Source organism: Eucyclogobius newberryi, unplaced genomic scaffold (genome assembly GCF_026437365.1).
Source record: "Eucyclogobius newberryi isolate DKJ021-1_F unplaced genomic scaffold, fEucNew1.0.hap1 SCAF_363, whole genome shotgun sequence".
NCBI classification, from domain to species: Eukaryota; Metazoa; Chordata; class Actinopteri; order Gobiiformes; family Gobiidae; genus Eucyclogobius; species Eucyclogobius newberryi.
In genome coordinates, this window is record NW_027316016.1 from 281 (window position 1) to 71,939 (window position 71,659).

At 51.8% G+C, this 71,659-nt stretch overlaps 3 protein-coding genes across 3 annotated transcripts in view; 2 read left to right on the plus strand and 1 right to left on the minus strand.

Annotated features, from left to right (window-relative positions):
- Positions 1 to 14,321: 14,321 nt before the first annotated feature.
- On the plus strand, positions 14,322 to 45,761 carry LOC140376516 (potassium voltage-gated channel subfamily V member 1-like; the record flags this gene model as incomplete). Its single annotated transcript, XM_072462010.1, has 6 exons — positions 14,322 to 14,590; positions 26,558 to 26,823; positions 27,902 to 28,307; positions 31,221 to 31,518; positions 37,472 to 37,797; positions 45,285 to 45,761. Coding segments are annotated over 6 exons (1,775 nt in total), but the record flags the coding sequence as incomplete, so codon positions are not given.
- A 4,444-nt stretch (positions 45,762 to 50,205) lies between these two features.
- Positions 50,206 to 52,569, minus strand: LOC140376517 (GSK-3-binding protein-like). The gene has a single exon (XM_072462011.1). The coding sequence runs from the start codon at positions 52,469 to 52,471 to the stop codon at positions 51,974 to 51,976; it is 498 nt and encodes a 165-aa protein (XP_072318112.1). The 5' UTR covers positions 52,472 to 52,569; the 3' UTR covers positions 50,206 to 51,973.
- A 17,886-nt stretch (positions 52,570 to 70,455) lies between these two features.
- The window catches only part of LOC140376518 (uncharacterized), a 4,522-nt gene continuing 3,318 nt past the window's right edge, over positions 70,456 to 71,659 (plus strand). The window contains exons 1-2 of the mRNA XM_072462012.1: positions 70,456 to 70,520; positions 71,053 to 71,084. Coding sequence (XP_072318113.1) covers positions 70,456 to 70,520; positions 71,053 to 71,084 — 97 coding nt within the window. The remainder of the gene's footprint in view (positions 70,521 to 71,052; positions 71,085 to 71,659) is intronic.

The window sequence follows — 71,659 nt, forward strand, 5'->3', positions numbered from 1 at the left end:
TGAGGAGGAGTTTTGTCCACAGGAGACATCATGAGGAGGAGTTTTGTCCACAGGAGACATCATGAGAGGAGTTTGTCCACAGGAGACATCATGAGGAGGAGTTTGTCCACAGGAGACATCATGAGGAGGAGTTTGTCCACAGGAGACATCATGAGGAGGAGTTTGTCCACAGGAGACATCATGAGGAGGAGTTTGTCCACAGGAGACATCATGAGGAGGAGTTTGTCCACAGGAGACATCATGAGGAGGAGTTTGTCCACAGGAGACATCATGAGGAGGAGTTTGTCCACAGGAGACATCATGAGGAGGAGTTTGTCCACAGGAGACATCATGAGGAGGAGTTTGTCCACAGGAGACATCATGAGGAGGAGTTTGTCCACAGGAGACATCATGAGGAGGAGTTTGTCCACAGGAGACATCATGAGGAGGAGTTTGTCCACAGGAGACATCATGAGGAGGAGTTTGTCCACAGGAGACATCATGAGGAGGAGTTTGTCCACAGGAGACATCATGAGGAGGAGTTTGTCCACAGGAGACATCATGAGGAGGAGTTTGTCCACAGGAGACATCATGAGGAGGAGTTTGTCCACAGGAGACATCATGAGGAGGAGTTTGTCCACAGGAGACATCATGAGGAGGAGTTTGTCCACAGGAGACATCATGAGGAGGAGTTTGTCCACAGGAGACATCATGAGGAGGAGTTTGTCCACAGGAGACATCATGAGGAGGAGTTTGTCCACAGGAGACATCATGAGGAGGAGTTGTTGTCCACAGGAGACATCATGAGGAGGAGTTTGTCCACAGGAGACATCATGAGGAGGAGTTTGTCCACAGGAGACATCATGAGGAGGAGTTTGTCCACAGGAGACATCATGAGGAGGAGTTTGTCCACAGGAGACATCATGAGGAGGAGTTTGTCCACAGGAGACATCATGAGGAGGAGTTTGTCCACAGGAGACATCATGAGGAGGAGTTTGTCCACAGGAGACATCATGAGGAGGAGTTTGTCCACAGGAGACATCATGAGGAGGAGTTTGTCCACAGGAGACATCATGAGGAGGAGTTTGTCCACAGGAGACATCATGAGGAGGAGTTTGTCCACAGGAGACATCATGAGGAGGAGTTTGTCCACAGGAGACATCATGAGGAGGAGTTTGTCCACAGGAGACATCATGAGGAGGAGTTTGTCCACAGGAGACATCATGAGGAGGAGTTTGTCCACAGGAGACATCATGAGGAGGAGTTTGTCCACAGGAGACATCATGAGGAGGAGTTTGTCCACAGGAGACATCATGAGGAGGAGTTTGTCCACAGGAGACATCATGAGGAGGAGTTTGTCCACAGGAGACATCATGAGGAGGAGTTTGTCCACAGGAGACATCATGAGGAGGAGTTTGTCCACAGGAGACATCATGAGGAGGAGTTTGTCCACAGGAGACATCATGAGGAGGAGTTTGTCCACAGGAGACATCATGAGGAGGAGTTTGTCCACAGGAGACATCATGAGGAGGAGTTTGTCCACAGGAGACATCATGAGGAGGAGTTTGTCCACAGGAGACATCATGAGGAGGAGTTTGTCCACAGGAGACATCATGAGGAGGAGTTTGTCCACAGGAGACATCATGAGGAGGAGTTTGTCCACAGGAGACATCATGAGGAGGAGTTTGTCCACAGGAGACATCATGAGGAGGAGTTTGTCCACAGGAGACATCATGAGGAGGAGTTTGTCCACAGGAGACATCATGAGGAGGAGTTTGTCCACAGGAGACATCATGAGGAGGAGTTTGTCCACAGGAGACATCATGAGGAGGAGTTTGTCCACAGGAGACATCATGAGGAGGAGTTTGTCCACAGGAGACATCATGAGGAGGAGTTTGTTGTCCACAGGAGACATCATGAGGAGGAGTTTGTCCACAGGAGACATCATGAGGAGGAGTTTGTCCACAGGAGACATCATGAGGAGGAGTTTGTCCACAGGAGACATCATGAGGAGGAGTTTGTCCACAGGAGACATCATGAGGAGGAGTTTGTCCACAGGAGACATCATGAGGAGGAGTTTGTCCACAGGAGACATCATGAGGAGGAGTTTGTCCACAGGAGACATCATAAGGAGGAGTTTGTCCACAGGAGACATCATGAGGAGGAGTTTGTCCACAGGAGACATCATGTGGAGGAGTTTGTCCACAGGAGACATCATGAGGAGGAGTTTGTCCACAGGAGACATCATGAGGAGGAGTTTGTCCACAGGAGACATCATGAGGAGGAGTTTGTCCACAGGAGACATCATGAGGAGGAGTTTGTCCACAGGAGACATCATGAGGAGGAGTTTGTCCACAGGAGACATCATGAGGAGGAGTTTGTCCACAGGAGACATCATGAGGAGGAGTTTGTCCACAGGAGACATCATGAGGAGGAGTTTGTCCACAGGAGACATCATGAGGAGGAGTTTGTCCACAGGAGACATCATGAGGAGGAGTTTGTCCACAGGAGACATCATGAGGAGGAGTTTGTCCACAGGAGACATCATGAGGAGGAGTTTGTCCACAGGAGACATCATGAGGAGGAGTTTGTCCACAGGAGACATCATGAGGAGGAGTTTGTCCACAGGAGACATCATGAGGAGGAGTTTGTCCACAGGAGACATCATGAGGAGGAGTTTGTCCACAGGAGACATCATGAGGAGGAGTTTGTCCACAGGAGACATCATGAGGAGGAGTTTGTCCACAGGAGACATCATGAGGAGGAGTTTGTCCACAGGAGACATCATGAGGAGGAGTTTGTCCACAGGAGACATCATGAGGAGGAGTTTGTCCACAGGAGACATCATGAGGAGGAGTTTGTCCACAGGAGACATCATGAGGAGGAGTTTGTCCACAGGAGACATCATGAGGAGGAGTTGTTGTCCACAGGAGACATCATGAGGAGGAGTTTGTCCACAGGAGACATCATGAGGAGGAGTTTGTCCACAGGAGACATCATGAGGAGGAGTTTGTCCACAGGAGACATCATGAGGAGGAGTTTGTCCACAGGAGACATCATGAGGAGGAGTTTGTCCACAGGAGACATCATGAGGAGGAGTTTGTCCACAGGAGACATCATAGGAGGAGTTTGTCCACAGGAGACATCATGAGGAGGAGTTTGTCCACAGGAGACATCATGAGGAGGAGTTTGTCCACAGGAGACATCATGAGGAGGAGTTTGTCCACAGGAGACATCATGAGGAGGAGTTTGTCCACAGGAGACATCATGAGGAGGAGTTTGTCCACAGGAGACATCATGAGGAGGAGTTTGTCCACAGGAGACATCATGAGGAGGAGTTTGTCCACAGGAGACATCATGAGGAGGAGTTTGTCCACAGGAGACATCATGAGGAGGAGTTTGTCCACAGGAGACATCATGAGGAGGAGTTTGTCCACAGGAGACATCATGAGGAGGAGTTTGTCCACAGGAGACATCATGAGGAGGAGTTTGTCCACAGGAGACATCATGAGGAGGAGTTTGTCCACAGGAGACATCATGAGGAGGAGTTTGTCCACAGGAGACATCATGAGGAGGAGTTTGTCCACAGGAGACATCATGAGGAGGAGTTTGTCCACAGGAGACATCATGAGGAGGAGTTTGTCCACAGGAGACATCATGAGGAGGAGTTTGTCCACAGGAGACATCATGAGGAGGAGTTTGTCCACAGGAGACATCATGAGGAGGAGTTTGTTGTCCACAGGAGACATCATGAGGAGGAGTTTGTCCACAGGAGACATCATGAGGAGGAGTTTGTCCACAGGAGACATCATGAGGAGGAGTTTGTCCACAGGAGACATCATGAGGAGGAGTTTGTCCACAGGAGACATCATGAGGAGGAGTTTGTCCACAGGAGACATCATGAGGAGGAGTTTGTCCACAGGAGACATCATAAGGAGGAGTTTGTCCACAGGAGACATCATGAGGAGGAGTTTGTCCACAGGAGACATCATGTGGAGGAGTTTGTCCACAGGAGACATCATGAGGAGGAGTTTGTCCACAGGAGACATCATGAGGAGGAGTTTGTCCACAGGAGACATCATGAGGAGGAGTTTGTCCACAGGAGACATCATGAGGAGGAGTTTGTCCACAGGAGACATCATGAGGAGGAGTTTGTCCACAGGAGACATCATGAGGAGGAGTTTGTCCACAGGAGACATCATGAGGAGGAGTTTGTCCACAGGAGACATCATGAGGAGGAGTTTGTCCACAGGAGACATCATGAGGAGGAGTTTGTCCACAGGAGACATCATGAGGAGGAGTTTGTCCACAGGAGACATCATGTGGAGGAGTTTGTCCACAGGAGACATCATGAGGAGGAGTTTGTCCACAGGAGACATCATGAGGAGGAGTTTGTCCACAGGAGACATCATGAGGAGGAGTTTGTCCACAGGAGACATCATGTGGAGGAGTTTGTCCACAGGAGACATCATGAGGAGGAGTTTGTCCACAGGAGACATCATGAGGAGGAGTTTGTCCACAGGAGACATCATGAGGAGGAGTTTGTCCACAGGAGACATCATGAGGAGGAGTTTGTCCACAGGAGACATCATAAGGAGGAGTTTGTCCACAGGAGACATCATGAGGAGGAGTTTGTCCACAGGAGACATCATGAGGAGGAGTTTGTCCACAGGAGACATCATGAGGAGGAGTTTGTCCACAGGAGACATCATGAGGAGGAGTTTGTCCACAGGAGACATCATGAGGAGGAGTTTGTCCACAGGAGACATCATGAGGAGGAGTTTGTCCACAGGAGACATCATGAGGAGGAGTTTGTCCACAGGAGACATCATGAGGAGGAGTTTGTCCACAGGAGACATCATGAGGAGGAGTTTGTCCACAGGAGACATCATGAGGAGGAGTTTGTCCACAGGAGACATCATGAGGAGGAGTTTGTCCACAGGAGACATCATGAGGAGGAGTTTGTCCACAGGAGACATCATGAGGAGGAGTTTGTCCACAGGAGACATCATGAGGAGGAGTTTGTCCACAGGAGACATCATGAGGAGGAGTTTGTCCACAGGAGACATCATGAGGAGGAGTTTGTCCACAGGAGACATCATGAGGAGGAGTTTGTCCACAGGAGACATCATGAGGAGGAGTTTGTCCACAGGAGACATCATGAGGAGGAGTTTGTCCACAGGAGACATCATAAGGAGGAGTTTGTTGTCCACAGGAGACATCATGAGGAGGAGTTTGTCCACAGGAGACATCATGAGGAGGAGTTTGTCCACAGGAGACATCATGAGGAGGAGTTTGTCCACAGGAGACATCATGAGGAGGAGTTTGTCCACAGGAGACATCATGTGGAGGAGTTTGTCCACAGGAGACATCATGAGGAGGAGTTTGTCCACAGGAGACATCATAAGGAGGAGTTTGTCCACAGGAGACATCATGAGGAGGAGTTTGTCCACAGGAGACATCATGTGGAGGAGTTTGTCCACAGGAGACATCATGAGGAGGAGTTTGTCCACAGGAGACATCATGAGGAGGAGTTTGTCCACAGGAGACATCATGAGGAGGAGTTTGTCCACAGGAGACATCATGAGGAGGAGTTTGTCCACAGGAGACATCATGAGGAGGAGTTTGTCCACAGGAGACATCATGAGGAGGAGTTTGTCCACAGGAGACATCATGAGGAGGAGTTTGTCCACAGGAGACATCATGAGGAGGAGTTTGTCCACAGGAGACATCATGAGGAGGAGTTTGTCCACAGGAGACATCATGAGGAGGAGTTTGTCCACAGGAGACATCATGAGGAGGAGTTTGTCCACAGGAGACATCATGAGGAGGAGTTTGTCCACAGGAGACATCATGAGGAGGAGTTTGTCCACAGGAGACATCATGAGGAGGAGTTTGTCCACAGGAGACATCATGAGGAGGAGTTTGTCCACAGGAGACATCATGAGGAGGAGTTTGTCCACAGGAGACATCATGAGGAGGAGTTTGTCCACAGGAGACATCATAAGGAGGAGTTTGTTGTCCACAGGAGACATCATGAGGAGGAGTTTGTCCACAGGAGACATCATGAGGAGGAGTTTGTCCACAGGAGACATCATGAGGAGGAGTTTGTCCACAGGAGACATCATGAGGAGGAGTTTGTCCACAGGAGACATCATGTGGAGGAGTTTGTCCACAGGAGACATCATGAGGAGGAGTTTGTCCACAGGAGACATCATAAGGAGGAGTTTGTCCACAGGAGACATCATGAGGAGGAGTTTGTCCACAGGAGACATCATGTGGAGGAGTTTGTCACAGGAGACATCATGTGGAGGAGTTTGTCCACAGGAGACATCATGAGGAGGAGTTTGTCCACAGGAGACATCATGAGGAGGAGTTTGTCCACAGGAGACATCATGAGGAGGAGTTTGTCCACAGGAGACATCATGAGGAGGAGTTTGTCCACAGGAGACATCATGAGGAGGAGTTTGTCCACAGGAGACATCATGAGGAGGAGTTTGTCCACAGGAGACATCATGAGGAGGAGTTTGTCCACAGGAGACATCATGAGAGGAGTTTGTCCACAGGAGACATCATGAGGAGGAGTTTGTCCACAGGAGACATCATGAGGAGGAGTTTGTCCACAGGAGACATCATGAGGAGGAGTTTGTCCACAGGAGACATCATGAGGAGGAGTTTGTCCACAGGAGACATCATGAGGAGGAGTTTGTCCACAGGAGACATCATGAGGAGGAGTTTGTCCACAGGAGACATCATGAGGAGGAGTTTGTCCACAGGAGACATCATGAGGAGGAGTTGTGTGAATAAAACCATTGTTTTATCTTTCAAACATTTCTCCTTGTTATTCCATATTTCATATTGTGTTTATGAACTAATGACAGAAACAGTCAATAATAGTGAAGGTTTAATTAGAAGCCTTTGGATGCTATAATGACATCTTCAAACTCATGCGCTGAAATAAAGTTACACAAAGAAGTTCAGTTCAATAAATATCTTTTTATCTGTTTTATTTTGAAAGAAGAGTGCGCAGTCTGCTGTCGCCAAAGCGTCATGGCGATGTCGTCACAACGGGGGGAGGAGCTAGCCCTATTCAGGAAGTAATGCGGAAGTAAGAGTTACTGCGATGGGAGGATTTAAGGACCCGCCACACTCCAGACCGGACGGTGGCGGTAACGCCCCTTCAGCTGCGCCAACCGCGAGTAGAAGAAGAAGAAGAAGAAGAAGAAGAAGAAGAAGAAGAAGAAGAAGAAGAAGAAGAAGAAGAAGAAGAAGAAGAAGAAGAAGAAGAAGAAGAAGAAGAAGAAGAAGAAGAAGAAGAAGAAGAAGAAGAAGAAGAAGAAGAAGAAGAAGAAGAAGAAGAAGAAGAAGAAGAAGAAGAAGAAGAAGAAGAAGAAGAAGAAGAAGAAGAAGAAGAAGAAGAAGAAGAAGAAGAAGAAGAAGAAGAAGAAGAAGAAGAAGAAGAAGAAGAAGAAGAAGAAGAAGAAGAAGAAGAAGAAGAAGAAGAAGAAGAAGAAGAAGAAGAAGAAGAAGAAGAAGAAGAAGAAGAAGAAGAAGAAGAAGAAGAAGAAGAAGAAGAGAAGAAGAAGAAGAAGAAGAAGAAGAAGAAGAAGAAGAAGAAGAAGAAGAAGAAGAAGAAGAAGAAGAAGAAGAAGAAGAAGAAGAAGAAGAAGAAGAAATACTTTTGGAGACGCGCTTCTTCCCCGGGACTTAACGGCAGCTCCCGCGTCAAGACCCGTCCGGCGGATGAAGACCCCGTCTGGACCTTTGTCCCGCGGCATAAGAGACCCGTCCCGCGGCTGAAGAGACCCGTCCCGCGGCTGAAGAGACCCATCCCGCGGCTGAAGAGACCCGTCCCGCGGCTGAAGAGACCCGTCCCGCGGCTGAAGAGACCCGTCCCGCGGCTGAAGAGACCCGTCCCGCGGCTCGGAGCGTGTGTTTGAGGAGGAGATCTTTGCGCTGTTTGAACAATAGTTAGGAGTTTGAGGAGGACAATCAGAGGAACCAGCGCCACCTGGAGTCTGTCCTGAGTCTCCACAGAGCAGGAGGTGAGCAGGAGGAGAGCAGGAGGAGAGCAGGAGGAGAGCAGGAGGTGAGCAGGAGGAGAGCAGGAGGAGAGCAGGAGGAGAGCAGGAGGAGAGCAGGAGGTGAGCAGGAGGTGAGCAGGAGGTGAGCAGGAGGAGAGCAGGAGGAGAGCAGGAGGAGAGCAGGAGGTGAGCAGGAGGAGAGCAGGAGGAGAGCAGGAGGTGAGCAGGAGGTGAGCAGGAGGTGAGCAGGAGGAGAGCAGGAGGTGAGCAGGAGGTGAGCAGGAGGAGAGCAGGAGGTGAGCAGGAGGAGAGCAGGAGGTGAGCAGGGGCGGAGCCAGGAGGAGAGCAGGAGGTGAGCAGGAGGAGAGCAGGAGGTGAGCAGGAGGTGAGCAGGAGGTGAGCAGGAGGTGAGCAGGGGCGGAGCCAGGAGGTGAGCAGGAGGTGAGCAGGAGGTGAGCAGGAGGTGAGCAGGAGGAGAGCAGGAGGTGAGCAGGAGGAGAGCAGGAGGTGAGCAGGAGGTGAGCAGGAGGTGAGCAGGAGGAGAGCAGGAGGTGAGCAGGAGGAGAGCAGGAGGTGAGCAGGAGGAGAGCAGGAGGTGAGCAGGAGGTGAGCAGGAGGTGAGCAGGAGGAGAGCAGGAGGTGAGCAGGAGGAGAGCAGGAGGTGAGCAGGAGGAGAGCAGGAGGTGAGCAGGAGGTGAGCAGGAGGAGAGCAGGAGGTGAGCAGGAGGAGAGCAGGAGGAGAGCAGGAGGTGAGCAGGAGGTGAGCAGGAGGTGAGCAGGAGGAGAGCAGGAGGAGAGCAGGAGGTGAGCAGGAGGAGAGCAGGAGGAGAGCAGGAGGTGAGCAGGAGGAGAGCAGGAGGAGAGCAGGAGGTGAGCAGGAGGTGAGCAGGAGGAGAGCAGGAGGTGAGCAGGAGGAGAGCAGGAGGTGAGCAGGAGGTGAGCAGGAGGAGAGCAGGAGGTGAGCAGGAGGAGAGCAGGAGGTGAGCAGGGGCGGAGCCAGGAGGAGAGCAGGAGGTGAGCAGGAGGAGAGCAGGAGGTGAGCAGGAGGTGAGCAGGAGGTGAGCAGGAGGTGAGCAGGGGCGGAGCCAGGAGGTGAGCAGGAGGTGAGCAGGAGGTGAGCAGGAGGAGAGCAGGAGGTGAGCAGGAGGAGAGCAGGAGGTGAGCAGGAGGTGAGCAGGAGGTGAGCAGGAGGAGAGCAGGAGGTGAGCAGGAGGAGAGCAGGAGGTGAGCAGGAGGAGAGCAGGAGGTGAGCAGGAGGTGAGCAGGAGGTGAGCAGGAGGTGAGCAGGAGGAGAGCAGGAGGTGAGCAGGAGGAGAGCAGGAGGTGAGCAGGAGGTGAGCAGGAGGAGAGCAGGAGGTGAGCAGGAGGAGAGCAGGAGGTGAGCAGGAGGAGAGCAGGAGGTGAGCAGGAGGTGAGCAGGAGGAGAGCAGGAGGAGAGCAGGAGGTGAGCAGGAGGAGAGCAGGAGGTGAGCAGGAGGAGAGCAGGAGGTGAGCAGGAGGAGAGCAGGAGGTGAGCAGGAGGAGAGCAGGAGGTGAGCAGGAGGTGAGCAGGAGGAGAGCAGGAGGTGAGCAGGAGGTGAGCAGGAGGTGAGCAGGAGGTGAGCAGGAGGAGAGCAGGAGGTGAGCAGGAGGTGAGCAGGAGGAGAGCAGGAGGTGAGCAGGAGGTGAGCAGGAGGTGAGCAGGAGGTGAGCAGGAGGAGAGCAGGAGGTGAGCAGGAGGTGAGCAGGAGGAGAGCAGGAGGTGAGCAGGAGGAGAGCAGGAGGAGAGCAGGAGGTGAGCAGGAGGAGAGCAGGAGGTGAGCAGGAGGAGAGCAGGAGGTGAGCAGGAGGTGAGCAGGAGGTGAGCAGGAGGAGAGCAGGAGGTGAGCAGGAGGAGAGCAGGAGGTGAGCAGGAGGAGAGCAGGAGGTGAGCAGGAGGTGAGCAGGAGGAGAGCAGGAGGAGAGCAGGAGGAGAGCAGGAGGTGAGCAGGAGGTGAGCAGGAGGTGAGCAGGAGGAGAGCAGGAGGAGAGCAGGAGGTGAGCAGGAGGAGAGCAGGAGGAGAGCAGGAGGTGAGCAGGAGGAGAGCAGGAGGAGAGCAGGAGGTGAGCAGGAGGTGAGCAGGAGGTGAGCAGGAGGAGAGCAGGAGGTGAGCAGGAGGTGAGCAGGAGGAGAGCAGGAGGTGAGCAGGAGGAGAGCAGGAGGTGAGCAGGGGCGGAGCCAGGAGGAGAGCAGGAGGTGAGCAGGAGGAGAGCAGGAGGTGAGCAGGAGGTGAGCAGGAGGTGAGCAGGAGGTGAGCAGGGGCGGAGCCAGGAGGTGAGCAGGAGGTGAGCAGGAGGTGAGCAGGAGGAGAGCAGGAGGTGAGCAGGAGGAGAGCAGGAGGTGAGCAGGAGGTGAGCAGGAGGTGAGCAGGAGGAGAGCAGGAGGTGAGCAGGAGGAGAGCAGGAGGTGAGCAGGAGGAGAGCAGGAGGTGAGCAGGAGGTGAGCAGGAGGTGAGCAGGAGGAGAGCAGGAGGTGAGCAGGAGGAGAGCAGGAGGTGAGCAGGAGGAGAGCAGGAGGTGAGCAGGAGGTGAGCAGGAGGAGAGCAGGAGGTGAGCAGGAGGAGAGCAGGAGGTGAGCAGGAGGAGAGCAGGAGGTGAGCAGGAGGTGAGCAGGAGGAGAGCAGGAGGAGAGCAGGAGGTGAGCAGGAGGAGAGCAGGAGGTGAGCAGGAGGAGAGCAGGAGGTGAGCAGGAGGAGAGCAGGAGGTGAGCAGGAGGAGAGCAGGAGGTGAGCAGGAGGTGAGCAGGAGGAGAGCAGGAGGTGAGCAGGAGGTGAGCAGGAGGTGAGCAGGAGGTGAGCAGGAGGAGAGCAGGAGGTGAGCAGGAGGTGAGCAGGAGGAGAGCAGGAGGTGAGCAGGAGGTGAGCAGGAGGTGAGCAGGAGGAGAGCAGGAGGTGAGCAGGAGGTGAGCAGGAGGAGAGCAGGAGGTGAGCAGGGGCGGAGCCAGGATTTTCTGATGGGGCGGAACAGACTAGAAGGTCGGCACTAGATCATAATATGTTGATATAGGGAATCGCTCCGGAAGTTACATAGAATATGACAATAGAATATGACAATAGAAGATGACAATAGAAGATGACAATAGAAGATGACAATAGAAGATGACAATAGAAGATGACAATAGAAGATGACAATAGAAGATGAAGGGCGTTTTATTGAAATGATCTGCATAAATGGAGACATTAAGTTCACTTCAATAGATCATTAATGACTTTTTGAATGAAATAATTGATTGATTGTGTCACATAATTTTCAACTGTTATTTCTTTGTTTCTGGTCCAGAGCAAGTGTCAACATTTAAAGTATATTTCTATTTCTTCAATAAAACAATATGATTAGGGCCTAATGTTCACTCTTCAATTGACTTTAATACTTCAGTCACGTGTCAGTCAAACAGCACGAGGCAAAAAGAAACCAAGCAATTTAAAAGGCCAAAAAAAGACTCGTGAGAAAAACATTAGGATCATTTCATATAAATAAATCTGTGGCACTCGCTCTCTCCATGTTTAGTCCTGACTCTGGGCACCAGCAGGAGGCCGGTCCATGTTTAGTCCTGACTCTGGCACCAGCAGGAGGCCGGTCCATGTTTAGTCCTGACTCTGGGCACCAGCAGGAGGCCGGTCCATGTTTAGTCCTGACTCTGGGCACCAGCAGGAGGCCGGTCCATGTTTAGTCCTGACTCTGGCACCAGCAGGAGGCCGGTCCATGTTTAGTCCTGACTCTGGCACCAGCAGGAGGCCGGTCCATGTTTAGTCCTGACTCTGGCACCAGCAGGAGGCCGGTCCCTGAGGTCCTCAGAGTCAGAGATGGTTCATATGGCACTAACATATCCAAGATGTACTTTGGTGCTAGGCCATGGAGAGACTTGTACACAAGCAGAGCTGCTTTAAAGTCTATTCTCTGAGCCACAGGGGGCAGTGCAGAGACCTGAGAACAGGACTAATGTGATGGTACTTCCTGGTTCTAGTCAGGACTAATGTGATGGTACTTCCTGGTTCTAGTCAGGACTAATGTGATGGTACTTCCTGGTTCTGGTCAGGACTAATGTGATCGTACTTCCTGGTTCTAGTCAGGACTAATGTGATGGTACTTCCTGGTTCTAGTCAGGACTAATGTGATGGTACTTCCTGGTTCTAGTCAGGACTAATGTGATGGTACTTCCTGGTTCTGGTCAGGACTAATGTGATCGTACTTCCTGGTTCTAGTCAGGACTAATGTGATGGTACTTCCTGGTTCTAGTCAGGACTAATGTGATGGTACTTCCTGGTTCTAGTCAGGACTAATGTGATGGTACTTCCTGGTTCTGGTCAGGACTAATGTGATCGTACTTCCTGGTTCTAGTCAGGACTAATGTGATGGTACTTCCTGGTTCTAGTCAGGACTAATGTGATGGTACTTCCTGGTTCTGGTCAGGACTAATGTGATGGTACTTCCTGGTTCTGGTCAGGACTAATGTGTTGGTACTTCCTGGTTCTAGTCAGGACTAATGTGATGGTACTTCCTGGTTCTAGTCAGGACTAATGTGATGGTACTTCCTGGTTCTGGTCAGGACTAATGTGATCGTACTTCCTGGTTCTAGTCAGGACTAATGTGATCGTACTTCCTGGTTCTAGTCAGGACTAATGTGATGGTACTTCCTGGTTCTGGTCAGGACTAATGTGATGGTACTTCCTGGTTCTAGTCAGGACTAATGTGATGGTACTTCCTGGTTCTGGTCAGGACTAATGTGATGGTACTTCCTGGTTCTAGTCAGGACTAATGTGATGGTACTTCCTGGTTCTAGTCAGGACTAATGTGATGGTACTTCCTGGTTCTGGTCAGGACTAATGTGATGGTACTTCCTGGTTCTAGTCAGGACCCGAGCAGCAGCGTTCTGGATGTACTGCAGCTGTTTTACAGCTCGTTTGGAGAGACCAGTGAGCGGCCGTTACAGTCTAATCTACTGGAGACAAACGCATGGATACGTCTCTCTAAATCTGGTTTAGACACTTTTGATTTTGGACATGTTTTTAGATGGTAAAAAGCTGCTGATTTTATTGATTTGATGTGTTAAAGTTCAAGTCTATTATTACCTCCAGATTTATGGCACCAGCAGGAGGCCCTCTGGCACCAGCAGGAGGCCCTCTGACACCAGCAGGAGGCCCTCTGACACCAGCAGGAGGCCCTCTGACACCAGCGGGAGGCCCTCTGGCACCAGCAGGAGGCTCTCTGGCACCAGCAGGAGGCCCTCTGGCACCAGCAGGAGGCCCTCTGGCACCAGCAGGAGGCTCTCTGGCACCAGCAGGAGGCCCTCTGACACCAGCAGGAGGCCCTCTGGCACCAGCAGGAGGCCCTCTGGCACCAGCAGGAGGCCCTCTGACACCAGCAGGAGGCCCTCTGACACCAGCAGGAGGCCCTCTGGCACCAGCAGGAGGCTCTCTAGCACCAGCAGGAGGCCCTCTGGCACCAGCAGGGTGCCCTCTGGCACCAGCAGGAGGCCCTCTGGCACCAGCAGGAGGCCCTCTGGCACCAGCAGGAGGCCGGTCCACACACTGATCTGTTGGATGCAGTGACAGAGTGAATTGACAGGTCCATGTTCACCTGCCGACAGTGAGACATATATCTGCTGTCCCAATGGCAGCATGTACAGATTGAACAGAAGGGGTTCAAGGATTGACCCTTGGGGCACCCCACAGGTCAATGCCAGGCTCTCAGAGACACAGTCACCAATCTCAACAAAGTATTTCCTGTTTTCAAGGTAGGATTTCAATCAATTTAAGGCCATACCAGTGATGCCCACCCAGTCCTCTGACCTCTGTGGAAGTATCCCGTGATCGAACGCCCACAAGGAAGTGGACAGCGTAGAGCATGTGGGGCAATAAAAACCTCTAAAAATGATAGAAATGACAAGAAATGTAGTTAAAAGTGTTAAAAATGCCCCATGTAGCACAAAATGTTTTATATTCGGAGCGGAGCAGGTTTGGACGCGTTATAAAATGCTGAGCACGGCTCGTATGCTCGCGCTCCATCTGTGTCATTGCGCTTTGCTGCGTCTAAATTCACTTCCTCGTTTGTCTCGTTTCTCTGTGAATATGTGACTTATTGTAATAAAACATGAAGCATTATGCAGCTTACGACACTCCTCTCTCCACAATCTCTCAACTGAGCCGTCTGGGATGATAATGTCCATAGCAACGGCGTGGAAACGGTTGTTGGGGATCAGGGGGTGTGGTCTAGCTGCAGTGCTTCTGTTGAAGTATGACGCCCCTGTAAAAGAGCTCTCCATCTCAGTGGGTTTCTTACCTGGTTTTTTCTCTCCTGCAGGTGTTCAGGAGGAGCCTGGTCCTGCAGGTGTTAAGATGGAACCCGGTCCTGCAGGTGTACAGGAGGAGTCCAGTCCTGTAGTTAAGGTGGAGCCTGGTCTTGCAGCTGTTCAGGAGGAGCCTGGTCCAGCAGTTGTAAAGGTGGAGCCCGGTCTTGCAGCTGATCAGGAGGAGCCTGGTCGTGCAGTTGTTATGATGGAGCCCCATCTTGCAGGTGCTCAGGTGGAGCCTGGTCCTGCAGCTGTTCAGGAGGAGCCCAGAGTGAAGCAGGTAAACCCAGAGACTCCTCAGATTGAAGAGGAAGCAGAAGTACTCCAGACATTATTATTAGTGATGTATTTTCACTGTGTGATGCTAAAACTGACCATTCAGCGGACAAACCTTTCAGCTGTACAGTCCATGATTAAAGCTCTAATATAAAAGAAAAAAAACAGCACAAAAGAGAAAAGCATTTCCACTCAGACGAACAACGAGAGCACAGAGAGACACAGGGAGAGCAGTGTGGAGGAGGAGCAGGAGCAGGGGGAGGAGCAGGAGGAGGAGCAGATATCAGCTTAGACCCACAGTTACACTCAGACACTGAGGAAGACACTGAGAACTCTTCTGACACTGACAGTGATGAAGACTGGGAACCTCCAGCCAGAAGTTCAACTGCACAGATGGAGACAGAGGCTGATGGAGACCACGGAGGAGGAGCAGGAGGAGGAGGAGCAGGAGGAGGAGGGAAGAAACACAAGTGTTCTGTTTGTCAGAAGAGGTTTAAGACTAAACTAAAGCTAAAAACACACACCAGAATCCACACTGGAGAGAGACCTTACAGCTGCTCAAACTGTGAAAAAACATTTGTCCAAAAAAGTACTCTCAACGACCACATGGCCACTCACTCTGGAGAGAGACCTTACAGTTGTTCAGTCTGTAAGAAAACATTTGGCCGTAGAGGAAATCTCAACAGACACATGACCGCTCACAGAGACGGACCGGAATGTTCTGACACTGAAGAGGAACCTTCAGCTGAGTTCTCCAGAGGAACCAGAACCAGGCCCACCAGAACACCTGACCAGAAGAACCAGAACCAAGTCCTCCACAACACCTGACCAGAGGAACCAGAACCAAGTCCTCCACAACACCTGACCAGAGGAACCAGAACCAGGTCCTCCACAACACCTGACCAGAGGAACCAGAACCAGGTCCTCCACAACACCTGACCAGAAGAACCTTGAACACCAAGAAAACAATCAAGAACTTTAGCCATCCATCCATTCTCTTCTGCTTTATCCGGGGCCGGGTCGCGGGGGCGGCAGTCTAAGCAGGACTCCCAGACTTTCTTCTCCCTCTGGGGGGATCCCGAGGCGTTCCCAGGCCAGCCAAGAGACATAGTCCCTCCTGGGTCTTCCCCGGGGCCCCTTCCGGTGGGACATGCCTGAAACACCTCCCCAGGGAGGCGCCCAGGAGGCTCCGGAACAGATGCCCGAGCAGCAGCTATACTCCGAACTCCCCCCGTGTGGCCGAGCTCCTCACCCTATCTCTAAGGGAGCGCCCAGCCACCCGGGGGAGGGAACTCATTTCGACCACTTGTATCCGCGATCTTGTCCTTTGGGTCATTAAAGCTCATGACCATAGGTGAGGTCAGAACGTAGAGTGACCGATAAATCCAGAGCTTTGTCTTTGGACTCAGCTCCTTCTTCACCACAACAGTCGATGCAGCAACTGCATCGATCCAACTGTCGATCTCACGCTCCATCCTTCACTCACTCGTGAACAAGACCCCGAGATACTTGCACTCCTCCACTTGGGGCAAGGACCCCCCACCCACCTGGAGAGGACAAGGACCCACCACCCACCTGGACCCCTGACCACACCCTCTGACCCCTGACCACACCCTCCGACCCCTGACCACACCCTCTGACCCCTGACCACACCCTCTGACCCCTGACCACACCCTCTGACCCCTGACCACACCCTCCGACCCCTGACCACACCTTCTGACCCCTGACCACACCCTCTGACCCCTGACCACACCCTCTGACCCCTGACTGTACCTAGAAATTCTGTCCATCAAAACTATGAATAGAACCGGTGACAAAGTGCAGCCCTGAGGAGTCCCTCACGCACTGGGAACAGGTCTGACTTACAGCGCCCCCTCTGGTCAGACAGGGACTGGACAGCCCTGAGCAAAGGACCCCGGACCCCGTACTCCCGGAGCACCCCCCAAAGGACACCCCGAGGGAAACGGTCCAAAGCCATCTCCAGATCCACAGAGCACATGTGACTGTGCAAACTCCCATGAGCCCTGGCGCCCCCTGGTGGAGAGTCTAGAGCTGGTCCAGTGTTGCACCACCAGGACCTAAACCTCCTGAACCTGAGGTTCTATGGGTCAGATTCTCCTCCAGGACCTGGAACAGACCCTATGGGAGGCTGAGGAGTGTGATCCTCTGTAGGTGGAACACACCCTCCCCCTCCTTGACCAGAGGGGCCCCGCCCCGGTCTGCCAGTCCTTAATTAATACTGTTGAAAGTTCATGAGTTCTTTTGTTCGTTCTTTTGTTTCTCTTGGGTTTTTGAGTGTTTCTTTGATGCTGAGTTTGTGGGACAAATGAAGCTTCTCTTCTCACCACAGACTCTCTCGTTATGGTTTACCTCATGTCACCTGTCGTCAGGGAAACATAGATCTGACTCGTCTGCACATTTTCACTGCGTGTCATGTGACCTAACAGCAGCATGTAGAGCAGGGGTTCTAAACCTTTTGGGAGGTTCTGAACCCGTCAGTCTCATGAGCACATTCACCTTCTGAAGTGGAAAGATCAAATATGATTTTTTCAAATTCAAAACAAAGAATCAACAAAGAAATCAAAGAACAACATTTTCACACAAAAACATAACCATGAATATTTACTGCAAATCAGACTTTCACAGACAGAAATGCACCTTCACCTCATTTCAACAAAGTCTGTTCCTTTTCTTCATTTTTATGTCCAGCTTCCTCCAAAAGGATCGCTCACAAATATCCATCCATCCATCCATCTTCTGCCGCTTTATCCGGGGCCGGGTCGCGGGGGCAGCAGTCTGAGCAGGGACTCCCAGACTTCCTCCTCCCCAGACACTTCCTCTAACTCCTCCGGGGGGATCCCGAGGCGTTCCCAGGCCAGCCGAGAGACATAGTCTCTCCAGCGTGTCCTGGGTCTTCCCCGGGGCCTCTTCCCGGTGGGACATGCCTGAAACACCTCCCGAGGGAGGCGCCCAGGAGGCATCCGGAACAGATGCCCGAGCCACCTCAGCTGGCTCCTCTCGACGTGGAGGAGCAGCGGCTCTACTCCGAGCTCCCCCTGTGTGGCCGAGCTCCTCACCTTATCTCTAAGGGAGCGCCCAGCCACACGGCGGAGGAAACTCATTTCGACCGCTTGTATCCGCGATCTTGTTCTTTCGGTCACTACCCAAAGCTCATGACCATAGGTGAGGTCAGAACTTAGACCGACCGGTAAATAGAGAGCTTTGCCTTTCGACTCAGCTCCTTCTTTACCACAACGGTCGATGCAGCGACTGCATCACTGCAGCCGCTGCACCGATCCGCCTGTCGATCTCACGCTCCATCCTTCCCTCACTCGTGAACAAGACCCCGAGATACTTGAACTCCTCCACTTGGGGCAAGGACACCCCACCCACCTGAAGAGGGCAAGCCACCTTTTTCCGGTCGAGAACCATGGCCTCGGATTCTCATCCCAGCCGCTTCACACTCGGCTGCAAACCGTCCCAGTGCATGTTGCAGGTCCGGGTTTGATGTAGCCATCAGGACAACATCGTCTGCAAACAGCAGAGATGGAATCCTGTGGTCCCCAAACCGGACACCCTCCGACCCCTGACCACACCCTCTGACCCCTGACCACACCCTCCGACCCCTGACTGCGCCTAGAAATTCTGTCCATAAAAATTATGAACAGAACCGGTGACAAAGGGCAGCCCTGGCGGAGTCCAACATGCACTGGGAACAGTTCTGACTTACTGCGGCAATGTGAACACAGCTCCTGCTCCGGTCATACAGGGACCGGACAGCCCTGAGCAAAGGGCCCCGGACCCCGTACTCCCGGAGCACCCCCCAAAGGACACCCCGAGGGACACGGTCGAAAGCCTTCTCCAGATCCACAAAGCACATGTGGACTGGTTGGGCAAACTCCCATGAACCCTCGAGCACCCGATGGAGGGTATAGAGCTGGTCCATTGTTCCACGACCGGGACGAAAACCACTCTGCTCCTCCTGAACACGAGATTCGACTGTCGGTCGGATTCTCCTCTCCAGTACCTTGGAATAGACCTTACCCGGGAGGCTGAGGAGTGTGATCCCTCTGTAGTTGGAACACACCCTCCGGTCCCCCTTCTTAAACGGAGGGACCACAACCCCGGTCTGCCAGTCCAGAGGCACGGTCCCCGACCGCCACGCGATGTTGCAGAGACGTGTCAACCAAGACAGTCCTACAACATCCAGATACTTTAGGTACTCAGGGCGGATCTCATCCACCCCCGGAGCCCTGCCACCGAGGAGTTTGCGAACAACCTCAGTGACTTCAGCTTGGGTGATGGATGAGCCAGCCTCCGAGTCCCCGGTCTCTACTTCCTCTTCGGAAGACGTGACTGAGGGATTAAGGAGATCCTCAAAGTATTCCTTCCACCGTCCGACGACATCCCCAGTCGAGGTCAGCAGGCCTCCACCCGCACCGTAAACGGTGTTGATGAGGCACTGCTTCCCCCTCCTGAGGCGCCGGACGGTTTGCCAGAATTTCTTTGAGGCCGACCGATAGTCCTCCTCCATGGCCTCCCCAAACTCCTCCCAGGCCCGGGTTTTTGCCTCTGCGACAGCACGAGCCGCGGCTCGCTTGGCCTGCCAATACCCGTCGATAACCTCCGGAGACCCACAAGCCAGAGTGGCCTGATAGGCCTCCTTCTTCAGTCTGACGGCATCCCTTACTTCCGGTGTCCATCACCGGGTTCGGGGGCCGCCACGACAGGCACCGGAGACCTTGCGACCACAGCTCCGAGCAGCCGCATCAACAATGGAGGCTGAGAACATGGTCCACTCAGACTCAATGTCCCCAACCTCCCCCGGGACATGGGAGAAGCTCTCCCGGAGGTGCGAGTTGAATACCCTACTGACAGAGGGCTCCACTAGACGTTCCCAACAGACCCTCACAATGCGCTTGGGTCTGCCAAGTCTGTCCGGCTTCCTCCTCCGCCATCGGATCAAACTCACCACCAGGTGGTGATCGGTTGACAACTCTGCCCCTCTCTTCACCCGAGTGTCCAAGACACGCGGCCGGAGGTCAGATGACACGACAACAAAGTCGATCATTGACCTCCGGCTTAGGGTGTCCTGGTGCCATGTGCACTGATGAACACCCTTGTGCTTGAACATGGTGTTCGTTATGGACAAACCGTGGCTAGCACAGAAGTCCAATAACTGAACACCGCTCGGGTTCAGATCGGGGAAGCCGTTCTTCCCGATTACCCCTCCCCAGGTGTCACTGTCATTCCCCACGTGGGCGTTGAAGTCCCCCAGTAGAACAACGGAGTCCCCGGTCGGTGCACTGTCCAGTACTCCTCCCAAGGACTCCAAGAAGGCCGGGTACTCTGCACTGCTGTTCGGCCCGTACGCCGCCACAACAGTGAGAGACCGGTCCCCCACCCGAAGGCGGAGGGACGGGACCCTCTCGTTCACTGGGGTAAACTCCAACACGTGGCGGCTGAGCTGAGGGGCTATAAGCAAGCCCACACCAGCCCGCCGCCTCTCCCCGCGGGCAACACCAGAGAATTGGAGCGTCCAGCCCCTCTCGAGGAGGTGGTTCCAGAGCCCAAACTGTGCGTGGAGGTGAGGCCGACTATATCTAGTCGGTATCGCTCAACCTCCTGCACAAGCTCAGGCTCCTCCCCCCAGCCAGGTGACATTCCATGTCCCCAGAGTTAGTCTCTGTGTCTGGAGATCTGGTCGCAGAGGCCCCTGCCGTCGACTGCCGCCCAGATCTCTCTGCACCGGCCCCTTATGGATCCTCCTTCGGGTGGTGGGCCCACGGGAGGGCGGCCCCACGTTGCTCCTTCGGGCTGTGCCCGGCCGGGCCCCGTGGGGTAAGACCCGGCCACCAGGCGCTCGCCATCGAGCACCCATCCCAGGCCTGGCTCCAGGATGGGGTCCCGGTGACGCCGATCCGGGCGACGTAAACGGCCTTGTTCTTTTACTCATCATAGGGGGCTTCTGAACCGATCTTTGTCTGACCCGTCACCTAGGACCTGTTTGCCTTGGGAGACCCTACCAGGGGCATGAAGCCCCCGACAACACAGCTCCCGGGATCATTCGGGCGCTCAAACCCCTCCACCACGTTAAGGTGTCGGTTCAAGGAGGAGTGCTCACAAATATATTATATTATATTATATTATATTATATTATATTATAGTAGAAAAGGACAAGGAAATGGCCCCAGAGGCTGACCTTTTGGCCCTTGGGGGGCCAGACTGGTACCGTGTCTTAGCCCAGATATAAGGGTTTTCATACAGGCTCGACTCAAGGGCCTTTTCTCTGGTCCCTTTGGCCCTTTTAGGTGCAGCTGGTACAAGACTGAAGAGCCAGTTTAGTTCATGAATAAGTTCATATGGAAATCTACAGTGTTGATATTTTATTATAAATGTGTAATTTTATGTTTCACAGATAAATAATTTGGTTGTTTGAATGAGCTAAATTCATTTGATTACATTTGTTTTATTTGTAGAATGTATTTGTCTTTTGCCTTCTGACGTAAATGTGTTACTGTCACTTTAAGAGAGTCAGCGCTCAGGGGGCGTGGCCAGGAGTCACAGAGACAAATGGTTTTATTCTATTTCAGAGAATATGTGTTTGATTTCTCCTGTAAAAAGTGTCACAAAACTGTGGATTCAACTTTGTTCACTATGTTTCACATCGGAGTCATTTCTCATCAATTAAAGTACACGAGTACACAAAGTACACGAGTACACAAAGTACACGAGTAAAACCTACTGCAAAAACAAAACCTCAGACACAAATACTTTGCCCGGAAAGTCTTTGATTCAGTCTAAAATATTAGATGTACATCACGACGTCACAAGTCGACTACTGAGCGCCACATTCCCTTCAGCACAGAGGGGCGTGTCCAAGAGGGGCGTGTCCAAGAGGGGAGTGTCACCAATCATATGAGTCGGATGTGTGTGTTGACCTCCACCGAACCCCTGGGCCCCTGGGGTTCCATCCAACCCAGGTTAAGAACCACTGATGTAGAGGCTGAACAGAAGGGGTCCCAGGACTGACCCTTGGGGTGACCCACAGGTCAGGGGCATGTGGTCTGAGATGAGCTCTAAAACCTGAAAAGCATGAAACGAGTCGTTTATTAAGAGGAAATCTGTGCGTTATCGACACTTAAAGTGCTTCACAATCAAGAAACACAAAACAAACTAAATAAGAAAACAAACTGTGCAAAATAAAGTGTCATTAGAGTGTTAAAAGTCTGAAGAAATATGTTTTTGCCTCGATTTAAAAAGGTTAAAATCTGTGATGGTGCATGTCAGGGGCCTCATGTCAGGGGCCTCATGTCAGGGGCCTCATGTCAGGGGCCTCATGTCGGGGGCCTCATGTCGGGGGCCTCATGTCTGGGGCCTCATGTCGGGGGCCTCATGTCGGGGGCCTCATGTCAGGGGCCTCATGTCAGGGGCCTCATGTCAGGGGCCTCATGTCAGGGGCCTCATGTCAGGGGCCTCATGTCGGGGGCCTCATGTCGGGGGCCTCATGTCTGGGGCCTCATGTCGGGGGCCTCATGTCGGGGGCCTCATGTCAGGGGCCTCATGTCTGGGGCCTCATGTCGGGGGCCTCATGTCGGGGGCCTCATGTCAGGGGCCTCATGTCAGGGGCCTCATGTCAGGGGCCTCATGTCGGGGGCCTCATGTCGGGGGCCTCATGTCTGGGGCCTCATGTCGGGGGCCTCATGTCGGGGGCCTCATGTCAGGGGCCTCATGTCTGGGGCCTCATGTCGGGGGCCTCATGTCGGGGGCCTCATGTCGGGGGCCTCATGCCGGGGGGCCTCATGCCGAGGGCCTCATGTCGGGGGCCTCATGTCGGGGGCCTCATGTCGGGGGGCTCATGTCGGGGGCCTCATGTCGGGGGCCTCATGTCGGGGGGCCTCATGCCGGGGGGCCTCATGCCGGGGGGCTCATGTCGGGGGCCTCATGTCGAGGGCCTCATGTCGGGGGCCTCATGTCGGGGGGCCTCATGCCGGGGGGCCTCATGCCGGGGGGCTCATGTCGGGGGCCTCATGTCGAGGGCCTCATGTCGGGGCCTCATGTCGGAGCCTCATGTCGGAGCCTCATGTCGGGGGCCTCATGTCGGGGGCCTCATGTCGGGGGCCTCATATCGGGGGGCTCATGTCGGGGGCCTCATGTCGGGGGCCTCATGTCGGGGGCCTCATGTCGAGGGCCTCATGTCGGGGGCCTCATGCCGGGGGCCTCATGTCGGGGGCCTCATGTCGAGGGCCTCATGTCGGGGGCCTCATGTCGGGGGGCTCATGTCGGGGGCCTCATGTCGGGGGCCTCATGTCGGGGGCCTCATGTCGAGGGCCTCATGTCGGGGGCCTCATGCCGGGAGGCTCATGTCGGGGGCCTCATGTCGGGGGCCTCATGTCGGGGGCCTCATGTCGGGGGCCTCATGTCGAGGGCCTCATGTCGGGGGCCTCATGTCGGGGGCCTCATGTCGGGGGCCTCATGTCGGGGGCCTCATGTCGAGGGCCTCATGTCGGGGGCCTCATGTCGGGGGCCTCATGTCGGGGGGCTCATGTCGGGGGCCTCATGTCGGGGGCCTCATGTCGGAGCCTCATGTCGGAGCCTCATGTCGAGGGCCGCATGTCGGGGGCCTCATGTCGCGGGCCTCATGTCGAGGGCCTCATGTCGGGGGCCTCATGCCGGGGGGCTCATGTCGGGGGCCTCATGTCGGGGGCCTCATGTCGGGGGCCTCATGTCGAGGGCCTCATGTCGGGGGCCTCATGCCGGGGGGCTCATGTCGGGGGCCTCATGTCGGGGGCCTAATGTCGGGGGCCTAATGTCGGGGGCCTCATGTCGGGGGCTTCATGTCGGGGGCCTCATGTCGGGGGCCTCATGTCGGGGGGCTCATGTCGGGGGCCTCATGTCGGGGGCCTCATGTCGGAGCCTCATGTCGGAGCCTCATGTCGAGGGCCTCATGTCGGGGGCCTCTTGTCGGGGGGCCTCATGCCGGGGGGCCTCATGCCGGGGGGCTCATGTCGGGGGCCTCATGTCGAGGGCCTCATGTCGGGGGCCTCATGTCGGGGGGCCTCATGTCGGGGGCCTCATGTCGGGGGCCTCATGTCGGAGCCTCATGTCAGAGCCTCATGTCGAGGGCCTCATGTCGAGGGCCTCATGTCGAGGGCCTCATGTCGGGGGCCTCATGTCGGGGGCCTCATGTCGGGGGCCTCATGTCGGGGGCCTCATGTCGGGGGCCTCATGTCGGGGGCCTCATGTCGGGGGCCTCATGTCGGAGCCTCATGTCAGAGCCTCATGTCGAGGGCCTCATGTCGGGGGCCTCATGTCGGGGGCCTCATGCCCTCCCTCTCTCTCTCTCTCCTCCCTCTCTCTCCTCTCTCTCTCTCCTCCCTCTCTCCCTCTCTCTCTCTCTCCTCCCTCTCTCCCTCTCTCCTCCCTCTCTTTCTCCTCCCTCTCTCTCCTCTCTCTCTCTCCTCCCTCTCTCTCTCTCTCCTCCCTCTCTCTCTCTCCTCCCTCTCTCTCTCCTCCCTCTCTCTCCTCTCTCCCTCTCTCTCTCCTCCCTCTCTCTCTCCTCCCTCTCTCTCCCTCTCTCCCTCTCTCTCTCTCTCCTCCCTCTCTCTCTCCTCCCTCTCTCTCCCTCTCTCCCTCTCTCTCTCTCTCCTCCCTCTCTCTCTCCTCCCTCTCTCTCCTCCCTCTCTCTCTCCTCCCTCTCTCTCCCTCTCTCTCTCTCCCTCTCTCTCTCTCACCTCCCTCTCTTTTGCTCACAGCTTCACTTCTTCACTCCGACACAGAGCGCTCCTCTCTTTGCTCCTCTCTTTGCTCCTCTCTTTGCTCCTCTCTTTGCTCCTCTCTTTGCTCCTCTCTTTGCTCCTCTCTTTGCTCCCTTCTGTTCCCGTTGCGGTCACATGACCTCTTGACCCTGTGTCATGTGACCTTTGACTTTGGGACAAACCGAAGGAACAGAAATGTTCAGATTTTATTTTATTCATCGGAAGAAAAATGGATTTGAACCAGAACTGGGCTCCTGAAGTCAAGGTAAGAACTGGACTAACCAGGTGTAAACCAGGACTAAACCAGGTGTAAACCAGGACTAAACCAGGACTAAACCAGGACTAAACCAGGTCCAAACCAGGTCTAAACCAGATCTAAACCAGGACTAAACCAGGTGTAAACCAAGTCTAAACCAGGTCTAAACCAGGTATAAATTAGGTCAAAATCAGGTCAAAATTAGGTCAAAAGCATGAATAAACCAGGACTAAACCAGGTCAAAACCAGGACTAAACCAGGACTAAACCAGGACTAAACCACGTCAGGGTTTGTCACATAAATGTTTGAAAAGCACTTTCCGTGATTAAATAATCCATAATCTTCAAACGCGTCACAAACTTCTTCATTAATGAAAGTGACAAAAACAGATTCATGAACCGCCGTTTCTTTTGTCGACTAAATGTTCTGATATTTATGTTGAATAATAAAAACTAAATCATTTAAACCTCATTAATATCGACGTATCGTCTGAAGTATCGAATTGTCGTTTCTCAAACGATTGCATTTTTTGTTTTTATGAAGTTTAATTAAATGTTGGCGTCAAGTTGTTTTTCAGTTTAGACTTTTCCTGGATCAGTTTAAAGTTGATGATACAAGAAGCTGACCGCTCTGACCGCTCTGACCGCTCTGTGACTGCTCTGACCGCTCCCTGACTGCTCTGGCCGCTCCCTGACTGCTCTGACCGCTCTCTGACTGCTCTGGCCGCTCCCTGACTGCTCTGACCGCTCTCTGACTGCTCTGACCGCTCTCTGACTGCTCTGACCGCTCTCTGACCGCTCTGTGACTGCTCTGACCGCTCCCTGACTGCTCTGGCCGCTCCCTGACTGCTCTGACCGCTCCCTGACTGCTCTGGCCGCTCCCTGACTGCTCTGACCGCTCTCTGACTGCTCTGGCCGCTCCCTGACTGCTCTGACCGCTCCCTGACTGCTCTGGCCGCTCCCTGACTGCTCTGACCGCTCCCTGACTGCTCTGGCCGCTCCCTGACTGCTCTGACCGCTCTCTGACTGCTCTGGCCGCTCCCTGACTGCTCTGACCGCTCTCTGACTGCTCTGACCGCTCTCTGACTGCTCTGACCGCTCTCTGACCGCTCTCTGACCGCTCTCTGACTGCTCTCTGACCGCTCTCTGACTGCTCTGACCGCTCTCTGACCACTCTGACCGTTCTGACCGCTCTCTGACCGCTCTCTGACCTCTCTGGCCGCTCTCTGACCGCTATCGGGCCACTCTCTGACCGCTCTGACCACTATCTGGCCACTCTGACTGCTCTCTGACCAGCCTCTCTGACCGCACTCTGACCACTCTCTGACCAGCCTCTCTGACCACTCTGACTGCTCTAACCGCTCTCTGACTGCTTTCTGACCGCTCTGACCACTATCTGGCCACTCTGGCCACTCTCTGACCGCTCTGACCACTATCTGGCCACTCTGACCGCTCTCTGACCAGCCTCTCTGACCGCTCTGCAAAGCACATTAGTAACAGCTGTTTCTTGTTTATGGCACTCGCTTTGTCAAGAGCCACGCCCCTCACACACACTAGCTTTAGCCACGCCCCTCACACACACTAGCTTAGCCACGCCCCTCACACACACTAGCTTTAGCCACGCCCCTCACACACACTAGCTTAGCCACGCCCCTCACACGCACTAGCTTTAGCCACGCCCCTCACACGCACTAACTGTAGCCACGCCCCTCACACACACTAGCTTAGCCACGCCCCTCACACACACTAGCTTTAGCCACGCCCCTCACATGCTCTAGCTTTAGCCACGCCCCTCACATGCTCTAGCTTTAGCCACGCCCCTCACATGCTCTAGCTTTAGCCACGCCCCTCACACACTAGCTTTAGCCACGCCCCTCACGCACTAGCTTTAGCCACGCCCCTCACATGCAGTGAAGTCAAAGAAATGAGACAAAACTGTCCTGTGTCTCCCCCTGCAGGAGACCGTCGGAATGGCGCAGCGTCCGATGGACAGTCCGTCCCTGGACTCCAAGGCGCTCTCCGGCGACGCTGCCTCGGCTCCGCCCCTCAACGTGTTCCAGGTGAACGTGGGCGGGGCTCGCTTCGCTCTGTCGCCGCGGATGTTGGCGTCGTTCCCGGACACTCGCCTCGGCCGACTCGCCTTCTGCCCCGGCGCCGCCCTGGACCTCTGCGACGACTTCAGGGACCACGAGTTCTTCTTCGACAGGAACGCAAAGACCTTTCAGTGAGGACCAGGACCAGGACCAGGGCCAGGACCAAGACAGGACCAGGACCAGGGCCAGGACCAGGGCCAGGACCAGGACCAGGACCAGGACCAGGACCAGGACCAGGACCAGGACCAGGGCCAGAGACAGGACCAAAGCCAAGGCCAGGGACCGGGACCTGGTCCAGACCTGGTTCTCCATCCAGAAGTCCTTTTCAATCTAAAGGCACTGCTCTGAGCAGAAAAAGTGCAATAGAGATGTAATCTACCATCCGTTCACAACCGCCTCGTTAAACCGTGGCAAAGATCACATGATAATCGGACGTGTTTTCCCGTCATAAACGCACTTAATTATGTCATTAATATAGCGTAAGTTTCTTCTTCATGTCTCCAGCCGCTGTGAGGTGCACTGGACCATCAAAGTGACGCTAAAGAAGGCTTTTGTCTCCTCGCGGCTCCTCCTCGCGGCTCCTCCCACGTGGCTCCTTCCCATGGCTCCTCCTCGCGGCACCTCCTCGTGGCTCCTCCTCGCGGCACCTCCTCGTGGCTCCTCCTCGCGGCTCCTCCTCGTGACTCCTTCTTACGGCTCCTTCTCTCGGCTCCTCCCACGTAGCTCCTTCCCGTGGCTCCTCCTCGCGGCTCCTCCTTGCGGCTCCTTCTTGCGGCTCCTTCTCCTCCTCGCGGCTCCTCCTCGCGGCTCCTCCTCGTGGCTCCTCCTCGCGGCTCCTTTTCACGGCTCCTTCTCGCGGCTCCTCCCACGTGGCTCCTCCTCGCGGCTCCTCCTTGCGGCTCCTCCTTGCGGCTCCTTCTTGCGGCTCCTTCTCCTCCTCGCGGCTACTTTTCGCGGCTCCTCCTCGCGGCTCCTTTTCCCGTGGCTCCTCTTTGTGGCTCCTCCTCGCGGCTCCTTTTCCCGTGGCTCCTTCTCCTGGCTCCTCCTCGCGGCTCCTTCTCGCGGCTCCCTCTCGTGGCTCCTCCTCGCGGCTCCTTCTCGCGGCTCCCTCTCGTGGCTCCTCCTCGCGGCTCCTTCTCGCGGCTCCCTCTCGTGGCTTCTCCTCGTGGCTCCTCCTCTGTGACATGTCCCTGTCCTCCTTGTCCTCAGGTACGTGCTGCACTTCTACCACACGGGGCACCTCCACGTGCAGGAGGAGCTGTGTGAGTGGTGCTTCCTGCAGGAGCTGGAGTACTGGGGCCTGGAGGAGCGCTGGATCCAGAGCTGCTGCAGAGAGCGTTATGACAGGCGCAAAGACCAGAAGGACCTGGACCAGGACCAGGACCAGGACCAGGACCAGGACCAGGACCAGGACCAGGACCAGGACCTGCAGAGTCTGGACCAGCACCAGGAGGACTTTGAGGGCGTGGTTTTCGCTGAGCTGAGGCGCAGACTGTGGGACGTCCTGGAGAAACCGGACTCATCCAGGATCGCCAGGACCTTCGGGACGCTCTCCATGTCCTTTGTGGTTCTGTCGGTGGTGAACATGGTGCTGATGTCACTGGACCTGGGACAGGTGAGACGGGTCAAATGTAGATAGACCTGGGACAGGTGAGACGGGTCAAATGTAGATGCACCTGGGACAGGTGGGACGGGTCAAATGTAGATGGACCTGGGACAGGTGGGACGGGTCAAATGTAGATGGACTTGGGACAGGTGAGACGGGTCAAATGTAGATGGACCTGGGACAGGTGAGACGAGTCAAATGTAGATGGACCTGGGACAGGTGGGACGGGTCAAATGTAGATTGACCTGGGACAGGTGAGACGGGTCAAATGTAGATGGACCTGGGACAGGTGGGACGGGTCAAATGTAGATGGCCCTGGGACAGGTGAGACAGGTCAAATGTAGATGGACCTGGGACAGGTGGGACGGGTCAAATGTAGATAGACCTGGGACAGGTGGGACGGGTCAAATGTAGATGGACCTGGGACAGGTGAGACGGGTCAAATGTAGATGCACCTGGGACAGGTGGGACGGGTCAAATGTAGATGGACCTGGGACAGGTGGGACGGGTCAAATGTAGATGGACTTGGGACAGGTGAGACGGGTCAAATGTAGATGGACCTGGGACAGGTGAGACGAGTCAAATGTAGATGGACCTGGGACAGGTGGGACGGGTCAAATGTAGATTGACCTGGGACAGGTGAGACGGGTCAAATGTAGATGGACCTGGGACAGGTGGGACGGGTCAAATGTAGATGGCCCTGGGACAGGTGAGACAGGTCAAATGTAGATGGACCTGGGACAGGTGGGACGGGTCAAATGTAGATAGACCTGGGACAGGTGGGACGGGTCAAATGTAGATGGACCTGGGACAGGTGAGACGGGTCAAATGTAGATGCACCTGGGACAGGTGGGACGGGTCAAATGTAGATGGACCTGGGACAGGTGGGACGGGTCAAATGTAGATGGACTTGGGACAGGTGAGACGGGTCAAATGTAGATGGACCTGGGACAGGTGAGACGAGTCAAATGTAGATGGACCTGGGACAGGTGGGACGGGTCAAATGTAGATTGACCTGGGACAGGTGAGACGGGTCAAATGTAGATGGACCTGGGACAGGTGGGACGGGTCAAATGTAGATGGCCCTGGGACAGGTGAGACAGGTCAAATGTAGATGGACCTGGGACAGGTGGGACGGGTCAAATGTAGATAGACCTGGGACAGGTGGGACGGGTCAAATGTAGATGGACCTGGGACAGGTGAGACGGGTCAAATGTAGATGCACCTGGGACAGGTGGGACGGGTCAAATGTAGATGGACCTGGGACAGGTGGGACGGGTCAAATGTAGATGGACTTGGGACAGGTGAGACGGGTCAAATGTAGATGGACCTGGGACAGGTGAGACGAGTCAAATGTAGATGGACCTGGGACAGGTGGGACGGGTCAAATGTAGATTGACCTGGGACAGGTGAGACGGGTCAAATGTAGATGGACCTGGGACAGGTGGGACGGGTCAAATGTAGATGGCCCTGGGACAGGTGAGACAGGTCAAATGTAGATGGACCTGGGACAGGTGGGACGGGTCAAATGTAGATAGACCTGGGACAGGTGGGACGGGTCAAATGTAGATGGACCTGGGACAGGTGAGACGGGTCAAATGTAGATGCACCTGGGACAGGTGGGACGGGTCAAATGTAGATGGACCTGGGACAGGTGGGACGGGTCAAATGTAGATGGACTTGGGACAGGTGAGACGGGTCAAATGTAGATGGACCTGGGACAGGTGAGACGGGTCAAATGTAGATGGACCTGGGACAGGTGGGACGGGTCAAATGTAGATTGACCTGGGACAGGTGAGACGGGTCAAATGTAGATGGACCTGGGACAGGTGGGACGGGTCAAATGTAGATGGACCTGGGACAGGTGAGACAGGTCAAATGTAGATGGACCTGGGACAGGTGGGACGGGTCAAATGTAGATAGACCTGGGACAGGTGGGACGGGTCAAATGTAGATGGACCTGGGACAGGTGGGACGGGTCAAATGTAGATGGACCTGGGACAGGTGAGACGGGTCAAATGTAGATGGACCTGGGACAGGTGGGACGGGTCAAATGTAGATGGACCTGGGACAGGTGAGACGGGTCAAATGTAGATGGACCTGGGACAGGTGAGACAGGTCAAATGTAGATGGACCTGGGACAGGTGGGACGGGTCAAATGTAGATAGACCTGGGACAGGTGGGACGGGTCAAATGTAGATGGACCTGGGACAGGTGAGACGGGTCAAATGTAGATGGACCTGGGACAGGTGAGACGGGTCAAATGTAGATGGACCTGGGACAGGTGGGACGGGTCAAATGTAGATGGACCTGGGACAGGTGAGACGGGTCAAATGTAGATAGACCTGGGACAGGTGGGACGGGTCAAATGTAGATGGACCTGGGACAGGTGAGACAGGTCAAATGTAGATTGACCTGGGACAGGTGAGACGGGTCAAATGTAGATGGACCTGGGACAGGTGGGACGGGTCAAATGTAGATGGACCTGGGACAGGTGAGACAGGTCAAATGTAGATGGACCTGGGACAGGTGGGACGGGTCAAATGTAGATGGACCTGGGACAGGTGAGACGGGTCAAATGTAGATGGACCTGGGACAGGTGAGACGGGTCAAATGTAGATGGACCTGGGACAGGTGGGACGGGTCAAATGTAGATGGACCTGGGACAGGTGAGACGGGTCAAATGTAGATGGACCTGGGACAGGTGAGACGGGTCAAATGTAGATGGACCTGGGACAGGTGGGACGGGTCAAATGTAGATGGACCTGGGACAGGTGAGACGGGTCAAATGTAGATGGACCTGGGACAGGTGGGACGGGTCAAATGTAGATGGACCTGGGACAGGTGAGACGGGTCAAATGTAGATGGACCTGGGACAGGTGGGACGGGTCAAATGTAGATCAGAGCGTTTCTGTCTTGCAGACGGAGCTCGGAGCTGAGCTGGGCGTGTCTTCTCTGCTGGACGTCCTGGAGTACATCTGCGTGTCCTGGTTCACGCTGGAGCTCGTGGCGCGGTTCCTTTGCGTCCGGGACAAGTGTCGCTTCAGCCGCAGCGTCCAGAACGTGATCGACCTGGTGGCGGTGCTTCCGTTCTACGTCACGTCGGCCGTGGAGCAGCTGCATGGAGCCACGTCAGAGCTGGAGAACATGGGGCGCGTGGTGCAGGTTCTGAGGCTGCTGCGCTCGCTCAGGATGCTCAAGCTCGGGCGACACCTCACAGGTCAGAGAGTCCACATGGTCAGACCCTAAAAGAACTGACCTTTGACCTCTAAAACTAGAAATCATTTTCATCAAACGACATGAAAACGGAGGAGATGGAGGAGATGGAGGAGATGAGGAGAGGGAGGAGAGGGAGGAGATGGAGGAGAGGGAGGAGAGGGAGGAGAGGGAGGAGATGGAGGAGATGGAGAAGACGGAGGAGACGGAGGAGACGGAGGAGACGGAGGAGAGGGAGGAGAGGGAGGAGATGGAGGAGAGGGAGGAGATGGAGGAGATGGAGAAGATGGAGGAGAGGGAGGAGAGGGAGGAGACGGAGGAGACGGAGGAGAGGGAGGAGAGGGAGGAGATGGAGGAGATGGAGAAGATGGAGGAGATGAGGAGAGGGAGGAGTGGGAGAAGATGGAGGAGAGGGAGGAGATGGAGGAGATGGAGGAGACGGAGGAGAGGGAGGAGATGGAGGAGATGGAGGAGATGAGGAGAGGGAGGAGATGGAGGAGACGGAGGAGACGGAGGAGACGGAGGAGACGGAGGAGAGGGAGGAGAGGGAGGAGATGGAGGAGAGGGAGGAGATGGAGGAGATGGAGAAGATGGAGGAGAGGGAGGAGAGGGAGGAAATGGAGGAGATGGAGGAGATGAGGAGAGGGAGGAGAGGGAGAAGATGGAGGAGAGGGAGGAGAGGGAGGAGATGGAGGAGATGGAGGAGATGAGGAGAGGGAGGAGAGGGAGGAGAGGGAGGAGATGGAGGAGAGGGAGGAGAGGGAGGAGATGGAGGAGACGGAGGAGACGGAGGAGACGGAGGAGACGGAGGAGAGGGAGGAGATGGAGGAGAGGGAGGAGAGGGAGGAGATGGAGGAGATGGAGGAGACGGAGGAGACGGAGGAGAGGGAGGAGATGGAGGAGAGGGAGGAGATGGAGGAGATGGAGAAGATGGAGGAGATGAGGAGAGGGAGGAGTGGGAGAAGATGGAGGAGAGGGAGGAGATGGAGGAGATGGAGGAGACGGAGGAGAGGGAGGAGATGGAGGAGATGGAGGAGATGAGGAGAGGGAGGAGATGGAGGAGACGGAGGAGACGGAGGAGACGGAGGAGACGGAGGAGAGGGAGGAGAGGGAGGAGAGGGAGGAGATGGAGAAGATGGAGGAGAGGGAGGAGAGGGAGGAGATGGAGGAGATGGAGGAGATGAGGAGAGGGAGGAGTGGGAGAAGATGGAGGAGAGGGAGGAGATGGAGGAGATGGAGGAGACGGAGGAGAGGGAGGAGAGGGAGGAGATGGAGGAGAGGGAGGAGATGGAGGAGATGGAGAAGATGGAGGAGACGGAGGAGAGGGAGGAGATGGAGGAGATGGAGGAGATGAGGAGAGGGAGGAGATGGAGGAGACGGAGGAGACGGAGGAGACGGAGGAGACGGAGGAGAGGGAGGAGAGGGAGGAGATGGAGGAGAGGGAGGAGATGGAGGAGATGGAGAAGATGGAGGAGAGGGAGGAGAGGGAGGAGATGGAGGAGATGGAGGAGATGAGGAGAGGGAGGAGTGGGAGAAGATGGAGGAGAGGGAGGAGATGGAGGAGATGGAGGAGACGGAGGAGAGGGAGGAGAGGGAGGAGATGGAGGAGAGGGAGGAGATGGAGGAGATGGAGAAGATGGAGGAGAGGGAGGAGAGGGAGGAAATGGAGGAGATGGAGGAGATGAGGAGAGGGAGGAGAGGGAGAAGATGGAGGAGAGGGAGGAGAGGGAGGAGATGGAGGAGATGGAGGAGATGAGGAGAGGGAGGAGAGGGAGGAGAGGGAGGAGATGGAGGAGAGGGAGGAGAGGGAGGAGATGGAGGAGACGGAGGAGACGGAGGAGACGGAGGAGACGGAGGAGAGGGAGGAGATGGAGGAGAGGGAGGAGAGGGAGGAGATGGAGGAGATGGAGGAGATGGAGGAGACGGAGGAGACGGAGGAGAGGGAGGAGATGGAGGAGATGGAGGAGATGGAGGAGATGGAGGAGATGGAGAAGATGGCGGAGACGGAGGAGAGGGAGGAGATGGAGGAGATGGAGAAGATGGAGGAGAGGGAGGAGAGGGAGGAGATGGAGGAGATGGAGGAGATGGAGGAGAGGGAGGAGAGGGAGGAGATGGAGGAGAGGGAGGAGAGGGAGGAGATGGAGGAGATGGAGGAGATGGAGGAGAGGGAGGAGACGGAGGAGACGGAGGAGAGGGAGGAGATGGAGGAGAGGGAGGAGAGGGAGGAGATGGAGGAGATGGAGGAGATGGAGGAGACGGAGGAGACGGAGGAGACGGAGGAGAGGGAGGAGATGGAGGAGATGGAGGAGATGGAGGAGACGGAGGAGAGGGAGGAGACGGAGGAGACGGAGGAGAGGGAGGAGATGGAGAAGATGGAGGAGAGGGAGGAGAGGGAGGAGATGGAGGAGATGGAGGAGATGGAGGAGAGGGAGGAGAGGGAGGAGAGGGAGGAGATGGAGGAGACGGAGGAGAGGGAGGAGAGGGAGGAGAGGGAGGAGAGAGAGGAGACGGAGGAGACGGAGGAGACGGAGGAGAGGGAGGAGATGGAGGAGAGGGAGGAGAGGGAGGAGATGGAGGAGATGGAGGAGATGGAGGAGATGGAGGAGACGGAGGAGACGGAGGAGAGGGAGGAGATGGAGAAGATGGAGGAGATGGAGGAGATGGAGGTGATGGAGAAGATGGCGGAGACGGAGGAGAGGGAGGAGAGGGAGGAGATGGAGGAGATGGAGGAGAGGGAGGAGACGGAGGAGAGGGAGGAGATGGAGGAGAGGGAGGAGAGGGAGGAGATGGAGGAGATGGAGGAGATGGAGGAGACGGAGGAGACGGAGGAGAGGGAGGAGACGGAGGAGAGGGAGGAGACGGAGGAGACGGAGGAGAGGGAGGAGATGGAGAAGATGGAGGAGAGGGAGGAGAGGGAGGAGATGGAGGAGATGGAGGAGATGGAGGAGAGGGAGGAGAGGGAGGAGAGGGAGGAGATGGAGGAGAGGGAGGAGATGGAGGAGATGGAGGAGATGGAGGAGATGGAGGAGATGGAGGAGATGGAGGAGACGGAGGAGACGGAGGAGAGGGAGGAGATGGAGGAGAGGGAGGAGAGGGAGGAGAGAGAGGAGACGGAGGAGACGGAGGAGAGGGAGGAGAGGGAGGAGATGGAGAAGATGGAGGAGAGGGAGGAGATGGAGGAGACGGAGGAGACGGAGGAGACGGAGGAGACGGAGGAGATGGAGGAGACGGAGGAGATGGAGGAGATGGAGGAGATGGAGGAGATGGAGGAGATGGAGGAGAGGTTGAGTCACTGTAACGTCTGGAGGACGATGGAGAAACAGAACTAATTGGCTTCAGTGTCGTTGGGATTAAACCCAGGTGGGTGGGGGGTCCTTGTTCTCTCCCGGTGGGTGGGGGGTCCTTGTTCTCTCCAGGTGGGTGGAGGGTCCTTGTTCTCTCCAGGTGGGTGGGGAGTCCTTGTTCTCTCCAGGTGGGTGGGGGGTCCTTGTTCTCTCCAGGTGGGTGAGGGGTCCTTGTTCTCTCCAGGTGGGTGGAGGGTCCTTGTTCTCTCCAGGTGGGTGGGGGGTCCTTGTTCTCTCCAGGTGGGTGGGGGGTCCTTGTTCTCTCCAGGTGGGTGGGGAGTCCTTGTTCTCTCCAGGTGGGTGGGGGGTCCTTGTTCTCTCCAGGTGGGTGGGGAGTCCTTGTTCTCTCCAGGTGGGTGGGGGGTCCTTGTTCTCTCCAGGTGGGTGGGGAGTCCTTGTTCTCTCCAGGTGGGTGGGGGGTCCTTGTTCTCTCCAGGTGGGTGAGGGGTCCTTGTTCTCTCCAGGTGGGTGGAGGGTCCTTGTTCTCTCCAGGTGGGTGGGGGGTCCTTGTTCTCTCCAGGTGGGTGGGGGGTCCTTGTTCTCTCCAGGTGGGTGGGGAGTCCTTGTTCTCTCCAGGTGGGTGGAGGGTCCTTGTTCTCTCCAGGTGGGTGGGGAGTCCTTGTTCTCTCCAGGTGGGTGGGGGGTCCTTGTTCTCTCCAGGTGGGTGAGGGGTCCTTGTTCTCTCCAGGTGGGTGGAGGGTCCTTGTTCTCTCCAGGTGGGTGGGGGGTCCTTGTTCTCTCCAGGTGGGTGGGGGGTCCTTGTTCTCTCCAGGTGGGTGGGGAGTCCTTGTTCTCTCCAGGTGGGTGGGGGGTCCTTGTTCTCTCCCGGTGGGTGGGGGGTCCTTGTTCTCTCCAGGTGGGTGGAGGGTCCTTGTTCTCTCCAGGTGGGTGGGGGGTCCTTGTCCTCTCCAGGTGGGTGGGGGGTCCTTGTCCTCTCCAGGTGGGTGGGGAGTCCTTGTTCTCTCCAGGTGGGTGGGGGGTCCTTGTTCTCTCCAGGTGGGTGGGGGGTCCTTGTTCTCTCCCGGTGGGTGGGGTCATGATACAATCGGTCGAAATGAGTTTCCTCCGCCGGGTGGCTGGGCGCTCCCTTAGAGATAGAGGGAGGAGCTCAGTCACACGGGGGAGCTCAGAGTAGAGCGGCTGCTCCTCCCAGAGAAGAGGAAGAAGATTCTGTCTGTGAGCTGCAGCTGAAGGTGGAGGAACATCCTGAACACTGATGGAGCTGCTTTTGTGAAGAACAACGGGTCAAACATGGACCGTCCTCTGTCTGAGTCTGAAGTGGTCCGGCTCACGGGCCGAGTCGTCATGGTGATAGTCGCTCCAGTTCTGGGCCGGGCCTGGTTCCTCCGAGACCTTCAGACCTGACAGAACTGGAGCAAATCAACACTTCAGATATTTATAACTCCAGTTCCTCTCTCCGGACGGAGAGAGGGAGGGAGAGAGGGAGGGAGAGAGGGAGGGAGAGAGGGAGGGAGGGAGGGAGGGAGGGAGAGAGGGAGGGAGAGAGGGAGGGAGGGAGACAGGGAGAGAGGGAGGGAGGGAGGGAGGGAGAGAGGGAGGGAGACAGGGAGAGAGAGAGGGAGGGAGGGAGGGAGGGAGGGAGGGAGGGAGAGAGGGAGGGAGGGAGGGAGAGATGGAGAGAGAGTGAGAGGGAGAGAAAGAACTGAAAGAACTGGGTCGTCCTGGAGATGAATTATGAAACTAAAGAGAGAGAGAAGAGACCAGGACCAGGACCAGGACCAGGACCAGGACCAGGACCAGGACCAGGACCAGGACCAGGACCAGTTGTGGTCCTGGTCCTGGTCCAACCACAAAGTTGTGAAACATAATCATAAAACGAGGACCTGTTCTGTGGTTCAGGCTTTACAGACAATTCAAATCATGTCTTTAACTTCTGTCCCAGTCCTAAAAGTCCAGTGTCTGAATGTCTCATGTCTCATGTCTCAGGTCTCATGTCTCATGTCTCAGGTCTCAGGTCTCATGTCTCATGTCTCATGTCTCATGTCTAATGTCTCATGTATCATGTATCATGTCTCATGTCTCATGTCTCAGGTCTCATGTCTCAGGTCTCATGTCTCATGTCTCATGTCTCATGTCTCAGGTCTCAGGTCTCATGTCTCATGTCTCATGTCTCATGTCTCAGGTATCATGTCTCATGTCTCAGGTCTCAGGTCTCAGGTCTCAGGTCTCATGTCTCAGGTCTCAGGTCTGAATGTCTCATGTCTCATGTCTCATGTCTCATGTCTCAGGTCTCATGTCTCATGTCTCATGTCTCATGTCTCAGGTCTCATGTCTCATGTCTCATGTCTCATGTCTCAGGTCTCAGGTCTCATGTCTCAGGTCTCATGTCTCATGTCTCATGTCTCATGTCTCAGGTCTCAGGTCTCATGTCTCATGTCTCATGTCTCAGGTCTCATGTCTCATGTCTCATGTCTCATGTCTCATGTCTCAGGTCTCAGGTCTCATGTCTCATGTCTCATGTCTCATGTCTCATGTCTCAGGTCTCATGTCTCATGTCTCATGTCTCATGTCTCAGGTCTCATGTCTCATGTCTCATGTCTCATGTCTCATGTCTCAGGTCTCATGTCTCATGTCTCATGTCTCATGTCTCAGGTCTGAGGTCGCTGGGCCTGACCATCGCTCAGTGCTACGAGGAGGTGGGACTTCTGCTGCTCTTCCTGGGCGTGGGCATCTCCATCTTCTCCACTGTGGTCTTCTCGCTGGAGCACGACGTCCCGGGCTCCACCTTCGTCAGCGTCCCGGCCGCCTGGTGGTGGGCCACGACCTCCATGACCACGGTGGGCTACGGCGACGTGAGGCCGGACACGGCGCTCGGGAAGATCCTGGCCTTCCTCTGCATCCTGTCCGGAATCCTGGTCCTGGCACTGCCCATCGCCATCATCAACGAGCGCTTCTCCGTCTGCTACCTGTCCTTAAAGGTGAGAAGGCCCCGGGGGGAGACGGGGGGCCCCGGGGGGAGACGGGGGGCCCCGGGGGGAGACGGGGGGCCCCGGGGGGAGACGGGGGGCCCCAGGGGGGAGACGGGGGGCCCCAGGGGGGAGACGGGGGCCCCCGGGGGGAGACGGGGGGCCCCGGGGGGAGACGGGGGGCCCCAGGGGGGAGACGGGGGGCCCCAGGGGGGAGACGGGGGGCCCCGGGGGGAGACGGGGGGGCTAACACAGCTCGATTGTTTCGAGCTGAAACTACAGTATTGATCATAATAATAATAGAACGATTTCCTGTAAAGTCGAACTGACGATGGAGCCAAGTCGCGTCTGTGTTTGTGTCTCAATGCTAATGCTAACGCTAACGCTAATGCTAATGCTAATGCTAATGCTAACGCTAATGCTAATGCTAATGCTAATGCTAACCTAACTCGCCTACAACTTAAGAGGCTGTACCGGATTTTTACGGTTTTAAACGTGAAAAACAGAACTAGTTCATTTAAAACAGTGAAATCTGTTCAGGTGGAAATGAGACCACGACACTTCCTCTACATCCTTTTATTCTCCGAGAAGCAGGAAGTGCACCGTTAGCATGCTAATGTTTGTTAGCTTTACCCCTGAAAAGTGATTTAAAATTCATCAGAGTCAATATTTAGGACGCTCAGAATGAATTAGGAAATGGAGCGACACGAGGAGCTGTAAAGAGTGTAACAGAGTGTAACACGAGCGTAACACGAGCGTAACACAAGTGTGACACGAGCGTAACACGAGCGTAACACAAGTGTGACACGAGCGTAACACGAGCGTAACACAAGTGTAAAGCGAGTGTAACAGAGTGTAACGTGTGTGTAACACGAGTGTAACTCGAGCGTAACAAAAGTGTGATACGAGCGTAACATGAGCGTAACGCGAGTGTAAAGCGAGTGTAACAGAGTGTAACGTGTGTGTAACACGAGTGTAACTCGAGCGTAACAAGAACGTAACACGACCATTACTCGAGCTTAACTCGAGCGTAACGCGAGTGTAACACGAGCGTAACACGAGTGTAACAGAGTGTAACACGAGCGTAACACAAGTGTGACACGAGCGTAACAGAGTGTAACACGAGCGTAACACAAGTGTGACACGAGCGTAACATGAGCGTAACACAAGTGTAAAGCGAGTGTAACAGAGTGTAACGTGTGTGTAACACGAGTGTAACTCGAGCGTAACAAGAGCGTAACACGACCATTACTCGAGCTTAACTCGAGCGTAACACAAGTGTGACACGAGCGTAACATGAGCGTAACGCGAGTGTAAAGCGAGTGAAACAGAGTGTAACGTGTGTGTAACACGAGTGTAACTCGAGCCTAACAAGAGCGTAACAAGAGCGTAACACAACCATCACTCGAGCTTAACGCGAGCGTAATGCGAGTGTAACACGAGCGTAACACAAGCGTAACAGAGTGTAACACGAGTGTAACACAAGTGTGACACAAGTATGACACGAGCGTAACACGAGCATAATGCGAGTGTAACTGAGTGTAACGCGAGCGTAACTAGAGCGTAACTCGAGCGTAACGCGAGTGTAACGCGGGTGTTACACGGGTGTAACACGAGTGTAACAGAGTGTAACGCGAGTGTAACGAAAGTGTAACGCGAGTGTAACAAAAGTGTAACACGAGTGTAACAGTCTAACAGAGTATAACGCGAGTGTAACAGAGTAACACGAGTGTAACACGAGTGTAACAAAAGTGTAAAGCGAGTGTAAGGCGAGTGTAACGCGAGTGTAACAGAGTGTAACAAAAGTGTAACAAAAGTGTAACGCGAGTGTAACAGAGTAACACGGGTGTAACGCGAGTGTAACAGAGTGTAACGCGAATGTTACAAAAGTGTAACGCGAGTGTAACAGAGTCTAACAGAGTGTAGCAGAGTGTAACAGAGTGTAATGCGAGTGTAACAGAGTGTAACAAAAGTGTAACACGAGTATAACAGAGTAACACGAGTGTAACAAAAGTGTAAAGCGCGTGTAACAGAGTGTAACGCGAGTGCAACAGAGTGTAACACGAGTGTAACGCGAGTGTAACAGAGTGTAACGCGAGTGTAACGCGAGTGTAACAGAGTGTAACGCGAGTGTAACAGAGTGAAACACGAGTGTAGCACGAGTGTAACAGAGTGTAACGCGAGTGTAACAGAGTGTAACGCGAGTGTAACAGAGTGTAACGCGAGTGTAACAGAGTGTAACGCGAGTGTAACACGAGTGTAACAGAGTGTGACACAAGTCTGACACGAGCTTAACACGAGCATAATGCGAGTGTAACTGAGTGTAACGCGAGCGTAACTAGAGTGTAACTCGAGCGTAACGCGAGTGTAACGCGGGTGTTACACGGGTGTAACACGAGTGTAACAGAGTGTAACGCGAGTGTAACGAAAGTGTAACGCGAGTGTAACAAAAGTGTAACACGAGTGTAACAGTCTAACAGAGTATAACGCGAGTGTAACAGAGTCCCACGAGTGTAACAAAAGTGTAAAGCGAGTGTAAGGCGAGTGTAACGCGAGTGTAACACGAGTGTAACGCGAGTGTAACAGAGTGTAACAAAAGTGTAACAAAAGTGTAACGCGGGTGTAACGCGAGTGTAACAGAGTGTAACGCGAATGTTACAAAAGTGTAACGCGAGTGTAACAGAGTCTAACAGAGTGTAGCAGAGTGTAACAGAGTGTAATGCGAGTGTAACAGAGTGTAACAGAGTGTAACAAAAGTGTAACACGAGTATAACAGAGTAACACGAGTGTAACAAAAGTGTAAAGCGCGTGTAACAGAGTGTAACGCGAGTGCAACAGAGTGAAACACGAGTGTAGCACGAGTGTAACAGAGTGTAACGCGAGTGTAACAGAGTGAAACACGAGTGTAGCACGAGTGTAACAGAGTGTAACGCGAGTGTAACAGAGTGTAACAGAGTGTAACGCGAGTGTAACAGAGTGTAACACGAGTGTAACACAAGTGTGACACAAGTATGACACGAGCGTAACACGAGCATAATGCGAGTGTAACTGAGTGTAACGCGAGCGTAACTAGAGCGTAACTCGAGCGTAACGCGAGTGTAACGCGGGTGTTACACGGGTGTAACACGAGTGTAACAGAGTGTAACGCGAGTGTAACGAAAGTGTAACGCGAGTGTATCAAAAGTGTAACACGAGTGTAACAGTCTAACAGAGTATAACGCGAGTGTAACAGAGTAACACGAGTGTAACACGAGTGTAACAAAAGTGTAAAGCGAGTGTAAGGCGAGTGTAACGCGAGTGTAACAGAGTGTAACAAAAGTGTAACAAAAGTGTAACGCGAGTGTAACAGAGTAACACGGGTGTAACGCGAGTGTAACAGAGTGTAACGCGAATGTTACAAAAGTGTAACGCGAGTGTAACAGAGTCTAACAGAGTGTAGCAGAGTGTAACAGAGTGTAATGCGAGTGTAACAGAGTGTAACAAAAGTGTAACACGAGTATAACAGAGTAACACGAGTGTAACAAAAGTGTAAAGCGCGTGTAACAGAGTGTAACGCGAGTGCAACAGAGTGTAACACGAGTGTAACGCGAGTGTAACAGAGTGTAACGCGAGTGTAACAGAGTGTAACGCGAGTGTAACAGAGTGTAACGCGAGTGTAACAGAGTGAAACACGAGTGTAGCACGAGTGTAACAGAGTGTAACGCGAGTGTAACAGAGTGTAACGCGAGTGTAACAGAGTGTAACGCGAGTGTAACACGAGTGTAACAGAGTGTGACACAAGTCTGACACGAGCTTAACACGAGCATAATGCGAGTGTAACTGAGTGTAACGCGAGCGTAACTAGAGTGTAACTCGAGCGTAACGCGAGTGTAACGCGGGTGTTACACGGGTGTAACACGAGTGTAACAGAGTGTAACGCGAGTGTAACGAAAGTGTAACGCGAGTGTAACAAAAGTGTAACACGAGTGTAACAGTCTAACAGAGTATAACGCGAGTGTAACAGAGTCCCACGAGTGTAACAAAAGTGTAAAGCGAGTGTAAGGCGAGTGTAACGCGAGTGTAACACGAGTGTAACGCGAGTGTAACAGAGTGTAACAAAAGTGTAACAAAAGTGTAACGCGGGTGTAACGCGAGTGTAACAGAGTGTAACGCGAATGTTACAAAAGTGTAACGCGAGTGTAACAGAGTCTAACAGAGTGTAGCAGAGTGTAACAGAGTGTAATGCGAGTGTAACAGAGTGTAACGCGAGTGCAACAGAGTGAAACACGAGTGTAGCACGAGTGTAACAGAGTGTAACGCGAGTGTAACAGAGTGAAACACGAGTGTAGCACGAGTGTAACAGAGTGTAACGCGAGTGTAACAGAGTGTAACAGAGTGTAACGCGAGTGTAACAGAGTGTAACGCGAGTGTAACACGAGTGTAACAGAGTGTAATGCAAGTGTAACGCGAGTGTAACAGAGTCTAACCGAGTCTAACAGAGTGTAATGCGAGTGTAAGAGTGTAACGCGAGTGTAACGCGAGCGTAACGCGAGTGTAATCAAATCAAATCAAATTTATTTATAAAGCACAATTCATACAACTGCAATTCAAAGTGCTTTACAGTGTTTAAAACACAATTTAAAACAATGAGGTAAAAACACAATACAGTTTATAAAAATGTAAAACAATGTACATTAGAGTAAAGTAAAGAATAAAAATAATGTATTATTTTTAAAATATTAAATACCAGGTAAAATCAGTCATAGGCGCGGCTAAACAAAACAGTTTTTAAATTGGATTCAAACACAGCCGGGGCGGGGCCTGTCTCACGACTTCGGGGAGGCTGTTCCAGACCTTTGCCCCATAGACCTGGAACGCAGATTCTCCGTGTCTGGTCTTAGCTCTGGCACCAGCAAGAGGCCGGTCCCTGAGGTCCTCAGAGTCCGAGGTGGTTCATATGGCACACACAAGTCAGAGATGTACTTTGGTGTTAGGCCATGGAGAGACTTGTACACAAGCAGAGCTGCTTTAAAGTCTCTTCTCTGAGCCACAGGGGGCAGTGCAGAGACCTGAGAACAGGACTAATGAGATCGTACTTCCTGGTTCTAGTCAGGACTAATGAGATGGTACTTCCTGGTTCTAGTCAGGACTAATGTGATGGAACTTCCTGGTTCTAGTCAGGACTAATGTGATGGTACTTCCTGGTTCTGGTCAGGACTAATGTGATGGTACTTCCTGGTTCTGGTCAGGACTAATGTGATGGTACTTCCTGGTTCTGGTCAGGACTAATGTGATGGTACATTATGTTTTTAATTTTGGCAATGTTTTTTAGATGGAAGAAAGCTACTGATGTCATTGAATTAATGTAGCAGTTGAAATTCATGTCTGAGTCCATTATTACTCCTACATTTTTTACCTTGGTTACGGGTTTTAGAGAGAGAGACTGGAGGTGACGCTGACACTTTCTCTAAGTTTTTGTGGGCCAAAGACGATTATTTCAGTCTTGTCTGAGTTCAGCTGGAGAAAGTTGTTTCGCCTCCACACACTGATCTGTTGGATGCAGTGACAGAGTGAATTGACTGGTCCATATTCACCTGCCGTCAGTGAGACATAGATCTGAGTGTCGTCAGCATCATTGTGATAGGACACACCACTGTTTCACATTAGCTGTCCCAATGGCAGCATGTACAGATTGAACAGAAGGGGTCCAAGGATTGACCCTTGGGGCACCCCACAGGTCAATGCCAGGCTCTCAGAGACACAGTCACCAATCTCAACAAAGTATTTCCTGTTATCGAGGTAGGATTTCAACCAGTTTAAGGCCATACCAGTGATGCCCACCCAGTGCTCTGACCTCTGTGGAAGTATCCCGTGATCAACAGTGTCAAATGCAGCACTGAGGTCCAGCAGGACTAAAACAGAGGCTTTGCCATCATCAGTGCTCAGACGGATGTCATTTGTAACCTTAATGAGAGCCGTCTCAGTGCTGTGATGCCATCTAAACCCATAATGCGAGTGTAACACGAATTTAACGCAAGTGTAACAGAGTGTAACGCAAGTGTAACAGAGTGTAACGCGAGTGTAATCAAAAGTGTAGCGCGAGTGTAACAGAGCGTAACACGAGTGTAACAAAAGTGTAACAAAAGTGTAACAGAGTGTAACACGAGTGTAACGCGAGTTTAACCCGAGTGTAATGCGAGTGTAACGCGAGTGTAGCAGAGTGTAATAGAGTGTAACAGAGTGTAACACGAGTGTAACACGAGTGTAACAGAGTGTAACGCGAGTGTAACACGAGTGTAACGCGAGTGTAACGCGAGTGCAACAGAGTGTAACAGAGTGTAACACGAGTGTAACAGAGTGTAACGCGAGTGTAACACGAGTGTAACGCGAGTGTAACGCGAGTGCAACAGAGTGTAACACGAGTGTAACGCGAGTGTAACGCGAGTGCAACAGAGTGTAACACGAGTGCAACACGAGTGTAACAGAGTGTAACGCGAGTGTAACACGAGTGTAACGCGAGTGTAACGCGAGTGCAACAGAGTGTAACATGAGTGTAACAGAGTGTAACACGAGTGTAACACGAGTGTAACAGAGTGTAACACGAGTGTAACACAAGTGTAACAGAGTGTAACGCGAGTGTAACGCGAGTGTAACGCGAGTGTAACAGAGTGTAACGCGAGTGTAACGCGAGTGTAACACGAGTGTAACGCGAGTGTAACAGAGTGTAACAGAGTGTAACGCGAGTGTAACACGAGTGTAACGCGAGTGTAACAGAGTGTAACACCATTGTAATAGAGTGTAACACGAGTGTAACACAAGTGTAACAGAGTGTAACGCGAGTGTAACGCGAGTGTAACACGAGTGTAACGCGAGTTTAACAGAGTGTAACACGAGTGTAACAGAGTGTAACACGAGTAGTGTAACACGAGTGTAACACGAGTGTAACAGAGTGTAACACGAGTGTAACACAAGTGTAACAGAGTGTAACGCGAGTGTAACGCGAGTGTAACGCGAGTGTAACACGAGTGTAACGCGAGTGTAACGCGAGTGTAACAGAGTGTAACAGAGTGTAACGCGAGTGTAACGCGAGTGTAACAGAGTGTAACGCGAGTGTAACACGAGTGTAACGCGAGTGTAACAGAGTGTAACGCGAGTGTAACACGAGTGTAACACAAGTGTAACGCAAGAGTAACACGAGTGTAACACGAGTGTAACACGAGTGTAATCCCTCATCAGTCCAGGAGGGGTCAGTAGCATCATGTGGACACTTTTGATCCGAAAGTCATTCTCAATCTGTGGCTCTAGTTAAGGCCTTAGAAACACAGTTATGTCTTTAACATGATCTGATCGTCAGGATGTGTTTTTATAGTAAGTAACGATGCTAACAGTGAGCTAGCACTGATAGCTTTTTGTTTCCATTCGAACTGCGGTCCATGCGCCCTCTGCTGGATACAAAGGTGCGACGTAAGTCAAATGTGATTGAGTTTGAGTGGAACAAATATTTTGACGTTTCTTCACAGGTGAAGGAGGCAACGCAACGTCACAGCGAGATGATAAAACGATTGGCTCGTGGCTCGGTGGGCGGGGCAGAGGTTGGGCTCGGAACCGGGGGGGCGGGGCTAAACTTGAGGGACGTTTACGCCTCAAACGTCCTTGAGATGATGAGACTGCGCGGGAGAGACCGAGCGAGCACCCGCAGCAGCGCCAACGACGCCGCCCTCTGGTGGTGACACGAGGACCTGCCAACGACGCCGCCCTCTGGTGGTGACACGAGGACCTGCCAACGACGCCGCCCTCTGGTGGTGACACGAGGACCTGCCAACGACGCCGCCCTCTGGTGGTGACACGAGGACATGCCAACGACGCCGCCCTCTGGTGGTGACACGAGGACCTGCCAACGACGCCGCCCTCTGGTGGTGACACGAGGACATGCCAACGACGCCGCCCTCTGGTGGTGACACGAGGACCTGCCAACGACGCCGCCCTCTGGTGGTGACACGAGGTTCCAGAGGTTCCTCGGACTTTAAACCTGTGAATCTTGTGAAAGACTCAACTTCACGTATAAAATACACCACGTTATAACAAAGATAATCTTTATAAAAGTTGATCCGACAGATTAACCAGCAACTAAACCGTGTAAACTTTTGTTAAGTCTTATGTAGTATAGTCTTCCTTGTCTTTATTTCAGACGCTCTGAGACGACCTCTGCAGCGTAAACGGACCTGATCTTACATCTGTCAAACAGGAAACGTCCTTTGAGAAGATGAAACATCACAAACGTTCTTTAAATGTTGTAATAAACTTCATTTGACGTGTTCATACTTCATTTGTCGAGGTCAAACGTGCTTTTGCTCTTCATGTTGTGACGTTTCAGTGTTTTAAAAGTGTGAATAAAAGTGGTAGAAATAAATGTTCTGTGATCACAAGTTCACCTGTTCACCCTTTTCCCCTTCACACCCGTCTGAGCAGATCAGGACTCAGAGCAAACGATGACCACACTGTCCCCTGAGTCCTGTCCCTCTGAGTCCTGTCCCCCTGAGTCCCTCTGAATCCCTCTGAGAGTCCTGTCCCTCTGAGTCCCTCTGAGAGTCCTGTCCCTCTGAGAGTCCTGTCCTTCTGAGTCCCCCTGAGAGTCCTGTCCCTCTGAGAGTCCTGTCCTTCTGAGTCCTGTCCCTCTGAGTCCCCCTGAGAGTCCTGTCCCTCTGAGAGTCCTGTCCTTCTGAGTCCTGTCCCCCTGAGTCCTGTCCCTCTGAGTCCAGGTGCAGTGGCAGTCCAGGTTTAACCCTGAGACACATTTCACTGTCTTCAGATGAAGAGGACCCTCGTTCAGGCTGTGGTGTTGCAGCGCCCCTCAGTGGACACATGGGACAGCAACATATTTAAAGATTTAAAAAAAGAGTTTGTCACAGTCACAGGGACCGCGCGCTGCAGTGCCTCAGAACCACCAGCAGGAGGAGGAAGAGGACAACATTTCAAACACGAGGCAATTCAAAGAGCTTCACCAGCAGGAGGCCGGTCCATGTTTAGTCCTGACTCTGGCACCAGCAGGAGGCCGGTCCATGTTTAGTCCTGACTCTGGCACCAGCAGGAGGCCGGTCCATGTTTAGTCCTGACTCTGGCACCAGCAGGAGGCCGGTCCATGTTTAGTCCTGACTCTGGCACCAGCAGGAGGCCGGTCCATGTTTAGTCCTGACTCTGGCACCAGCAGGAGGCCGGTCCATGTTTAGTCCTGACTCTGGCACCAGCAGGAGGCCGGTCCATGTTTAGTCCTGACTCTGGCACCAGCAGGAGGCCGGTCCATGTTTAGTTCTGACTCTGGCACCAGCAGGAGGCCGGTCCATGTTTAGTCCTGACTCTGGCACCAGCAGGAGGCCGGTCCATGTTTAGTCCTGACCCTGGCACCAGCAGGAGGCCGGTCCATGTTTAGTCCTGACTCTGGCACCAGCAGGAGGCCGGTCCATGTTTAGTTCTGACTCTGGCACCAGCAGGAGGCCGGTCCATGTTTAGTCCTGACTCTGGCACCAGCAGGAGGCCGGTCCATGTTTAGTTCTGACTCTGGCACCAGCAGGAGGCCGGTCCATGTTTAGTCCTGACTCTGGCACCAGCAGGAGGCCGGTCCATGTTTAGTCCTGACCCTGGCACCAGCAGGAGGCCGCTCCATGTTTAGTCCTGACTCTGGCACCAGCAGGAGGCCGGTCCATGTTTAGTCCTGACTCTGGCACCAGCAGGAGGCCGGTCCATGTTTAGTCCTGACTCTGGCACCAGCAGGAGGCCGGTCCATGTTTAGTCCTGACTCTGGGCACCAGCAGGAGGCCGCTCCATGTTTAGTCCTGACTCTAGCACCAGCAGGAGGCCGGTCCATGTTTAGTCCTGACTCTGGCACCAGCAGGAGGCTGGTCCATGTTTAGTCCTGACTCTGGCACCAGCAGGAGGCCGGTCCATGTTTAGTCCTGACTCTGGCACCAGCAGGAGGCTGGTCCATGTTTAGTCCTGACTCTGGGCACCAGCAGGAGGCCGGTCCATGTTTAGTCCTGACTCTGGCACCAGCAGGAGGCCGGTCCATGTTTAGTCCTGACTCTGGGCACCAGCAGGAGGCCGGTCCATGTTTAGTCCTGACTCTGGCACCAGCAGGAGGCCGGTCCATGTTTAGTCCTGACTCTGGCACCAGCAGGAGGCCTTGGAGAGTGGGAGGGTCACTAAAGGTTCACTGCAAGTTTCTTTCCCGTTCATAATTTCACAACTGTGTTTCTTGAAGCCACGCCCCTGAAGCCACGCCCCTGAGTCTTATGCACATGAATCACATCCGAGTTTCACGAGAACTCGCACAGATCTGTCTGAACAGGAAACGAGGAAGTGACAAAACACTGGGACCGTTCATGAGGCGTTGAGTCACGGTTCACTTTGTCCTTTATTTACATCAACTGTCGATCAGATGCCACGCCCCGGCAGTTACTCTGTCAGTTACTCCACCACGAACACTCGAGGCCCGTCCTGTGGCGCTTGTGACTTACATCATGGACTTCACTCGCTCTTTTGGTGCCGTTTTTCATCTTTTCTGTCAGAACCTGTCGTGCTTCTGTCCGCGCGCCACGAAAACACAAAGATGTCACGAAAACGAAAAACTCATTTCACTTTGAGCAGAAACACACGATTACGTTTTCATAATCGTTCTCTGGACAATCGACTGAAGCACAAGCTAAAAGAGTCATTATGATAAAGATGTGAAACGAAACATCAAAACTGTTTTGATCAATGAATTTGATCAATAATTCTGTTCAATTGTAAATATTCTCCATTTTGAAGCCACATTTCAACCTTTACTTAAAAAAGTCTCAATGTGCAATAATAATAATAGTCTGACCGTCAAACACTAAAATAAGAGTTAGTCGCAGCTCTAACAGACATTCATTCAACTTAAACCAGTCTCATCTGCATTTTAGTCTTTTAGCAGCAGAAGGACAAGCTGGAGACGGCTGGTGTGGAGTACGACCTGCAGAGTGGATCCTGGACGACCTCACAGACCGACCCCAGTTTATGAGAGCCCGGGACTGTGTGTCTGACACTCGGACCTGCAGTGTGGGGGACCTGCAGTGTGAGGGACCTGCAGTGTGGGGGACCTGCAGTGTGAGGGACCTGCAGTGTGGGGGACCTGCAGTGTGAGGGACCTGCAGTGTGGGGGACCTGCAGTGTGGGGGACCTGCAGTGCGGGGGACCTGCAGTGCGAGGGACCTGCAGTGTGGGGGACCTGCAGTGTGGGGGACCTGCAGTGTGGGGGACCTGCAGTGCGAGGGACCTGCAGTGTGGGGGACCTGCAGTGTGGGGGACCTGCAGTGCGAGGGACCTGCAGTGCGGGGGACCTGCAGTGTGGGGGACCTGCAGTGCGAGGGACCTGCAGTGTGGGGGACCTGCAGTGTGGGGGACCTGCAGTGTGGGGGACCTGCAGTGTGGGGGACCTGCAGTGTGAGGGACCTGCGGTGTGAGGGACCTGCAGTGTGGGGGACCTGAAGTGTGGGGGACCTGAAGTGTGGGGGACCTGAAGTGTGGGGGACATCATCACGGACGACGATGATCTGGAGGACAGAGGACTGGAGCAGGACTTTGTGGACTGGTGTCAGCAGAACCACCTCATCGAGGCGGGGAAGACCAAGGAGATGGTGGTGGACTTCCACAGAGGCCACGCCCCCCTCACCAGTGAACATCCAGGGACGGGACAGGCCACGCCCCCCTCACCAGTGAACATCCAGGGACGGGACAGGCCACGCCCCCCTCACCAGTGAACATCCAGGGACGGGACATTGAGAGAGTGACTCATACAAGGACCTGGTGTTCATCTGAACCACAAACTGGACTCATAACACAGACTGAACAGGAAGAGCCAGAGTCAGCTCCTCCTCCTGAGGAGACTCAGGTCTTTTGGAGTGACAGGGCCGCTCCTGACAGGGCCGCTCCTGTCACTCCTGAAGACCTTCTCCTCCTCTGTGGTGCATCAGCTCCTGTAGGTGTGGTCATCACAGAGAGGGAGAGGAAGAAGCTGGACAAAGCTCCGTCCTGGGCTGTCCTCTGGACTCGGTGCAGGAGGTGTGGGACAGAAGGGTCCTGGCTAAACTCACATATATGCTGGACCATGAGTGTTGCCCCCTGCAGGACACTCTGTCCCCTGCAGGACACTCTGTCCACTCTGGAGAGCAGCTTCAGTGAAGGAGACGTTTCACAGTCTTTCCTTCTGCTGCTGTCAGACTCTATAACAAACACTGTTATACACATGTGCAAAACGTGAATAAATGTTACTTTTGTTACTATTATTTTTTACTTAAGTTTTTTTTTTTATAAGTGTTTCTATACTTCTGTTGCAACACTTAAATTTCCCCATTGTGAGACAAAAAGACTTATTTTAGATTCCACAACAGAAACGTGACGTCATTAAAGAAACAGAGAAAAGAGTAAAAACAAAATGGCGTTTATTAAGACGACAAACCCTGAATAATCAGGAACTTTATAATACTCCGGTACGAAGTGGTTTTTACACAAACCAAATACAAAAAAGAAAAAATCCACAGAGGAATTCTCAAAAGCACCACAAAGTTCAGGCGCGCCAGAGTCCCAAAGATACAGCAAAATGTGTTCTAGTCCCCAAAGTGTGAGAAGAGCTGCCATAGAGGAAGAGATGGAACCAAATATGAAAGAAATGCAGATTAAATCACAGTTTGACATGTAAACAAGGCTCACAATCAGAGTCAACAAGCCAAGGACGGGGCCGAACGTTCATTTAGGAACAAAAGAGGAATCTAATCATGTTCTTTTAAATCTGTTCAGGATTCACTTAATAAAAAAGGTCTCAAATACACTTTTTTTCTACTGTTCATCTTTGTAAGAACAGCTTTTGCTTCAGACTTGACTAATGTCTTGGTAACTTTCCAAACTATTGCTGCAATGTAAACAGTTAGCCACACCTTATCATTCACCACTGACAGATCTGCACAAAACTGAGCTTTTAGTGCGTTTAAAACCAAATTGTACTGAAAATAATCAGTGCATGAACGAAAATGAGAAACAATCTATGAAAGAACCTGATTTTGTCGCTCACTTTTCGAACAAAAGCAGTTTTTAAGCCGCACCGCAAACCGGAAGTGGTGATATTCGAACCCAAACAAACGGCGTTAGCCATGTTAGCAGCTAACCCGGCTAACTGTGTGCTAACGATGCTAACACAACAACAAACAAGACTTTAATGTTTGATATTTTTTTTTTGGGGGGGGGGGTTAAATTTAAAAATACAAATAAACTAAGACATGAGCGACGGTGTGAGAAAAGGGCCAAAACAGGGCGAGTTCTTTAGGTTTAAAGTCACGTTGCTTCGGGGAGCGAGTCACGTTTGAACCTCCATCTTGGCTTGTTTACATAAAGCAGCGAACGGGTTTTTGGACTCGTGGCGACAAAAACACAAGATAAACGGCGCTGGCTCCAAAACAAACACGATAAAACGCGGGTTCGGAGCCGCATCCTTGGAAATGGCACAAACATGAACTTAAACCAACGATAAGCCGGTGTTGTGACCGAGTCTGATGCACTTTAACCCGATACACCCAGAAAATCAATAGATATTTTTAGCTTCGAGGGATTTTTTCCCCTCGCGCCACGTTTTACACCGCTGCCAATGTATTTCAACATCATTTCACAGTTTTAAGTTCTGTAGCATTTTAAAGTGTGCGTTTTGCAGCCAAATGTAATTGTCTGCTTTACGTGTCTTACAACAACACGCCATTGGCTGCAGTGTTCCCCCAGAGTCTTGTCTGAAAGGCGCCTCTCGCCTGTTGACGTGTCTAAAACAGGATTAAAACCTTGTGGTCAGACCGAAACAAGGCGTCGCTGTTACAATGTTTACCACGGGGTTTTTGCAGCGTTTACGTGATTCAGAATCCTTAATTAAATCTGATTAGTCTCCAACAGGCTTTCTCTGACACCGTAGTGGACTTTAATGTGGGAAAAGGACATAAACAAAAACAGGCGGACCGAGCCGAACTCACGTGATCAAATCCAAAAGAACTAAAAAAAAAATAAAATAAACAGAATTAGAAAACAAAGCTACCAGTCTTTATGAAAAAAGAAAAAATGAGATTAAACCCTAAATTGTCCGCGTGAACAGTCCCGGAGCCGCCCGCGGGCCGACCGGGACCCGCGTGCCCGCCGCAGCGTGCGTCCTCCCGCGGCGTCAACACGACACGTTGTCCGCACAGTCCCCGGAGAACTGCAGCCGCCGCACCGCCTCCTTTATCAAGTTCCCGGACAAAATGAGCTCCTGCAGCAGCCGGTGCGGGTCGTCCTCCTCCGCCGCCGCCGCCAGCCGCTTCCTGCTCCACGGCCGGATCTGGTCCCACTCGCGGTCGCCGCCGGAGCCCGGGATGTGGTACGGACTGGCCCGGCTGCTGCCCCGGTGGTGGTGCCCGCGGCTCCGGAGCCTCAGGCAGCACCCGTGTCCCCGCTGCAGCCCCGCGCCGGCCCCGGGCACGAGCAGCGCGGACTGTTTGCCGCCTCCGCCCGCCGTGGCCGCCGCCGTGAGCCCGTGGTGCAGGTGGTGGTGCCCGGTGCCGGTGTTGTTGTTGTGGAGCTGCAGCGCTTCGCCGATCTTCGTCACCAGCGCGTCCACCTCTTTGGAGTCCACGGTCACCGACTGCTCCAGGAAGATGTAGTTCTCCTTCCGACACGGCATGTTGTCCTCCGGTGCGCTCGCGGGTCGTGTCCGTGCGGGTGGTGTCCTCCGGTGCGCTCGCGGGTCGTGTCCGTGCGGGTGAATGAAGCGCCGCGTCCACAAAAGACGAGGCGTTTGTAAACAAAGGCTGACGCGGGGCGGAGCGCGCCATTTATAGTCCCGCGCGGGGGCGGCGCGCGCCAAAAGAACTGTGTTTTATCACGCGAATGAAAAACCTGAGAAACATGAGCATTAATCATCACGTGCGCGCGTTTAAACCGAACTGACCCGCACGTCACGCACGCACGCGCGCGCGGGCCGTGTGCGTGCCGCGCCGCAGCCGCACGTGCCGCCCCCGCGCACTTGGTTTGTCCCGGGGACATGGGACGTTACATAACTGCGACTGTTCAAAACAAACAAAGCGCATATTTCTACAACAAAATGGCGGCGCCGCGTTGAGCGCGAGTCACTTTCACCTGCAGCGGCTGCGGACACGTGACGCGTCCTTCACGCACGTGCGCCAGAGACTCACGTACACACTACAAACACTCTCACGTTCCGCTGGTTTCCATGGAGATGCGGTTGCTCTGTCTGGAATGTTCCGCAGTACGGCATTAAACGTGTCCAGCCTCTTAAAATGACCGCTCGCCTCGCCACAGATCTGACCCGTAACTCGGTCTGGGGGCGTTTGTCTCCGTGGTGACAGTTACGTTTAAAGCCATAATGAGGAACATTCCACATGAATCCCAGCCACGTCATTTATGTATCACAAAAATGACATAGATAATAATGAATAAAACAGACGATAGAGATAAATAAAATACAAATAACACAGTAATAAATAGTTAATAAATGACACTTGTTTATCCTTGTGTTTTGTGCTCGTGACTCATGAAAAGTGAAGCAGAATCTGAGTTATGAGGATGTTATGACTGAGGCATTTGTTTACTGCCATAAGGAGTTTCACCTTTTTATCGCTTCTGTCATTCATTAAAACTCATGAAAACCTTTATTAGAACTAAACCAGGACTAAACCAAGATTAAACCAGGACTAAACCAGGATTAAACCAGGTCTAAACCAGGACTAAACCAGGATTAAACCAGGACTAAACCAGGACTAAACCAGGTCTAAACCAGGACTAAACCAGGATTAAACCAGGACTAAACCAGGACTAAACCAGGTCTAAGCCAGGTCTAAACCAGGACTAAACCAGGATTAAACCAGGACTAAACCAAGACTAAACCAAGACTAAACCAGGACTAAACCAGGTCTAAGCCAGGTCTAAACCAGGACTAAACCAGGATTAAACCAGGACTAAACCAGGTCTAAACCAGGTCTAAACCAGGTCTAAACCAGGACTAAACCAGGATTAAACCAGGACTAAACCAGGATTAAACCAGGACTAAACCAGGTCTAAACCAGGACTAAACCAGGTCTAAACCAGGTCTAAACCAGGACTAAACCAGGATTAAACCAGGACTAAACCAGGATTAAACCAGGACTAAACCAGGTCTAAACCAGGACTAAACCAGGATTAAACCAGGACTAAACCAGGTCTAAACCAGGTCTAAACCAGGTCTAAACCAGGACTAAACCAGGATTAAACCAGGACTAAACCAGGTCTAAACCAGGACTAAACTTGGGTCTCAGATCAGAATTAAAGTGTGCACGTGTAAAGGCAGCGCAGGCTTAAACTTGTCATGTAAATAAACAGTGGAATAATTTGAATAAAACAGAATCAGAAGTGAAACATAATCTGCACAAAGAGAGAGAGAGTGTGAGAGAGAACAGAGTGTGCGGAGCAGTTCTGAGAAAGCCCTCGCTCTGCTCGGAGCATGAACCGTGGGGCATGAACCGTGGGGCCTGAACCCGGTGCTCCTGCGCCGCACACACACATCACCATATAAGGAGCCACTACCAGCCCGAGGTCACGTGCTGCGCCTGCGGCCAATCAGGGCGCGGCACGGGGAAAACAGAGTCTGAATCATGTGTGAAAGGAGCCAACACATTCACTTCCTCCTCCAACAACAACAACAACAACAACAACAAGAGATTTATGTGTGAGGACGTGTCAGAGCGCCAGGAGAACGAGGAGGAATCTGAACCTGGTTTAGTCCTGGTTTAGTCCTGGTTTAGACCTGGTTTAGTCCTGGTTTAGACCTGGTTTAGTCCTGGTTTAGACCTGGTTTAGTCCTGGTTTGGACCTGGTTTAGTCCTGGTTTAGACCTGGTTTAGACCTGGTTTAGACCTGGTTTAGATCTGGTTTAGACCTGGTTTAGTCCTGGTTTAGTCCTGGTTTAGTCCTGGTTTAGACCTGGTTTAGTCCTGGTTTAGTCCTGGTTTAGTCCTGGTTTAGACCTGGTTTAGATCTGGTTTAGACCTGGTTTAGTCCTGGTTTAGTCCTGGTTTAGTCCTGGTTTAGACCTGGTTTAGTCCTGGTTTGTGCACGTGCCCAGTTCTTCTAAGCAGCTGCAGTTCCTGAAAGTCACATATACATTACATAAGTGTCTGTCAGGACTGAACCAGGTCTAAATCTGGACTAAACACAGACTATCTTTGGACTCGTGTAAAGAGTCAAAAATCACACTTATGTAACATATTTTAAATATGTTTAGTCACAGCTGCTGAGGCTCTGGACTGTACAGGCCAGAATCTGGACCTGGTTTAGTCCTGGTTTAGTCCTGGTTTAGACCTGGTTTAGTCCTGGTTTAGTCCTGGTTTAGACCTGGTTTAGACCTGGTTTAGTCCTGGTTTAGACCTGGTTTAGTCCTGGTTTAGTCCTGGTTTAGACCTGGTTTAGTCCTGGTTTAGTCCTGGTTTAGACCTGGTTTATATATATATATATATATATATATATATATATATATATATATATATATATATATATATATATATATATATATATATACCTATCCATATATATATATATATATATACATACAATATATATATATATATATAGATATATATAGATAGGTATATATATATATATATATAGGTATATATATGTATGTATATATATATAATATACCTATATATATATATATATATATATATATATATACAATATATATATATAGATATATATAGATATAGATAGGTATATATATAATATACCTATATATATATATATATATATATATATATATATATATATATATACAATATATATATATCCCTATATATATATATATAGGTATATATATATTGTATATATATAGGTATTGTATATATATATATATACATATATGTGTATATATAAATATATATATATATATATATTGTATATATATATATAGTGTATATATATATATAAATATATATATATATATATATATGTGTATATATATATAAATATATATATTGTATATATATATATAAATATATATATATATATATATATATATGTGTATATATATATATATATATATATATATATAAATATATATATATATATATATATATATATATAGTGTATATATATATATAAATATATATATATATATATGTGTATATATATATATATAAATATATATATATATATATATATACATATATTGTGTATATATATATATATATATATATATAAATATATATATATATATGTGTATATATATATATATAAATATATATATATATATATATATATACATATATTGTGTATATATATATACAGATGAAGGATTTTCACTTGTGCAGCAGCAGCTGCTCAACAATCCGTTAATTTTTCGAAATTTGTAAAGCAATTTGATAATTGCAGAGAAAAAAACACGAAAGTGACAAACAATCAATATTTTCCATTGATATAACATGATCAATTATTCAAATGTATTTGTAAACATTTTATTAAAGAAAACTCTTGACAAATTAACCTTTAAACACTTTTTAAACTTTTTTTCTTTAAATAAAACTTGCAAATAAAATTAGTTGTTGAACAAATGAATCAACACAAAGTCAGACGGCCTAATTTACAACTTTCTGCCACATCATCATCACATGACTATTAGCATGAGTCTCATTTACATAATAATTGTCTTTACACTCACAAATAATAAGTATTAATTTTCTGATGGAAAATACAGGTTGCTGTGGCGACCATCATGGTGTATTTATGTGTTATTCAAATTGTACCGCTCTATTTGACGTTCCATTCCATTTTTCGTTTTTCTACTTGATGACGGTCCCTAAGTACTCGTCTCTGCTCCAGCTGCACATTCGGAGCGTGTGATTGGCTGAGCCCAAAATACGCATCTGATTGTTAAAAACGAGCTCGTGTCACTTGTGTCAATATGAATATTTTGGCTGTGAATGATCTGCAAATACTTTTGTGTTTAGGAGTTATTGACTTCAGAAGTCCGACTTTACCGCACGTGGCTCCTCCCACTTTCAGACTCGATCTGTGACAGCAGCGGGACTCGTCATGTCCACACAGCGTCCTACATGTGTCATGTCCACACAGTGTCCTACATGTGTCATGTCCACACAGCGTCCTACATGTATCATGTCCACACAGCGTCCTACATGTGTCATGTCCACACAGAGTCCTACATGTGTCATGTCCACACAGTCCTACATGTGTCATGTCCACACAGAGTCCTACACGTGTCATGTCCACACAGCGTCCTACATGTGTCATGTCCACACAGAGTCCTACATGTGTCATGTCCACACAGTGTCCTACATGTGTCATGTCCACACAGTCCTACATGTGTCATGTCCACACAGTGTCCTACATGTGTCATGTCCACACAGTGTCCTACATGTGTCATGTCCACACAGCGTCCTACATGTATCATGTCCACACAGAGTCCTACATGTGTCATGTCCACACAGTGTCCTACATGTGTCATGTCCACACAGAGTCCTACATGTGTCATGTCCACACAGTGTCCTACATGTGTCATGTCCACACAGTCCTACATGTGTCATGTCCACACAGTGTCCTACATGTGTCATGTCCACACAGCGTCCTACATGTATCATGTCCACACAGCGTCCTACATGTGTCATGTCCACACAGAGTCCTACATGTGTCATGTCCACACAGTGTCCTACATGTGTCATGTCCACACAGAGTCCTACATGTGTCATGTCCACACAGTGTCCTACATGTGTCATGTCCACACAGAGTCCTACATGTGTCATGTCCACACAGTGTCCTACATGTGTCATGTCCACACAGCGTCCTACATGTGTCATGTCCACACAGAGTCCTACATGTGTCATGTCCACACAGAGTCCTACATGTGTCATGTCCACACAGTGTCCTACATGTGTCATGTCCACACAGCGTCCTACATGTGTCATGTCCACACAGAGTCCTACATGTGTCATGTCCACACAGTGTCCTACATGTGTCATGTCCACACAGAGTCCTACATGTGTCATGTCCACACAGTGTCCTACATGTGTCATGTCCACACAGAGTCCTACATGTGTCATGTCCACACAGCGTCCTACATGTATCATGTCCACACAGAGTCCTACATGTGTCATGTCCACACAGAGTCCTACAGGTGTCATGTCCACACAGCGTCCTACATGTGTCATGTCCACACAGAGTCCTACATGTGTCATGTCCACACAGAGTCCTACATGTGTCATGTCCACACAGAGTCCTACATGTATCATGTCCACACAGCGTCCTACATGTATCATGTCCACACAGAGTCCTACATGTGTCATGTCCACACAGCGTCCTACATGTGTCATGTCCACACAGAGTCCTACATGTGTCATGTCCACACAGAGTCCTACACGTGTCATGTCCACACAGAGTCCTACATGTGACATGTCCACACAGAGTCCTACATGTGTCATGTCCACACAGAGTCCTACATGTGTCATGTCCACACAGAGTCCTACATGTGTCATGTCCACACAGCGTCCTACATGTATCATGTCCACACAGAGTCCTACATGTGTCATGTCCACACAGCGTCCTACATGTGTCATGTCCACACAGAGTCCTACACGTGTCATGTCCACACAGAGTCCTACATGTGACATGTCCACACAGAGTCCTACATGTGTCATGTCCACACAGCGTCCTACATGTGTCATGTCCACACAGCGTCCTACATGTGTCATGTCCACACAGAGGGCGACGCAATTTCTCTCTCTGTGACGTCACATCACAGAGGGATTCAGATCTACTTCCTGTCATTTAAAAGTTAAATTTTTCAAAGTTTCTTCACAAATTGCTGCTTAACAGAAGTAAAACTGTGATAAATGTTTACCACAGATGCCCTCCCACAGAACTGAGTCAGAAGTAGAAGAAACAAGAAGCTTCATTTGATCTTAAGGTTTAAACTTTGACTTCTTCAGACCAAATATCATTATATCCATGCAAAAAGTCCAGATTATCGTGTTCGCCAGACCAGGTCCAGGACCAGGACCAGGACCAGGACCAGACCAGGACCAGGACCAGCACCAGCACCAGGACCAGGACCAGGACCAGCACCAGGTCCAGGACCAGCACCAGGACCAGGACCAGGACCAGGACCAGCACCAGGTCCAGGACCAGCACCAGGACCAGGACCAGGACCAGACCAGGACCAGGACCAGCACCAGGACCAGGACCAGGACCAGGACCAGGACCAGGACCAGGACCAGGACCAGGACCAGGACCAGCACCAGGTCCAGGACCAGCACCAGGACCAGGACCAGGACCAGGACCAGGACCAGACCAGGACCAGTACCAGGACCAGGTCCAGGACCAGCACCAGGACCAGGACCAGGACCAGGACCAGGACCAGGACCAGGACCAGGACCAGGACCAGGACTGGACCAAAGACCGGACCAGGGCCGGACCAAAGACCAGACCAGGACCAGACCAAAGACCGGACCAGGGCCGGACCAAAGACCGGACCAGGACCGGACCAGGACCATGACCAGACCAGCTCAGAGGACTAGATTAGACCCGGGAGAGTCCACTGGGTTCAGGACTGTGTGGACGTCCTGGTCTAAGTCTGGACCTGAACCTGTCCAACAGTGTGAGATTACAGACTTCCTAGAAACACCCCGCTGCAGTAAAACGCCAGGAATAGAACCAGCAAACAGAACACACTGACCTTTCACAATAAAACACACAATAAAAGTCACAACAAAAAGAAACCAGTACTAAACCAGAACTAAACCAGGTCTAAACCAGGTCTAAACCAGGACTAAACCAGAACTAAACCAGGTCTAAACCAGGTCTAAACCAGGACTAAACCAGAACTAAACCAGGACTAAACCAGGACTAAACCAAGTCTAAACCAGGTCTAAACCAGGTCTAAACCAGGACTAAACCAGTTCTAAACCAGGACTAAACCAGGACTAAACCAGGACTAAACCAGGTCTAAACCAGGACTAAACCAGGTCTAAACCAGGTCTAAACCAGGACTAAACCAGGTCTAAACCAGGTCTAAACCAGGACTAAACCAGGACTAAACCAAGTCTAAACCAGGACTAAACCAGGACTAAACCAAGTCTAAACCAGGTCTAAACCAGGTCTAAACCAGGACTAAACCAGTTCTAAACCAGGACTAAACCAGGACTAAACCAGGACTAAACCAGGTCTAAACCAGGACTAAACCAGGACTAAACCAGGTCTAAACCAGGACTAAACCAGGACTAAACCAGGACTAAACCAAGTCTAAACCAGGACTAAACCAGGACTAAACCAAGTCTAAACCAGGTCTAAACCAGGTCTAAACCAGGACTAAACCAGTTCTAAACCAGGACTAAACCAGGACTAAACCAGGACTAAACCAGGTCTAAACCAGGACTAAACCAGGACTAAACCAGGTCTAAACCAGGACTAAACCAGGTCTAATCCAGGAGTTAAAAGTGAGTCTTCTCATAGAGTCCTGATCACAAACAGAGTGAGAAACATGTTCTAGTTTGTTCTTCTAAACATTATTATTTTAAATCCACCGCAGATTCAATAGTTCAAGTCTCAGAACTCCTCAGTCCAGCTCAAAGAGTCCGAACTAAACAGCCAGAAGTGGAGCTCTGGCGCCACCTGCTGGACACTTTACAAAGAGAGACAACGAGAGCTGTCGAGAGTCAGATCTGAAAGTTGTGTCGAGACTCTGCGCACGGAAGAATCTCTAAAAGTGTGGAAAAGCTGCTACTGCCCTATAAGCAAGGCCCAAAGCAGAGACGATTCACATCTAATAGAAGTCAGCTGAAGTAACACGCTGTATCCATGGTAACAAACTGTCACAGCGCAGTAGAGCCCTCACTCCCAGCTTCTCTCAGCTCTGAGGATTTCCTCCTATTTTTTAACAATGAATTACAAACAATCAGAGAGAAATGAGAGGAAATTGATCCCGACCTAATGTTAAACGATAGAACTGTTTCAAATCCTCCCTTTGTCTCGAAAATCCTTGAAAAAGTTGTAGTAAAACGCCACCTAGAGGACAATCACTTATATGAAGTTTTCCAGTCAGGGTTCAGAGCCCACCACAGCAGGGTCCAGAGCCCACCACAGCAGGGTCCAGAGCCCACCACAGCAGGGTTCAGAGCCCACCACAGCAGGGTCCAGAGCCCACCACACCACAGCAGGATTCAGAGCCCACCACCGCAGGGTCCAGAGCCCACCACAGCAGGGTTCAGAGCCCACCACGGCAGGGTTCAGAGCCCACCACAGCAGGGTCCAGAGCCCACCACAGCAGCGTTCAGAGCCCACCACGGCAGGGTCCAGAGCCCACCACGGCAGGGTTCAGAGCCCACCACGGCAGGGTACAGAGCCCACCACGGCAGGGTTCAAAGCCCACCACGACAGGGTTCGGAGCCCACCACAGCAGGGTCCAGAGCCCACCAGAGGAGGGTTCAGAGCCCACCAGAGGAGGGTTCAGAGCCCACCACAGCAGGGTTCTGAGCCCACCACAGGAGTGTTCAGAGCCCACCACAGCAGGGCCCACCACAGCAGGGTTCAGAGCCCACCTCAGCAGGGCCCACCACAGCAGGGTTTAGAGCCCACCACGGCAGGGTTCAGAGCCCACCACAGCAGGGTTCAGAGCCCACCACAGCAGGGTTCAGAGCCCACCATTGCAGGGTTCAGAGAGCTCACCACAGCAGGGTCCAGAGCCCACCACAGCAGGGTTCAGAGCCCACCACGGCAGGGTTCAGAGCCCACCACAGCAGGGTCCAGAGCCCACCACAGCAGGGTCCAGAGCCGACCACAGCAGGGATCAGAGCCCACCACACCACAGCAGGATTCAGAGCCCACCACAGCAGGGTCCATACCACCACAGCAGGGTTCAGAGCCCACCACACCACAGCAGGATTCAGAGCCCACCACGGCAGGGTTCAGAGCCCACCACACCACAGCAGGATTCAGAGCCCACCACAGCAGGGTCCAGAGCCCACCACAGCAGGGTTCAGAGCCCACCACGGCAGGGTTCAGAGCCCACCACAGCAGGGTCCAGAGCCCACCACAGCAGGGTTCAGAGCCCACCACAGCAGGGTCCAGAGCCCACCACGGCAGGGTTCAGAGCCCACCACGGCAGGGTTCAGAGCCCACCACGGCAGGGTTCAGAGCCCACCACGACAGGGTTCGGAGCCCACCACAGCAGGGTTCAGAGCCCACCACGGCAGGGTTCAGAGCCCACCACGGCAAGGTTCAGAGCCCACCAGAGCAGGGTTCAGAGCCCACCACAGCAGGGTTCTGAGCCCACCACAGGAGTGTTCAGAGCCCACCACAGCAGGGCCCACCACAGCAGGGTTCAGAGCCCACCACAGCAGGGCCCACCACATCAGGGTTTAGAGCCCACCACGGCAGGGTTCAGAGCCCACCACAGCAGGGTTCAGAGCCCACCACAGCAGGGTTCAGAGCCCACCATTGCAGGGTTCAGAGAGCCCACCACAGCAGGGTCCAGAGCCCACCACAGCAGGGTTCAGAGCCCACCACAGCAGCTTTCAAAGCCCACCACAGCAGGGTTCAGAGCCCACCACGACAGGGTTCAAAGAGCTCACCACAGCAGGGTTCAGAGCCCACCACAGCAGGTTTCAGAGCCCACCACAGCAGGGTTCAGAGCCCACCACAGCAGGGCCCACCACAGCCCACCACAGCAGGTTTCAGAGCCCACCACAGCAGGGTCCAGAGCCCACCACAGCAGGGTTCAGAGCCCACCACAGCAGGGTCCAGAGCCCACCACAGCAGGGTTCAGAGCCCACCACACCACAGCAGGATTCAGAGCCCACCACAGCAGGGTCCAGAGCCCACCACAGCAGGGTTCAGGGCCCACCACGGCAGGGTTCAGAGCCCACCACAGCAGGGTCCAGAGCCCACCACAGCAGGGTTCAGAGCCCACCACAGCAGGGTCCAGAGCCCACCACGGCAGGGTTCAGAGCCCACCACGGCAGGGTTCAGAGCCCACCACAGCAGGGTCCAGAGCCCACCACGGCAGGGTTCAGAGCCCACCACAGCAAGGTTCAGAGCCCACCAGAGCAGGGTTCAGAACCCACCACAGCAGGGTTCTGAGCCCACCACAGGAGTGTTCAGAGCCCACCACAGCAGGGCCCACCACAGCAGGGTTCAGAGCCCACCACAGCAGGGCCCACCACAGCAGGGTTTAGAGCCCACCACGGCAGGGTTCAGAGCCCACCACAGCAGGGTTCAGAGCCCACCACAGCAGGGTTCAGAGCCCACCATTGCATGGTTCAGAGAGCTCACCACAGCAGGGTCCAGAGCCCACCAAAGCAGGGTTCAGAGCCCACCACAGCAGGGTCCAGAGCCCACCACAGCAGGGTCCAAAGCCCACCACAGCAGGGTCCATACCACCTCAGCAGGGTTCAGAGCCCACCACACCACAGCAGGATTCAGAGCCCACCACGGCAGGGTTCAGAGCCCACCACGGCAGGGTTCAGAGCCCACCACGGCAGGGTTCAAAGCCCACCACAGCAGGGTTCAGAGCCCACCACAGCAGTGTTCAGAGCCCACCACGGCAGGGTTCGGATTCCACCACAGCAAGGTTCAGAGCCCACCACAGCAGGGTTCAGAGCCCACCACAGCAGGGTTCAGAGCCCACCACGACAGGGTTCAGAGAGCTCACCACAGCAGGGTTCAGACCCCACCACAGCAGGGTTCAGAGCCCACCACAGCAGTGTTCAGAGCCCACCACAGCAGGGTTCAGAGCCCACCACAGCAGGGTTCAGATTCCATCACAGCAGTGTTCAGAGCCCACCACAGCAGGGTTCAGAGCCCACCACAGCAGGGTCCAGAGCCCACCACAGCAGGGTTCCGAGCCCACCACGACAGGGTTCAGAGAACCCACCACAGCAGGGTCCAGAGCCCACCACAGCAGGGTTGAGAGAGCTCACCACAGCAGGGTTCAGAGCCCACCACAGCAGGTTTCAAAGCCCACCACAGCAGGGTTCAGAGCCCACCACGACATGGTTCAGAGAGCTTACCACAGCGGGGGTTCAGAGCCCACCACAGCAAGTTTCAGAGCCCACCACAGCAGGGTTCAGAGCCCACCACAGCAGGGTTCAGAGCCCACCACAGCAGTGTTCAGAGCCCACCACAGCAGGGTTTAGAGCCCACCACGACAGGGTTCAGAGAGCCCACCACAGCAGTGTTTGGAGCCCACCACAGCAGGGTTCAGAGCCCACCACAGCAGGGTCCAGAGCCCACCACGGCAGGGTTCAGAGCCCACCACGGCAGGGTTCAGAGCCCACCACGGCAGGGTTCAAAGCCCACCACGACAGGGTTCGGAGCCCACCACAGCAGGGTTCAGAGCCCACCACGGCAGGGTTCAGAGCCCACCACAGCAAGGTTCAGAGCCCACCAGAGCAGGGTTCAGAGCCCACCACAGCAGGGTTCTGAGCCCACCACAGGAGTGTTCAGAGCCCACCACAGCAGGGCCCACCACAGCAGGGTTCAGAGCCCACCACAGCAGGGCCCACCACAGCAGGGTTTAGAGCCCACCACGGCAGGGTTCAGAGCCCACCACAGCAGGGTTCAGAGCCCACCAAAGCAGGGTTCAGAGCCCACCATTGCAGGGTTCAGAGAGCTCACCACAGCAGGGTCCAGAGCCCACCACAGCAGGGTTCAGAGCCCACCACGGCAGGGTTCAGAGCCCACCACAGCAGGGTCCAGAGCCCACCACAGCAGTGTTCAGAGCCCACCACACCACAGCAGGATTCAGAGCCCACCACAGCAGGGTCCAAAGCCCACCACAGCAGGGTCCATACCACCATAGCAGGGTTCAGAGCCCACCACACCACAGCAGGATTCAGAGCCCACCACGGCAGGGTTCAGAGCCCACCACAGCAGGGTTCAGAGCCCACCACGGCAGGGTTCAAAGCCCACCAAGACAGGGTTCAGAGCCCACCACAGCAGGGTTCAGAGCCCACCACAGCAGTGTTCAGAGCCCACCACGGCAGGGTTCAGATTCCACCACAGCAAGGTTCAGAGCCCACCACAGCAGGGTTCAGAGCCCACCACAGCAGGGTTCAGAGCCCACCATGACAGGGTTCAGAGAGCTCACCACAGCAGGGTTCAGAGCCCACCACAGCAGGGTTCAGAGCCCACCACAGCAGTGTTCAGAGCCCACCACAGCAGGGTTCAGAGCCCACCACAGCAGGGTTCAGATTCCATCACAGCAGTGTTCAGAGCCCACCACAGCAGGGTTCAGAGCCCACCACAGCCGGGTTCCGAGCCCACCACGACAGGGTTCAGAGAACTCACCACAGCAGGGTCCAGAGCCCACCACAGCAGGGTTGAGAGAGCTCACCACAGCAGGGTTCAGAGCCCACCACAGCAGGTTTCAAAGCCCACCACAGCAGAGTTCAGAGCCCACCACGACATGGTTCAGAGAGCTTACCACAGCGGGGGTTCAGAGCCCACCACAGCAAGTTTCAGAGCCCACCACAGCAGGGTTCAGAGCCCACCACAGCAGGGTTCAGAGCCCACCACGACAGGGTTCAAAGAGCTCACCACAGCAGGGTTCAGAGCCCACCACAGCAGGTTTCAGAGCCCGCCACAGCAGGGTTCAGAGCCCACCACGACAGGGTTCAGAGCCCACCACATCAGGGTTCAGAGCCCACCACAGCAGGTTTCAGAGCCCACCACAGCAGGGTTCAAAGAGCTCACCACAGCAGGGTTCAGAGCCCACCACAGCAGTGTTCAGAGGCTCCGCCCTCAGCTGATTTACATCCTATTTATCTGATATTTACCAGTTTGTTCATGTAAACCAGAGCTCCTCCCCTTGTTCTAAAATAACTTACGGTGTGCCTCATGGGTTAGTACTGGGTCCTGTTCTGTTTCCTCTTTACATACTGCCGTTAGGTCACATGATTAGGTCACATGATCAGGTCACATGATCAGATGCAGACGACACTCAGCTGTATTTATCAATGAACCTGATCAGAGCGATCAAGTACAGACTTAGTGCTTGTGTGAAGGAGATAAAAACATTTAGGACACTAAATGATCTTCTTCTTAACTCTGAACAAATTAAGGTCATTGTGCTGGAGGTCATTGTGCTGGAGGTCATTGTGCTGGAGGTCATTGTGCTGGAGGTCATTGTGCTGGAGGTCATTGTGCTGGAGGTCATTGTGCTGGAGGTCATTGTGCTGGAGGTCATTGTGTAGTCACACTGGATAATGTCAGTGAAACCTCAGAGTCTTATTGGACCAGGAGCTCTCATTTAAAGCTCATATAAATCAAGTCTGTAAAACAGACTCTTTCATCTGTGTAATAAAGATCAAATCTGAAGAATCCGGCCTAAAAGTGAAGCAGAAAAACGTCTCCTGCATTTGTAACGTCTGGATTCTCTTGTAACTCCTGCTCACAGCGTGTCCTAAAAGCTCCATAAAAATCTTTAACTGGTTCAAAATGCTGCAGCAAGATTACAAACAGGAACTAAAAGAAGAGAGCACATTACACCGGTGCTGGAGTCTCTTCACTGGCTCCTGTCCAGTTTAGAATCACATTTAAACTCCTCCTCCTGACTTACAGAGCCATAAATAACATGGCCCCTCCCACCTCTAAGATGCTATAGAACCATATCATCCAATCAGAGCTCTTCACTCTCAGAATGCTGGCCTTCTAGTGGTCCCAAGAGTCTCTAAAAGTACAGTAGGAGGTAGAGCCTTCTGGTGGTCCCAAGAGTCTCTAAGAAAGAAACAGCATGAAAGCTGTAAAACCATGAATATAAACTGACTGTAACTTCAGTTTGTTTTTGTGAAATCAAATTTTAATTTCATTTTGTATATTTTCTTTACTTGTTTTTTCCGGTTAGATTTGTAATTTTGTACATTTTCTGTATTATTTGTAACCCCTGTTGTGATCATTCTGTAAAAATAATAATAATCATCCTATTTTTTAAACTGACACACTTTTCTGACAGTTTAAACCATGGTTGGACTAAATAAATGTGTTTTATGGTCTTATTGTGTCAGATCAGAACTGTTGTGTCGTTGATGTGGAGTGTGGCTCTTGTTTACACTCTGGTTGCTATGGAAACAGCTGTGGAATCACCAATGTGAAATATAAATGTGACTCTGGAGCTCATTACAGCTCATGACCAGTGGGTGGCGGCACTGCGCGTCCGGTCTGCTACACGGAAGAACAAGAAGAAGAAGAAGCAGAGCACGCATGCGCAGTGGTCTCCGCTCCGCTGCTCGCCATGGTGCCATGGATCTATTATAATATCTGGATAGGGTACGCCCCCTCTGCCTCTGGCTCCAAATTGAGTAGTGGCCACTCCGCAGAATGCAGCCTTATGGTCGGACCATTTCAGGAGTTCGGCCTCTAAAATTACCAAACATGCTATATTGTTTTTAGTCTAAAAATAAAATAGAAGGAATTTCACTCTTCAACTGTTTCTAAAATACTTAAAAAATACATTTTTAACCTTCCGGTGAACGGTGTACGCGCACCGAGCGCGCACGTGACCCTCGTGAACGAGCCTCAGGAGAACACGTGACGGAAACTAAACACAAACAGAAGAAAGAGACGAGACCACGATACACGTAAGTTGTGTTTGTATGTCATTCCTCACGTTTCACACATCGTTCCATGAATTCATTATATGAAGTGTAAAACAACAATTACACAGTTAACACAAGTTAACACAAGTTAACACAAGTTAACACGAGCTAACGTAAGCTAAAGTTTAGCTAAAGTTTAGCTACACAAAGATGCAACAACACGTCGTGATGGCTCGTGCTTCTGCAAATAAATAACTAATTATTTATCCTACTAAATGTTCTAAGAGACAAAAGGTTAAGCACAGATCAAGGAAAACTAGAGAAAGAAGGGAAATAAAGTGATGTTTGTATGATGTGCAATCAAAAACTACAAATAATTCAAATATAACCTGCTGAAATGGGTCATATCTTACATATATAAATGTAAAGGTGTTTAAAAGTGACAGTCCTGTACTTACAGGGGCTGAGACCACATTTGAGGTTTTATTACCCATATAATAATGAAGTGTGCTGTGTTTAAACAAAGCACACGCTTGTTTTGTATAGGAATGTCATGGATTTACTTCCATGGAATATGTAGATTTAGCAAACATGTCAGTTATGTTCTAACTTCTAAGGTTTAAACTTATGCATAAATAAATGACTTTTGGTTCTAGCTTTAAAAATTAATGTGAAAAGAGGAACTTTTGTGTTACAGAGCGAAATGTAAATCTGTCAATAACATTCCATTTAACTCCATTAAATGTGCAGAATATATCAATGTTCTAATGAGTATCTTTCTCATCTTCAGAGTGCTGACCAGTGAGTTTAGTCTGTCTGTGCTGACCAGAGCTCTACAGGTCACTGCAGGTCACTACAGGTCACTGCAGGTCACTACAGGTCACTACAGGTCACTACAGGTCACTGCAGGTCACTACAGGTCACTACAGGTCACTGCAGGTCACTACAGGTCACTACAGGTCACTGCAGGTCACTGCAGGTCACTGCAGGTCACTACAGGTCACTACAGGTCACTGCAGGTCACTGCAGGTCACTGCAGGTCACTACAGGTCACTACAGGTCACTGCAGGTCACTACAGGTCACTACAGGTCACTACAGGTCACTGCAGGTCACTACAGGTCACTACAGGTCACTACAGGTCACTGCAGGTCACTACAGGTCACTGCAGACACAGAGTCATCTCAAGTAAACTCCTGACGACTCCAAAGCAAAAGGTATTTTGATAATAACTTGTGCCTCGAATCAGTATTTTGAATTTATAAAATGTCTGTTTTTTTTATGACCAAAACAAACTAAATGATAATTGTTCTTCAAAAGAGCCACTGCTGTGTCACATGTGTCTGTGAAGCAGCTTCAGGACAAACATATGAAGTGTATGTTATATGACTTGTATAATCTAAACATATGAAGTGTATGTTATATGACTTGTATAATCTAAAACATATGAAGTGTATGTTATATGACTTGTATAATCTAAAACATATGAAGTGTATGTTATATGACTTGTATAAATCTAAAGCTGTGACATGTTCTGTTTGTCTCAGTCATACGATGGAGCTGAACGGAGGAGTTTACTGAAGTACAGAAGACTGCGTAGCCATGGAAACAAAGTCTTGTTAAATACTGAGATATTCAGTATTTAACGCAATAATGTCACATTCATGTGCATATAACTGATGTAAAAAGAGTGTTTATTTTACCATTATTATTAGTATTATTTTGTCTTACGCTGTTTTTATTTTATCTTTATTTCCCCCTCCATTCCTTATTAAGGTATGAGAGGTTCTGTCTAGAGGAGTTTTTGTTTATAAGAGTTCCTCTATTAAGATCGATCTATTAAGAGTGTTTTTTAAACTTCCTATAAGTTTTCTGTCCTTTTCCTCTGTATCTACTGTGTTGCAACAACAAAATTTCCCCATGTGTGGACAATAAAGGAATATCTTATTTTATTCAGTTTGTTCTATTTGACTTATACAGGTTGTTTTATCATTGTTAATATTTTTATGTTGCACTGAATCACCAAAGCAAGTTCCACTGTTTGTGAATTCTTTTCTTTGACAAAGGCAATACATTTTATGATTCTATTAATGATGATAATAATAATGAACAGTACTGACTCAAACTCCTTAATAAGGGACTCCCACATTGTAGCTTTAAAACTCATTGTAGCTTTAAAACTCATTGTAGCTTTAAAACTCATTGTAGCTTTAAAACTCAACTAAAACTGGCTAAAATCAATTTATCATTTGTAGTTATAATCAGATTTGCATTTATTGAACAAGTTCATTCATGTTCATTATTCTTATTAAATACATTAATAAATACAAAACACATTTGTTTATTAAAGATTGACATGATACAAAAACGACACAAAAGGAAACTGAATATAATTAAATACTGCTTAACTCAATTATGTAACAGAATCGATGATTATATTTTATATTTCTTCTCATCTGATTAAAAAAATGCACATTGGCCAAATTATATTATGTAAATTAATAACTGAAAAGTTAATAACAAAATAAATACCCAAACCAAAAACTACAGAAAATGATGAGGACATTATTACACCTCTAAATGTAATTTATTGTCATTAAACCGGACTTTTTATCCAACACTTCTTTATAATTCTCTTAAATATCAGAGCTTTACATCATGATACATGTATATTTATAGATGGATATAACAATCCATCATTATACGTTACGTAAACAGAATATTTCAAGCCGAATTATTCCAAAAGTCCGTGTTGACTTCTCAGTCTTTCACGCTGCTGTGACGTGCGCGCTCCCGACGCCAAAGCCTTATGGCGATGACGTCACAAAAGTGGGAGGAGATATACCACTGTTCAGGAAGTAATGCGGAACTAAAACACTTTTTTGGAACCATGCGCCAATGAGCAGCTCCATAGGTTTCAATGGCGGCCATCTTGGCTTCCGGGGGCTTGCATGGTGCTCCCTCGTCCCGGTGTTTGTCCCGGTATTTGTCCCGGTATTTGTCCCGGTATTTGTCCCGGTCCTCGTTGCGGTGTTTGTCCCGGTATTTGTCCCGCTGCGGAGCCTTAAAGACACAAACATGGCGCACGTGAAGCTGAAGCAGGAGCTGGAGCTGTGGGAGCCAAAGGAGCAGGAGGAGAACAGGTGATTAGAGACAAAACAGGAGCACTGACCACCGGGGACACAGACCGGGGACACGGACACACACCGGGGACACGGACACACACCGGGGATGGGGACTCAGACCGGGGACACGGACACACACCGGGGACACACGGACACAGACCGGGGATGGGGACTCAGACCGGGGACACGGACACCGACCGGGGACACGGACTCAGGACACAGTTTGTGAAGAAATGTTGAAAAATCAGAGTTTAAATCTGAGTCCCTCTGTGATGTCATCAGTGTGATGTCATCAGTGTGATGTCATCAGTGTGATGTCATCAGTGTGCGACACATGGTTGGACTGAATACATGTGTTTTATGGTCTTATTGTGTCAGATCAGAACTGTTGTGTGGTTTATGTGGAGTTTGGCTCTTGTTTACACTCTGGTTGCTATGGAAATAGCTGTGTCACATCCAACAGGAAGTACAATTATAAACTTCACACAAACGAGCAAAATGTGAAATATAAATGTGTTCAATTTGTTCAAACTCTTGTGTTTGTTTTCAGCGTTTGTCGTGAGCTCAAAGACGAGTCCCGAGGTGAGAACGTCCATCGGTTCATCCTCTCGTTTAGAGGTGAGAACGTCCATCGGTTCATCCTCTCGTTTAGAGGTGAGAACGTCCATCGGTTCATCCTCTCGTTTAGAGGTGAGAACGTCCATCGGTTCATCCTCTCGTTTAGAGGTGAGAACGTCCATCGGTTCATCCTCTCGTTTAGAGGTGAGAACGTCCATCGGTTCATCCTCTCGTTTAGAGGTGAGAACGTCCATCGGTTCATCCTCTCGTTTAGAGGTGAGAACGTCCATCGGTTCATCCTCTCGTTTAGAGGTGAGAACGTCCATCGGTTCATACTCTCGTTTAGAGGTGAGAACGTCCATAGGTTCATCCTCTCGTTTAGAGGTGAGAACGTCCATCGGTTCATCCTCTCGTTTAGAGGTGAGAACGTCCATCGGTTCATCCTCTCGTTTAGAGGTGAGAACGTCCATCGGTTCATCCTCTCGTTTAGAGGTGAGAACGTCCATCGGTTCATCCTCTCGTTTAGAGGTGAGAACGTCCATCGGTTCATCCTCTCGTTTAGAGGTGAGAACGTCCATCGGTTCATCCTCTCGTTTAGA

Excerpts from the sequence above, each read along its gene's own strand:
- LOC140376517 (XM_072462011.1), bottom strand. The coding sequence starts at position 52,471 with ATGCCGTGTCGGAAGGAGAACTACATCTTCCTGGAGCAGTCGGTGACC.